Source organism: Haemaphysalis longicornis, unplaced genomic scaffold, assembly GCF_048455015.1.
Source record: "Haemaphysalis longicornis isolate Haplotype H1 unplaced genomic scaffold, Haemaphysalis longicornis Haplotype H1 scaffold_18, whole genome shotgun sequence".
In the NCBI taxonomy this organism is placed as follows: domain Eukaryota; kingdom Metazoa; phylum Arthropoda; class Arachnida; order Ixodida; family Ixodidae; genus Haemaphysalis; species Haemaphysalis longicornis.
In genome coordinates this window covers 7,824,913-7,897,001 of record NW_027526282.1, presented here as the reverse complement: position 1 = coordinate 7,897,001, position 72,089 = coordinate 7,824,913, and the positions used below count along the sequence as shown (strand labels likewise).

Genomic DNA, 72,089 nt, shown 5'->3' with positions numbered 1-72,089 from the left:
GATGACCGGGAGTCATCCAGTTCGGCCACCGAGCTGAGGAATCGATAAACACATGCACAGCATGTCGCGCAGCAGCGTCGGCTGTGACAGCCGGCGATCACACCTCAGTGGACGACCAGGCGCTGGTTTGCTCTGACCTCTTGTGTGGCGACATCGTAGAGGCCATAGAGAAAATGCATGCTACAAATGATCAGGCGAGCAGTGATGAGCAGCTTGCATGGGAGCGAAGGGTTATGAGTCTACCCGGGAAGCGGTAGCGGCATTTGACGCGCTGCAGATATATATATATATATATATATATATATATATATATATATATATATATATATAACCGCTACAGCCGCACCTCGGTGGTGGGTGCGCATTCAGTATGCCACACTACTGTGCAGAAGAAAATTGCTGACTCATTTTCCCCTATAGCTGTTTAAGTCTGATGATTCTTTCTCTCAGTATGCTTATCTGGTTTCTAGGGGATAAGTGAAGTGGGCGATACATATATCGACGTGACGTGTATAACGAACAATTATTGTGGTCCCACACTGTTCGTTATGCAGGCGTTTAACTGTACAAACGTTCCAACCCCACAGAAGTAAACCACCAAACACGACAGTAATGTGCGTGTAAAGTAGAATTTAAAAATGCTCACTTGCAGAATGGGCGTTTTGGGATCCCATAATTTTGGTGGTCTACCACCAGCGGTCTAAGAACCGGTTATGAAAAAATTGGCCGCGTATCTGCTCATTTCGTTGCTAATGTCGTCAAAAAACGGTAGTATTTGTAGAAAATTGCCAAGGAAATGCACCCTTTGGTTTCCCGCTCACCTCTCGTGCAGTTCCGGTTCCGTCACGCTCATCCCAAAATAAGCACATGAAAGGATTGCTCAAGGCGTTTTGAATTTACCGCGTTCCACTGCTACAGGCCGGGTTCCTCCATGCCAGCGCTACACTACGGCGGAGACGCGCGGGAATCGAAGCGGGCTACTTCGAGGTTTATAGAACCGTGTTGCCCTGCTCCACGTGCGTTCCAAGCAGAACGTGGAACCTAGCTAGTGGAATGCATCGTTGCTGTTGCCGCGTAATTTTTCATGGCCGCCAGGCGGTGGCGCGGGCAACAGCAGGCGGCGGTTTTCTGCAGTAGGTGTACAATATCATTTGCTATCCAAAAATCATGCATCCATGAATTTTTTAATAAAGAAACACTGTAAATATCCCTTGTCCTATCTTATCCTAAATATCTTATATTTGCGTAATGTCTTGCTCATGTTCAACAAAGTTGGCAAGTATGAACATATAAACCGGACTTAGACGCTCACATTTCGCTGTGAGTATATAAGACTATTGCGCAGTGTTCATTTTACTTTGGCCGGGTGGCTGAATCCTGTCACAGACAGACGGACAGGCAGCAAGACCTACAGACAGACCAAAATTTCTGGGTTTAAGTGGCCCAAGAAAGACTATCGTCTTTAATAATGCCGCAACGTTGAACAAGCGCTCTCTTGAATCTCCCTTTAACGCGTGCACGACGTCTCTCTGCCGTGTCCTTCGGGGCCCTCCATTTCACGACACTACATCACTTAATGAAAACGTGGCTTTATGCAAGTATTCGGCATTTTGGGGGGTCCTCAAGTTTTATTCATTGTTTAAATGGCTTTAGGTTTGTACCCCTCATGCTGCGATACTTAAACCCGTAAGCCAATTGTTTCATGGAAACGGAAGAATAAGCACAGAAGGTCAATAAAGTCGTTGTGGAGGTCCCATGGAAGACTTAATCATGATGCGTCGTACGTCCAGCCAGTGATTTTTTAGAAGAGATACCAGAGAGTCCACGACAAGGGTGATGTTCTCGGATAACTCTTCACGAGTCATTTTTACGTGGCCGACGGCAACCACGCGTGGGGCAGCCGTCCTTGCTTCGAGCTTCACATTAATCTTCAACGTATTGATATGGGCAGACATGGACTCCTCGGGTGTTAGAACTACAGGCTCCTTGCTCCTCTCTTTCATGGCAGTCATCACGTCATTTGGAAGTACATCTACAAGGGACGGTGATATGAGGAAGGCGTCAAATTTTCTGATAAGCTTACTGACCTTGGCGGTGCTTTTGTTCAGCTCTAGAATATCCGCCTTGTCTTTAAAACCCACTCTGTTGGCTCTGGCTTCACGGAAGTGGTCCTTGTCGCCCAGGACACAAACACGAAAGTGTGGCTTGGGGACGTGCTTTAGTCGGACGGCGATAGATGGGCCACTGCGACTACGATGACGGCGTCTCTTGAGGGCGATGATGAGTTGCACCGTCTCGAGAAATTTCCGGGGCCTTTTGGTCGCCTGCTGAAGAGCCTGGTAGATGCAATTGCGAAGCTTTTCGGTGGTCACGTGAGGGTTCATTTCTAACACGCTGACTCAGCGCAGGAGCAATGCAACCTGAGGCTTCACAGATAGCAAGAAATAGGACAGGGGAAGAAATTTTGAGCTGAATGCATTTGGCCTCTCATCTGACGGCACTGAGAAAGAGAGTCATTGTTCTCATTACTCGAACTGACGCATAGTCATTGTGGGGGATTTGCCAGGCATTGATACAATCAAGCCAACTACTCCGTTACAAGATGAGTACAAGGCTGGCACCTCCAGTGCGATACAAAACGTTAATTTTAACGTGTTTATATGTGTCATTTACCAGCTATAGAGTGACCTGAAAAGTACCATATCACCTTTATTCACATAAATAATCAGCACAAACGAGCTAAAAAGACATGTTACTCTAAAAAATCAGGGATTTTCAAAAAAATACTGTCCGGCTCGGTATGAAGTCCGGGGCATTCCTTCAAAAAATTAACGATTTGATCCTATTCTTTACTGAGGCAGAATAGCCGGCCTTTTTAGCCATTAAAGAGAGAATAGGAGTATTGCCAGGGAAGCAGCAGATGGCGCTTGGTGCCGACATTAAAAGTCGTGAATATCTTTATAGCGTTCGCAAGGTTATTTTCGTCTTTAGCTTCTAGAAACGTGCCTGCTAGCTGTCGTATCTCTTCGAGAGTTCTGGCTTTTCGCTGTTTCAATTAAAGAGACACGCTCAGGTGGCAACGATTTAGAAATTTCTCCTGCATGAGTAATTTTCGAAACTTCCCGCACGACTGCCTCGTTTTTGAATGCACGGCCGTGCGATCGAATCAGCGGCTCAACCGGCTCAACCTAGCCGCGCTCTGCGTCGCGGCTTCAGCATCGGCGGGCTTGCCTGTACCGACCTTCTCTTGAAACCCATCGACGGTGCATATGAACCTACTGAGCAACGCAGAACCTACCCTTGGCGCAATCGGCAGCGTCTCCCTGATGTTGCCTCCTATAGCCGCACAAAGCCTCGCAGCCTAGGCAAGGGCTAAATGCTGTAACCAGGGGGTGTTAGGACAATATTTGACTCCGCTCAACCACTTCGAAAAGGTGGATGCCCGCATCGAGGACATACTTTTCCTATGCAAATGATGTAAGAGGCTTGCTGGCCTTTAAAAGCGGGCAACTAGCGTCTACTCTAACTCTGCGATTTGCAGTTGAGGTAGTTTAAGTTTCAGCGCGTTGAAGCTTCAGTTTTGCCAGAGCAATTTCGAGCTCTGTTTGCGCAGCGGTTACCTTTTTCCTTTCCTTCCCTCTTACGTGTTCTACCTCAGCTTGCTGTGATTCTAACTACCCCTGCTCTTCTTTCTCCTCAGTGCAGTTTTTTTTTTACTTTTCAGTTTTTTTTCTTGTTCAAACTTCACCTGCCGTTCTGTCTGTGTTCGAGGAGCCCCCGCTTCCTCACGCGCTTCTATCTCTGCCTTGCGAACCCTCTCCTTCTTGCCACCACCTGTCAATATTCCAATCCAACAAGTTCCAAAATGATATTTAAGAGGATTACCTGCTACCTTGAAGGCAGACACATTTAACACACCGAATAAATGTCTTCTGGGAAAATAGATCCGCTAGCGAACACAATCGCTCTAGTAGCTTCACTGGAAGAAGAACTACACAGTGAACACTTACCAACAGTAGTATTTCTTGACATAGAGTCTGAGTTTGATTCAGTATTGCCCACTTAAATTCTAGAGTCCTTCGCGAGCGGCCATGCCTTGGCTGCTTTTGGTCTTCTGGATTGCGAGCTACTTCACTAGAGCCTTCTCGCATATGCATTCCTGGAGGCTCTTTTTTCTATCCCAGCGTACAGAAAGGAGTGTCTCAAGGTGCCGTTTAAGTCCTCTGTTATTCAAACTTACGCTCATCCAACTAGAGCGTGTTCTACCATTCTACAACCTGGCATCAAGGTGACACTTTATTCGGATCACATTTGCATTTGGTATGCATCGAGGTCACTTCGTACAAAGCAACACAGTCGACAGAAAGCTTAGAGAAAAGTATTTGTCCAGGTGGAGACCCTTGGGTGCAAGGTGTCCAGATACCTTGCGCCAAATAGTCTCCAGCTTTCTTCCGAAGGAAGCGTTCCCATGGCAGTTACCCACAAGAGGATGACCAAACACACTCAAATCATTGGCGGTTGTTGCCTACACAATGTCCGAACCCAAAGATCCCTAGGGATCATCATGAACCCCAACCTTTCACCGGCGCCCGAAGTCAAGAAATTACGCCTTCGTACCTCTTCGCTTGCAAAAGTTATTGGGTACCTTGCTGGTAGTCGATGGGGCAGCGTCTGTCGATCAATGGTGCTGCTCTGCAAAGAATACGTTGACGGCTTCCTGCTCTACAGCTTGTCTGTCGTGTAAGGGCTGCCGGCCACATGTGAAAAGCGGCTCGATGGGACCTGTAATAACTGTTTGTGTATACCTGTCTCGGCATCGCTAAGGATTCATCATGGTCCAGACCTGTTGCAGAGGCTGCTTGCTTGCTGAAGGGTGTTCTTTGACTGCAGGATCAAATTTATATTTGAGGCATATGCGGCTCAAAAAAACCATATCATTTGCACGTATTGTTCAGCATAACACAAATTTAAGCTCTGCTGAAACTATAAATTCTAGAAGCATCTACGTATCTCCCCAGGGACGACAAAGCATGTCATCTTATTTCCCGCCATAAAATATCACCCATGTGCGTCAAGTTTAACACACCTGGACTCACCTCAAAGAAAATTATACCTGACGTTTGTGTCTATCATTCAACACTTCCCACATCAGTCGCCGGTACTCTCATATGACCAGCATTTTCACGGACGGTTCATCAACGTCTGACCGCAGTTCTTCTGGACTCTTCATTCCATCAACCGGCAAGGCACTCTCATACCATCTTAAGCGTCCAAGGTCATCCTCATCTGCTGAGCTTCATGCCACTAACCAAGCACTTCGCCACATTCTCTGCCATCTGCCAGAACAGTGGATTTTCTTTATAGACTCGAACACAGCGCTGCAAACTCTTCGACGTGCCAGCTGCTTCAGCAATAACGAGAACATATCCCGTAACTTCACCTACCTAAATCTTCCAGCGTTCATCGCCGGGCACCGCATGACACTACACGGGAGTCTTCCAGCGTACGTCACCAGACACTGCGTGACACTACAGTGGATCCCTGCGCACTGAGGTATCATAGGCAACGAAAAAGCAGACGTCCTGCCAGGAAATGATTACGACTGAGGAACGTAAGAAAACATTTTCTTCCCGAAGCACGGCGCCTCAACACTAAGAGAGAAGCTTGTTTTGAGGGAAAGAAACCACTTCTGGTGCCTCCCGCAAAACCAGCTCCCCTTCCTGCATCATGTAGGTCACTCTTTGACAATTATGCTGCCGGAGCGAGTTCCACGTTGGCTAGAGGATTTTCTCCATAGGTTACGTTTCAGCGTAGCTCTCACAAATATCTATCGATATTGCCACGGCCAGTCCTCTTGTCCTTACTGTGACCCCTGTGGTCCGCCAGAAGCAGTCGAGCATACGTTACAGCAGTACCCTGCATACAATCAAGTAAGAAACGACCTAGGAAGGAAGATCGAGTTTCTCAAGAGCAGTTTCCAAACTCTAAAAGCACTTCTGGCACCGAGCCATCATCGTGTTTAGCGGAAATTTCTAGCCGCATTATTTGATAACCTTTTACGACATCGGTGCCGCTCAGACAATGCAGGACTAAATATCGCCAGTAGGTGAAAGCATCTAGACTTTACACGGGATGTATACAAGGTCTCAAACATACAGGCTATCTCATTTTTTTTCGACATTTCCTTTTTTAATTTTTCTCTCTTCCGCCTTACTTTCTATGGTGACTTTTATCCCTTCTCCTTTCCCCGCAGAGTAAGTTACAGGCGGCAAATGCCGGCAGACCTCTCGGCTGTCTTCTGGAGCCTTCTCTCTCGCTCTTTTTCTCATTCTCTTTCCCTGTGAATCATCCTTTGCCGGTTGACACCAACTAATCTCCATTAGTTATATTACGGCACGCCTCCTAACTGGTAATTTACCTATAAGATGGATATGACCAATTTATATCACATCTTGTCTGTTCACCCAGCAATTTGGTTATTGAGCAGCTCACTTTAAATTGTTATATTTTACTATACGTGTCCTAACATTCCATTAACCTATTGGCTATGCGGTCGCGTTGACAGTGTCTCGTGAGCAAAACATACTGGGCGCTTGGCAAGAGCAACTCTTGCCTGCCGCCGTATTTACTCACTGGCACTACACTAGTAAAATTTTAAAAAATGTGAAGCCAAATGATAAATTATTTTGCTTACCCCGCAATTCGGAGCCCCAAAGTGCCGCTGTCCACCGAGACAGTATACGAAAGGTTGCGGGAAATTAGGATAGATTAAAACGGAACAGACAACTTAGGAAGCGAACACAAGCGGCTTCCCTTGCACTATGGAAGAGCAAACTGGAAAAATTTAGATCAGTACAACAGGAGAAACTAATTTGAAGGATGGACAGTTAAAGATCACCGCTGATATGGTAGAAGACGCAATCAATATGTACCCAGACAAAGATTTGGATTACGACGAAATGATCGGGTTCATGAAGCGTCAGATGAATGAAGCCAAGCAACGAAACCCATGGAAAGAGAAAAGAAAGCAGAAAATATGGTAGAATAACGAAATAAAATAGGGTATTGACCAGCGAAAAATGTTGTCGCGAGAACATAGAGAGGCAAAAAGAACTGGTATGGAACCCGACGTAGTGAAGGAAAAATAGGATATCTACCAGGGAAAAAACTACAAGTGCAGAACGAGGTGCAAGCACAGATCAAGCAGACAAGCGAACAACGGATGGCAGAAATACGGAGGTAGGACAACTGGCGGCCAAGGAATTTTGCAACCATGTTAAATTACTAATCATTAAAACTATGTCCATCAAAAATTCTTGAATGATGATGAGCAACATTTTCCCCCCAAACCGCAGGCGGCCTGGACGGAATGCCACTGCAGCTGCTAAACCTGCTTTGACTCAGAAGTAAGGCATCGTTTATGAAGGCAACCGAAAAGGTGATACAAACCAAACAAATAGAGGAGGATTGGCTAGAAAGTAAGATAAATTTAATGTATAAAGGCAGAGGCAACGAAGCCAGTATTGATTCATACAGACCAATCACAGTAACGTCAGTGGTGTATATATTCGTATTGCAGGCGATAAAGTCAGAAATTCAAGCATGGATTGAAGAAAATGAAATCCTTGGGGAACTGCACACTGGATTTACGGAAGACAGGCGATTGGATGATGATTCTATCGTGATTACACGATGCATCGAAATCACGGCTAGGTCAGCTGGAATACCCCCCAGGTAACCGATAATTGCGCCACTAGCGCCAATTTGTCCTCTGGTGCTTGGCAGGCCAAATTGTCAAACCAAAAATCAACAAAAAAGACACTGATGCTATTATAACATTGTTTTTGTTGATGCGCGAGGAGGAAACGCCGTTGCCGCTTATCGTCTGCTATGGGCTGAACGAGCACGATTGTCTTTGTGTGCCGCAAGCGTGAACAAACACCGCTTGCAATTTTGTTTTAAGATTGTGTTGCTGCGGCACATCTTGTTTTCAACAGCTTTCAGTAGCTAATTTTCTGGGACTCTCAGCACGTGCACAAAACATTTGTTTGGATATCTTTCTAAGTTGAATACGCGTGAGCCAGCACGCCCTGAAGCGTGACAATTTTTGTTCGGGGCAGAAAAAGTAGTAGGCGAGAAATGTGGTTTATTGATTGATTTTATTAGCAGCGTATCGCAAGCGAAGTTCAATACATGCCACAGTAGCACAGAGTGGTGTATCTCGTATAGTAGGTACAAATGTCCGCATTCTGTGTCGGTTACACGAACATAAGAGACATCTTCGCCCATACAAAAATGCCTTATGGGTGTCTATAGAAAAATGTATGGTGAGCTATGGCCGCCTATGGGTCCCTATGGTCACCCATAAAAGTGCATAAATTAGGCTATATCCAGCTATTGAAGTTTTTATGCAACCTGCACTAAAGAATGTAAATCATACAATTCTCTTTAGACGACTATAGAACATCCTAGTATGTTTAGTCTATAGAGTCACAGCCATTCAGGCTACTGTAGCCAGCTAAAGAAAAATCTATGGCTTTAGTTCTCTAGACGAGCCGCGACAAAGCTCTTTTGGCTGGCTATAGACCATTGTTTAGCTTTAATTCTACAGACTTGAAACCATTCAGCTGTCTTTTGCCAGCTATTGAAAAGAGTTCGTCCTAAAGCTAAAGAGAGAAAGCCATAAAAGCTCATTTGGCGGGCTATAGGCCGTTGTTTAGCTCTAAATCTACAGACTCAAAACCATTGAGCTGTCTTTTGACAGCTATTGAAAAGAATTCGTCCTAAAGCTAAAGAGATAAAGCCATAAAAGCTCATTTGGTTGGATATAGGCCGTTGTCTAGCTCTAAGTCTACATACTTGGAACCATTCAGCTGTCTGCCCTAAAGCTAAGGAGAGGCACGCATAAAAGCTTCTGCGGCTGGCTACAGCGCAACATATAACTGTAAACCTTTAGACGTGTGACAATTAAGCAGCATTTAGCCGGAATTAGGAAAGCGTTTGGCGCAGAATTTACAGGCCTGCATCCATAAAAGCTTCCTTAGCTAACTACATAGTGACAAGGCTCCAAGTCTCCAGCCGCTAATAAAAGTGTTAGCCTATAAAGGTATAATTCGATCACCCACTAAATCCTATTCCGCTGGTTTCAATATGACTTATGACGCGTAATTTATACACTCATGATTTACCTAGCTACATCCACAACACAGACTGAATAACGATTATGAGGTTCATCGGCCGGTTATATGGAAGTTTTTGTTTAATAACGTTAGGTACTTATTATACCAACAATACGGGAAAAGTACAATTAAAGGCAGCTACAGACAGATTAACGCTCAAATTCAGGTTGCAACTTTGGATACTCTGCATCGGCAAAGCTTGCAAATGAACGTGGGCCGAAAGACGTATAAGTTCGGAGAATTCTTCCTCTGCGGCCCTTCGCTGCCGCGGTCAAGTAAAAAAGCGGGCTTCTCTGAAAACGGCCCTCTTAGCGTCGAAGCAAATTGGAAAGAACTTTCGCGGCCGCCCCCCCCCCCCCCCCGGTACATGCGGGCGCAGTCAGAAATATGGTGGCTTATCGAACAACCGCATTCCTTCTCCCGCGGAGCCCACTTTGAAATTAGTCATTGAGAAAGGGGGAGAGCGACCCAAGACAGACCGAAGGAGGCAGGGAAAGGAAATTCTGGGAAGCGTTGAAAAGGTAGAGGGGATAACGACCGGCCAGGGAGGTGCGGCGTGAGTGCCGCGCGCATCGACGCTGTAAGCCTGTAGCCCCGTCTTGCGAAGGGAAGTTTTCGTTGAAAAGAGGGTCAGGCGATCCGTGCTGTGTTAGTATTCGTGCGCGCAGCAATGATAGTGACAGAAAATTTTCCCTGAGTACTGATCACAGATATACAGTTGAACACGGATATATCGAACACGGATATATCGAATTATTGTCTATATCGAACAGTGCAAACATCCCCTTCAAAATCCCATGCAAAAGTATAGGACTGTTGTGCGCGTGTGTCGAACTCCTGATCACGGGCAAATTCGATATATCGAATTCCGCGCCGAAGGTGCCCCTGAAAGTTTGCTTCCTCTGATGGGGTGGAGTTGGTGATAATGTTGACTCATCGCAGGAGCTGCCTGGCTTGGTGAGACCGAGGTGGCGTCCGCGGCATTATGTCGCTTCGATGGCCTTCAACAACGGTTTTCACGCTTGCACAAGGGGCAGCTCCATGATAGCTAAAACGCGGATAGTGGTTGGGGCGAAATGACATAAAGGAACAAAAGAAATTGACCGGAGGCACTCTTTTTCTGTGATGTGGTGTGGTGTGGTGTGGTGGTGGCTCGTGCAGGGGGACCGATGCGGCGTTGTATGTTTGTTTTGTCCAAGGCATTCATTTCGGAGCAACGAAGGCGGGAATTCGTCGGGCGCAGGCTGCTGAAAAGATGTTGGTTGAAAAGGCGTTCGGAATTCCTCGCAGTAGTTTTGAGGGCGATGCACGCATCAACGTTGACGTAAAGGCGAATGCAGCACAACCCGCCCCGGCTATTCAGGAGCGTGTCGGGTGCAAAGCGACTTCGTTGCACGCCTCCAGATGGGGGAGGTGTTCGGTTCGGATACTGAAGATAACGGCACTCAGTGCCTGACAACGTTCCCAACCGTCTACTGCAGCCGAGGTTCCGTCAGCGTTATTCGCCTCTGTTGTGGCGCAGTGTACAGCGTTGATTTTATCATTTGTCCGTGTTTGTAATCTTGAAGACAATTTGGCAACCTTTACGACGCAGAAGAAAAAACAAGCGAACCTCAAAGACATTTCAGTGATAAATAAAGTGCGGTGGTCATCATGCTGTGGTTCGGAGTTTCCGTGATTTGAGGGTTAAAACTGTAAACTGCCGTTTTCCACGACTTCAGAAAACTCTCAGTGATGTGCGGATTTGTCAGATAATCTTCAGATAGGCGTATTTTATATATCGAATTATCGATATATCGAATTTTTTTCCCGATCCCCTTGGAGTTCGATATATCCGTGTTCAACTGTAGTTTTTTCGGACGAAGAAAACAAAACGTTAAGTGATGTTGTATTTGCCAAATAAAATAATTACCAGAAAACAAGTTAGAAAAAGGTCGAAAGATGGGCACGTATCTCCGCACTATTTGCTAGCGCGATGGACCTGCTTATACCAGGATGTACTCAGTCAGCCACATCTCGTCTCCTTGCTCATGTGCGCGGGCATTGCACGTGTTGCGTAATGCTGGGAATTTACGACTCGACTGCAATGTGTTCGTGTTAATGGTGCGACGGTGTTTACAGTGACAGTGTTACAATTATTTCAACATCAACTCGAATTCATTCGAAAATGGATACCTGCGATACCGCGACAGGAATTTCATCGTACGCAAAACACCAGGGTGAGTGATCTTACGAACTGAAGAGGCTGTATTGTGCGAGAAATGCAGGACTTTTTTTGGTGTTCAAGAATACGTTTCCAAGCTACCCTGCACCACATGGGCATTGCAATGTACACAGAAGTGAAGATTTCGCCGCGGTGATGAGACAAAGATCATTATTTTTTCGCGAACTGAGAAAACTTACAAGGAACTAATTGAACGGACTTGGAAAACGTTTTTTATTATTGCATTATGTGCGACCGTCTTCATTGTTTAATTAACAGTGCATTTCCATTTTAGCCACCATACTTGCAACTTTGTGCATTGAGTACTGTGTGAAATGAACGACTTCTGGGTGTTCTATTTTCTGTGGACTACCCAGCACCTGTAGGTACATGTGTCTCGGGGGGCGTTCGTGGAAAATGTGCCGCGTAGTGTGGTTGTCGAGCGAATGACGTAAGCGTGAGCCAGAGTGTTGGAATGCGTGTGCTGTGTGTTTCGATCGGCGTATGTGAACAACAGTTTACTGGCGGCGAAGTAGCGTAGATAGCAGCCCTTTATGTAATGAATGGGATGAATAAACCCCTTGGTTTTGCTTTCCTTGTTTGCCTGTGTTTAAGCCTTTTGTGTATGAAAACTGGCGACGTGTTTGCAATCGCAACCTTCACTCCCCCTATATCGCTGAAGTGTTCATGGAGAATATAGCTACACAACCTAAGTGCCACAGAAGTTCTAGACATCCACAAGGCTATATGCCGGCATGGCCGCGTATTAATAATTTCTCAGGGGCTCTGCTGTCGCTGTGTTTCAAGTAGTTGATGGAGATGGTTTTTTGTTTAATGGCGCAAGGCCGACGAGGGCAAAGAGCGCCAGAGAAGTTATTTAATGAAAAGAAGTGATTACCACAAAAGGTAGGTATAAAACGTGTAAACTGGACATAGTAAAATCAATAAAGATGATGGTGATGGCTGGTGTATAGGGCCAGATTTCATGATGCGTGATAGGAAATGAGGTTTAAAAACTTGACGTCTGACAAATATTTAAAAACGCGTTTCACAGAAACCATGGCATCGTCACCTGGAAACAGGGATGGGTGTAGGGGAATATGTTGTCTGTACAGTTGTCTGAAGTGTTTGTGTCGTGTTGTGTCAAGTGCCTTGCATTGTATGAGTATGTGGACTACGGATAGGCCCTCCCCACACCTGCTACACAGGGGTCTTGGAGATCCCGTGAGCAGGTGCGAGTGCGTCACATGTGTATGGCCTATCCGTAATCTAGCTAAGGTAACTTCAATGTGCCTGTTGTGTGAGTCAGTTGTGTATTGTCCCAAGTGTGGTTTTATTACGTGTAGTTTGTTGTCTGTCTGTTCGCTCCAGTCTGCTTGCCAAGTTTTACGGAGTTGTTGTCTAATGTGTGGCTTGAGGTCTGTGTACGGTAGTGTTGCCATGTCTACTGTGTTTCGGAGTGCAGCATTGGCGGCCATTTCATCAGACACTTCATTACCGCCAATGCCAGAATGGCCTGGCACCCAACACACAGTCACCCCAAGGTTTGAGGAATAAGCTACCATAATTGTTTTGAAGACAAGATTAATGACATGGTTTTTTGATGACTTTCCGGATGATAATGCACGGACGACGCTCAACGAATCTGTATAAATGACGGATGTAGGAATACGATGTTCAACTATGTGACTTACAACCAGAAATATGCCATATCCTTCTGCCGTAAAAATAGTTGTATTAACATTCATTGTTCTACATGCTTCAAAATTGGGCCCATGCGCAGCACAAGACACCGCAGTGGACGTTTTAGATGCATCGCTGAAAAACTCTGCAGCCTTGTATTTATCCTGTATACTATACATGAAATGCTGCAAAATCCCACTTTTTGGTGTCCTGTTCTTATTGTATTTTAAGAAAGACAAGTCACGTGCAACAGGACGATGATGCCATGGTGCTACAAGATCGGTGATAGATGACTTGAATGTGTCTACAAAGGAGACCTCATGAATAGTGACCTCGTCCCTTACTCTGAGCGAGAAGGGAACAGGAATGGATGGGCGATTTAAAAAGAGCTTTGATGTGGATGTATCATTAAAAACCGGTTTAAAAGGATGGTTGTCCATTGATGAAATTTTAGAAGCATATAACAAGTCAACATAGGTTCGCTGGTGTGATAAGCACCATTTGTCACACTCTGCGTAAAGACTCTGTACAGGGCTCGTACGGAATGCGCCACAAGAGAGGCGAAGCCCCAAGTGAAGCACTGGGTCGAGCATTTTAAGTGCTGTTTTAGTGGCTGACCCATACACAACACTCCCATAGTCCAATCTAGACCCCACTAGGCTTCTGAAAATACGTAACAGGAGTTGCTTATCCGTTCCATACGACTGGTGGGACAAGATTTTAAGAATGTTGAGAGCCTTTAGACATTTATGTTTCAATTTTTTAATGTGAGGGATGAACGTAAGCCTTTCATCCAACACCACACCTAAAAACTTGTGTTCCTTCCTCACAGGAATCGATACGCCATTAAGGATAATGTCTGGGTCCGGATGGATCCCACGCCTCCTGGAGAAGACAACACAGGTGCTTTTTTCTGGGTTAAGTTTAAAACCGTTCTTGTCTGCCCAGCTGGCAAGTTTTTTGACACCGAGCTGGACTTGACGCTCACAGATGGACATATTACATGATTTAAAAGATACCTGGATGTCGTCTACATACATTGAATAAGAAATTGTAGGTGGCAGTGCCTTCCCAAGGGAGTTCATCTTAACTATGAACAGAGTGCAGCTGTTTCAAGTAGTGGTGATTCTCTTCTGGCTGCAGCCCATGCAAAAATATCGTATGGTCGGCTATTGAAAATCCTTCTTATGGTTGTCTTAGGCTATTTGGCCCAATTATCTTTAGACGTTTCTATGGCTGTCTTTAGCCATTCCTATGGATATTCCTATGGGTGTCTTTAGCTTCTTCTATAGCCATAGCGTTATCGAAAGAAGACCTAAAGAAAGCTATAGAACCGGCTATAGAAGAAGCTAAATACACCCATAGAAATGTCGATACGAATAGCTAAAGACAACCATAGAACCAGCTTTAGAAGACGCTAAAGACACCCATAGAAATGTCGATACGAATCGCTAAAGACAACCATAGGACCGGCTATAGAAGAAGCTAAAGACACCCATAGGAATGTCGATACAAATATCTAAAGACAACCACAGAACTGGCTATAGAAGAAGTTAAAGACACCCATAGAAATGGCGATACGATTCGCTAAAGACACCCATAGAAACGACTAAAGAATATTGGGCCAAATAGCTAAAGCCGACCATAACTATGATTTTCTATAGCCGACCATAGAATATTTTTGTATGGGCGTACAATTCATCGTAAACAGAAAATTGCTGCACAAGTCACCACGTTCATTTGTAGCACACAATACAATTCTACAGAAGCCATGTTTCATAAGAACACGCGTTTACGAATAATAAAATGAGTATAAAGTGAGATGACCAGCTCATTTCGCCACCAACAACAAGCGCTCAATATTCTTGTTCTCGTAAACTAGCGAGCCCAAAAAACATTTTAGAGCTATCTAATTTTCTGCGTAATTTCGCCATACGTGACTCCTAGTAAATGGAAGAAATACCACCGTATATCAATAAACAACATGTAAAAGCGAAACAAATATTGAGAGTATACAAACAAGGTACAAAAAATGTGTCTTAGCACAGCTTGAAAAGCGATGCCCAGCTCGGCCGCCGCGCAGGTAACTCGAACTTCTCGTAACACTGAATGCAAGTGGTCAGCTGCCATGTAAATCATTTTGGGGGCTTCCTTTGTGTTAATAAGCATTCAAAGGTGGTAATGTCACTTAAGAAACTGGTCGTTGGAACGGTGTAAAGCCAGACAAGGCTGTCGAAGAAGCATTAGGCGAACATTTCTAAGCTTTTCTCTGGTGGAAAGAAAATGAAGATTAACCACTCACCAAACCGATGCCGAAGCGAACTTTCCGTCTTCGTGTCCGCTGGCATCAATCGGCTCATAAGAAACTGTCAACAAGCAGCCTCACATGCTTACAACATTACTGACAAATGCGTTGTACCAAACAAAAAGAAATTCAAAATTTACTGTAAAGCAACAGCAGAAAATTTTTCGGTTCGCCCTGCAGCTTTTTTGATAAGGATAGGGCTTTCTTCTTTATAAATTTGACTTAATAAAAAGTGTGCTGACCTGCCGTCCGCTGGGATGAGGAAAAATTTCGCTGTGCTATTCCTTCCCGAGTTGTCGCACCGCATAGCATCGAAGCACGCATTGTATCCTTTTCTCAGTTTCTCTGACATTTTCAGCCCGTTCGCACTCGCAAACACCAAAAGTTTCACCTTCAAGGCATACTACAAAACGTCTACACGTGCACACGGTGAAAACGCCAAGAGCAGATGACAGGATGGCAGCAGAAGAGGTCGGAGCGAAAGCTCCGCTCTTCGGCGCAACGAATGAAGCGACTGAATAAATAAATATGGTGCCAAAAAAGAAAACGGCCAAGAACACATTTCATTTTTACACATAATGGGATCACTTCTTTATTACTGCGTATGTTGAACAGATAAAGACGCATTAGCTGCTGAATTTTCGTTTGGCTACCAGCGTCATGGCAGCACTTTATTTTGCGATACCGAAACTAGCTGAAGTATCCGGCCCCTGTTTAAGTTGCAAAAGCGCAGAATAGAACATTATGGATTATGTTCTTGGACATTAAAAAGGCCTATGACAACGTAAACAGAGAACTGCTATGGAGAATGCGGAAACTCCGGGGATTAGATGACAAGTTTTTAATACATAAGAAAGCTTGTTGAGCCAATTGCTTCATGCTTACTGGAAAGAATAAAAAAAGCAGGGAAGCTTGCACTCATGCGCGAGACTTGAATCGCGAAGCTGTTTTAGGTGAGCATTGGCGGACACATAGTTTCAGTACCACGCCCTGCCTTTCGGATCGCGGCCTCTTCCTCCGCCATGTCAGCTATCGTTGCCAGGCCATGCCGAGAACTGCGAGGACGCTGCACGCGAGGTCTCTTGTACGATACTGAGCGCATGCGCACGCACCTCTCGAGTCTAGCTGCGGCCGCTGTCACGTGTCTTTCCGATGTCGAGTGGGTACTGCGACATCTGCACGTTACTTTCGTGATAGCATTCGCCGCGGGGAGTTTTCGGGGCGCCCGAACCCCGAAATATATAGGCACCTTCCGGTTTGTCCTATATAGGACCTCCCTCAGTCCAACGGAATTCTGTAGACGACTTCTCGCTGCGGGAGCATAAGAACGCGTGCGCCAAGCTACAAGCATCCGGGCATTTGGCCGATCACTGCAAAAAAATGCAAATGCGAACCCCTGTTCAATGAAATAACAGTATTGGCACGCTCCCACAGCAGGACGACCAGGGAAGTTATTGAAGCCTTTAGTATGGCATCGGAGAGACAAGGCGCATGCGTCAGCCAGCCATCGGTGATTCTAAACAACAAGGAAATTCACCTTCTGCGGAAGGATGTTCCCCGTGTGACAGGGAGCCAAAGAGAGGGGACGACGAGCGCACGCGGCCAGCTGTGAGTGAGACCGCGCAAAAAATGAAGTGACGATAACAACTATCAAGAACTCAACACAGATAGGGTTGTGTGCGGGGTTTTGAACGTTTCTGTTTCTGTGTTTATATTTCCAGTGTTTTCCGATAGGGTCGGAAAATAAAGGCCAGTTGATAGTTGCGCTTTCGTAAGTCTCCATCGTGTGTTCCGCCGTCCTTCGTCTTCGTAATTTCAACTTAGCGCAGTGTTTTTGCAAGAGATATGCATAGGCTCATAAATATTAGCGGTCAGGAAGCCACCGACCACGGGTTACATTTTAGAGCAGAAAAATTGGGAATCATGGTTTCCATGACACTAGCAATGACGCAACTCCCGAGGAGCTACTTAAGATTAAGGGGAAGAGAAACGCAGCTGTAATGAAGCATAGAGTTCTGGTGAGGGGGTATAAAAATATGAAGTACTGAGAGGAAAAACTGCCACCTCCACTCGCGGGAACCCCTGTGTAGATGCGACGCATAGGGGGTTCACGTTGCAGCGTTGGACAGCGGAGGAACGGCGCTGGAACGATGGAGCGGAGCGGCGCAGGCACCGCGTTTTATAGCGCGCATAACGGTGAGGGGACGTGCCGGCACCAGTGCGTCTGCCGCGGCCATGACGCAACACAATGCAACACAATCCACTTTAATCCAATCCAAGCCAAGCCAAGTCAAGCCAATCCAATCGAATACAATCCAATGCCCCTCACGAGAGAGTGTTCGCTATCGGAGAGAAGAGAGGGTGAGCGGCGGAGAGCGCAGCTGGCGCGGCGAGGTGAATGGGGGAGGGGCGGACGCCGACGACGACAACGCCGACGACGCCGGATGCAGGGACAAGGCGGGTGAATGAGATGCGGTCGCATCTAATAAGGAAAGGAGTAATGTCTCCCGGTCTCGAATTTGCGAATCCAGTACCCTGCTTACAATCAGATGCTCTAGCAGAGAGAGAGAGAGAAAAGACTTTATTCACAGGATCCTGCGTGCGGGTAGTTTCCGGCCGCGCAGGGCTCGGACTACCCTTCTAGTGCTCTAGTCTAATAGAGTCCTAACAACACTGGGCCTAGATCTCGAGGGTTACGTCTGGCCTAGCATCAGATACTTGGGTCCCTTCGGCCCGGTTTGACGGGCCGTTGGTTCCCGTTCTCTTCTGCCTGGCCAGCGCCTCCTCAAGCCGCTGGATCGAGCATTTTTGGGATTGGCAGTCCATAGAGCGAATCCATCGCTCCATCTGTCCGGGTAGGGTCTGCTAGCAGGTGTTGAAGTGAACGAGATAACGCCGTTTCGCCTTAGGAGCTCATGGAAAAAGGCAGACACCTCTATGGCGGACGCGAACTCTTTGAAATCGTATGAAAAAAAGAAACATCCCCCTCGCGAGGGGCACGATCAAATGCAGAGCATTTCTGCGGGGGGGCGCGCCTGCAAGTCGTATGGATTACGTATTGGTTGTTGTTGTTGTAATTGTTGTCTTCCAGCGTAGACATTGTCGATGAAGTCGATGGTGAAACGTGCCGTGAACCCCCTGCCGCGGCTATGACGCAACGTGGAGCGGCTATGACGCAACGTGGCGCGGCTATGACGCAACACAATCCAACACAATCCACTTTAATCCAATCCAATCCAAATCCAAGCCAATCCAAGCCAATCCAAGCCAATCCAATCCAGTGCCCCTCGCGAGAGAGTGTTATACCGCCGAAATCGCCACCACGCGAACGCGTGATGCTGACGTCACGATCACGCCACAGATGGTAGCGACCGCAGCGCGCGCGAACGACATATGTGGTTTAAGCGCGAACCGACCGCGGCGAGAGAGCGCGATGCGAGCGCCCCACCTGTTCTCGCGCGCGAACCTAACGCGGCGAGAGAGGGTGTTGCGCACGTCCCCACCTGTTGTGCGCCCGAACCGAACGCGGCGAGAGAGGGCGTTGCGAGCGGAGAGAAGGCGAGGAGGACGCGGGGGAGAGGGCGCACCTCTGGCCGACAGTTGAATGAGTCAAGGATATAAGGCACGTTCGTAACCTTCCGTTCTGTGTCGGCTTTGTGGCTCAGTTGGTAGAGTACCGTGCACCTTGCGTTCCGCCCGCAGAGTCGTAGGATCGAAACCCGGCGCCGGCAAGTATTTATATAGTGTAGGGGGAGCGATGCGGACGCGAACTACGGACGCCAACGCGGGTGACATCGTGAGTTACTAAAATGCTCTGCATTTAAAACAACAAACGACGCAGTGCAGGGAGATACGGGCTGTGTGACAATTGAAGTTCGAGAAGCACAGAGTAAATTTTGTTTTGAGAGGAAGTTGAGTGGCAACAAATCAACGTAGGTAGACAGCTAGGGTTTTTACGTGAAAAGCGTGGACACGCACTGTACGTGAAAAGCGTGGACACGCACTGGCTAAGGAAGACTAGAAGGCTAACGATGAAATACGGAAAAAATAGTGGATACTTTAAGACAGCCAACATAACCAAAAAAGATGCAAGGCAGATAGAAACGAACAAATGGAGAGAAAAATGGAAGGTAAAACGTCGGTACAGATGTAGGACAGAGAAATTGGACATCAGGAAGGAAATTTTCTATAATGATTCTCCGGGCACTGCTTTCCTTTTTGAGGCTAGTGCAAGTTCTTGCGAACTAAGAGCTTTGTGGGGAACTGTACACAAAAAGATAGTGTACGCGTGGTATGCGGAAAAATAAGCAGAAACTTTTCGACACATATTGTTAGAATGCGATGGTATCCATCCAAATCTACATCATTGAAATATTCTGCTTTTAGAAGCCCTATATTTCATGGGTAGCACAAAGGGAGTGAACATCAAAGCTACCGAGGCGACGAAAAGAAGATTAAAATGCTGGTGGACGAAAAGCAGAGAGGGGAATATTGCCTAGGGCAGTACCACCTGTAAAAGAAAAAATAAGTCTTTCGTGCCTAATACGATTTTGTGCCTCACCTGAGAGCATCGCTATTATTAACCGAAGAGTGTGAAACATAGGTATATACATAATTTTTTGGTAAGATGAAACGTCATCACCCCTCAACAAAGGTGATAGCACTAGCAATCACAAATCATCATGATCATTATCATCATGGAAATGAACTATGTGTTGGAAAAACCAACGAAAAAAACCTCAACACAGAACTCAAGGAAAGGACCACACACAACAAACTAGTCCTTTCTTTGACTTGTGTCTTCGTGTTTCTATTCTGTGGTTTTTCCAAAACGTCAGAATGCAACGAGTGGCGCAGCAGTTCTACAGAAAATCGACTAATAAAAGCGAGAACGAGCGCTCACCCAGGAAGAAGAAGAGGCCGAAGAAGCGCCGGAACGTGCAGCCCGCGCTGTCGATCGCCATATTTGGTACCGGCTGGAGCTTCTGAGTGCCGCCTTCGTGAATCGTGGTCCACCGAAGACGGCAATGGAGGCAGGACGACGTCCGGGCCAGGAGGGCCGCTTCATCCTACGTGCGATCCAGGCCGTGCTGGGAGTGGCCGTTGTGGCGCTGGCCATGGTCATCGGAGGCGTGCTCACTTTGTACTTCACCGCATCCGATGCTGGGAGCGAAGCTGGACCCCGCCATTTCAGGTACAACGCCCCGTAGCCGCCACCAAATAGCGCAGCAACGATACAGCGCATTCAAATTGGCCACAGTTTTGGTTATTCGGAGCGATTGTATCTGCTCGGTTTGCGAACCCCTAGAGCATTGCGCATGTAATTTAAGATTCAATACTGTGCTGCGTATTTTCTCTACTGTGGGTAAGACCATGGGTGCCAAACTGGTCGCACGCTAATGCTTGTAAGCACGGTTCCACACAAGACCCAAGGCGCAGGTCATATGATGAGGCATTAGATATCATCATGTTTTCTGCCTGTTCCCTTTCTTTTCGTGAAAAAGTGTGGATGTCCAGAACTAGCCCTACCGAGAGTTTGTTGAAGAATAAGTAAAAACAAGTTCTTGCATTTGAACTACGCGGTGGCATGCCATAGCGGGTGCTTTCACCTCTAGATTGCGACTGAAATTATACCACCAGAACAGGTAGTTCAAGCGCATATTTGTGGCGTGCATTTGGTAAAATGTAGCACCTCTTGGGACGCATTAATGGAAGAATTATTTCTTAACCTCAGTACGCATTGATAACGACTCCCGCCAAGTAATGTGGTTTAATAAGCTACGTTATTGTACTTATTCGGTTCTCGTCACACAGTCGTAGTACATCCGGGATGTAGTGAAGTAGAGAATGCAAACGAATTATTTACCGCAAGCATTCTTGGTGGAAGCATCCCATGGAGCATATGGCAAATATTTATGCCAAAAACAGTATTCTTCCTAACGAAACATAACCGGTTTCATGGCAGCAGCGCTTTAAAATTTAGCTCATCATTTAATCAATATGAACATGGGTCTTCACAATAGCAGCCTGTTGCTAGAGCGACTGTTATCTCGGCACCTTGCGACTGGTTGATTGAAAGGTGCCGTTGATGTTGTTCCATGAATGCCCACATGGGGGAGTGGTTTGCAATGGGGGGCTTTGAGGGGGGAATATGCCCTCTTCAAAATGTGTCCGAAACTGTGAACTCCAAACGTAAAAGCTGAAGAATAGTGGGTGCTCCGTGACACCTGCACGTGATGGCCTATGACTAGAAAAGGTGCAGAGGAGACGCTGAGCACCGTTATTACCGGAGTTCGTGAGGGGTGCCAGTTTTCTTTGTGACGAAATTCGCGCTGTAAGACAAACAAATGAAAGCGAAGAAACAGACGCAAACGTGATGTAGTAGCGAAGAAGCCAGTAGAAGTAACTTGTGCCAAAAGACTATGAAACGTAAGCAAAGAAAGACATGAATACGATGTAGCAGTAAGGAAATTGTGAATAAATGTTGCCAGGATATCGCCTTCAACGCGCGTAGGCGGACCTAGTTGCGGCGAAGAATTTGTTTTGGTTAGGGAATATAACCAACAGCTTCGCTTTGGTTGCAGATGTTAGTGCTTTTCAACGAATTATTCTGTTACGCGGAAAACCTTCGTAAATTTCTAAACAATCCTATCTCCCATAAAACGGCGGATCTCACCTCAACATTATGGAGTTTGAGGGGTGCGCATGGAATAGTACGAGAACACAGCCAGGACAATACTCCTGCTCTACTCAAATCATCGCATAAGATCCCTCCGTTTAATTTAGTACACGCTTGAGCCACTGAATTAACTTTCATGCTCAGTGACCTGCGAAAATAACCATTTTCCAGCTGCACCAATATCTATTCACTGCTTTGGTAATAACGTGAAAGTCTTTGGGCTGTGCTGAAATGTCGTTGAGCTGTTTGTTATTAGTGTTTGGTGTTGCCTACAGAGTGAGTATAAGATAAGTGAGTACACCATGCCTTTGTGTAGAACAGTGGAATGCATATATGCAATCCGAAGGGCTCGTAATAACGTTGAGGTCATTCGAGTACTAGTAGAGGTATGATGACGTAGTGACAAATGTCGCAGTCACCGACATTGTCAACACACTGCTTAGCCGTCCTTAATTTGAATGGCAAAATACTTCAGAAAGTGGTGCTGACAGGCTTGCCCGCTGATGAGTACCGTCTTGGCAGTTTCGATATTCCTACAGTTCATATCGCCCTTAATAGATAGCTCGAACGGGGGGTTTTCACCGTCCAAATATATATGGAAGAATAGTTAGACTAGTGGTCAGGAATAAATAAAATATCCACGTGATAGGCTTGTTACAGCCTACAAAACATGCCTATCAAACCTTGCAGTCCTAACCTGAAATGAATGGTAAACTTTTGTCGCAGAGGGTAAGGTTTAAGTCTTGAAAAACCCTGCGGTTAGATCCCCAGATGTCTCCAAACATTCGTTTTATACTACAGGCACCTGCGGCACTGCTACACGCGCGTAAATCCACATGGAGGTTTGGCCTGGCGATAATTTTAAAACCTTAAACACTGAGCTGTCGTGATGGCACATTTTAATAATGATGACTTAAAGTCTAACAAGTTTGTTTTTGTTGGTTTACTCTTTCACCCAAGATTTATTTTGTACTCGGATGCGTTCAGGTTTCTTTCGTTGAAAAAGTGTAAACTGGGAAGATTTCACTGACTGTGTATACGAACTTAAAGGGACACTGAAGTGATTCGTAAACATTGCGGGATTACTAGCGCAAATTGTAGCCCGGAGTCCATAGGCCATATTCGACCCTTCTGTGTGCGTTTGCGCGAAGTTATTTAGTAGAAAAATCAAATCGAAAATACTGTTCTCCTCTCTGCATCCTCGCCCATTTTCTGTGGCGTTTTCGTGTAACGTCGGGAGGAGATGACCTGGCTTGACTGCGCTACTGTACGGCTCCCCGACCTTCCGACAAAGTCAGTCGACCCAGCGTTTAGCCGCGGGCCGCCGACGGGTCATAGCAATTCGTTCGCTGAGTTGAAACTAAGCCACGACACGTTTGTGAAAGGAAGAATGTGCCCTTCTTTACTTTGTTAGTTTCTACACTGTATCAAGCTCCAATTCCAGGTCGCTCCACACAAGCGCTGCACAAGCGCACATGCGACGATTCGCTCACTGGTACGTTATTAGAAAATCTAAAGCCACTTAAAGGCAGGAGAAGAGTCAGCGAAGTCAAAATAGGTACTAAGGTAATAAAATCAAGGGAAACGTTTACCGTACAGCGTAAAACTAGGCAGCAGCAACCACTTTTTTTGCGCTGGGTGAACAAGAACAGCGGTCAGCAGCACGACCACACATCTGCGAACGCTTTTCCGTCTAAGAAATGCAATTGCTAGACGTGAGATTTTGTAGAAACTTGGGGGACGCTTACTGCACGAGCCCTATACAACAGTCGCCTAAGCTGCTTGAAATGCAAAAACTAAATAATTAGCCGCGTATCTGCTCCTTTCGTTGCAAATGTCGTCAAAAGACGATAGTATTTGTAGACATTTGCCAAGGCAATGCCCCCCTTTGCTTTCCCGCTCACCTCTCATGCTGTTCCTGTACCGTCGCGCTCATCCCAAGGTAAAAAATTGGCCGCGTATCTGCTCCTTTCGTTGCAAATGTCGTCGAAAAACGATAGTCTCTATCGGCTTTTGCGAAGTAAATGCCTCCCTTCGCTTTCCCGCTCACGTCTCATGTTGTTCCTCTTGCGTCGCGCTCCTCCCAAGGTAAAGACGCCAAAGGTTTGCTTAAATCATTTTAAATTTCCCGCGTTCCACTGCTCCAAACCGGATGTCTCGATGCGAACGCTGCCGTGCGGCGAAGACGCGCGTATATCGAGGCGCCCTACTTCAACGTTTATACAACCGCGTTTCCCTACTCCACGTGCGTTGCAAGCAGAACGTGGAACCTATCTAGTGAAAACCTTGCGTAACTGTTGCCGGTTGATTTCTTAAAATGGCGACAGAAGCTATAGTGGCGCGGGCGACAGCAGACGATGGCGGAGTGAATTCTTTTTCTGCAGTTGATGAAGTATTTATTTCGCAAAAGTCAAGCATGTTTGATTTTTTATTAAGGAACACTGCAAATATCACTTCTGTATTGATTTGTTCTCTCATATTTGCGTAATGTCTTGTTCTTCTTCAACAATGTTGACAAGTATGAACCTTACACCGGACATAGACGGGTAGATTTAGCTGTGACTATATAAGACTATTGCGCAGGCATTGTTTTGCTTTGACCGGGTGGCTGAATCGAGTCACAGACAGACAGACGGAAAGACAGACAGACATACAGACATACAGACAGACCAAAATTTCTTGGTTTAAGTAGCCCAAAAAGACTATTGTCTTTAAAACACTAAAGGTTTGCGCAAGGCGCTTTGAGTTTACTGCGTTCCACTGCTACAGGCCGGGTTCCTCGATGCCAGCGCTGCAGTACGGCGGAGACGCGCGTGAATGGAGGCAGCCGACTACAGTCAAACCCGGCTATAACGAGCCCGGATAGAGCAAATTATGCTATATATCGAACAAAAATATTTCAGTTACGGAAATACATGGGAAACGTATTCCTTATAACGAAGTTCACATCCGATATATCGAACTCTGGGGGCCTAGAATGGCCGCCGAAATGATCTCGGAGCGGCAATTGAGATGTGGATTGGCCGCGACCACTGAGCAAGAGCTGCGACTGAGACATTGCGCCTCGCACGGAGCGACGTGACAATACTTTCCGTAACTGTTTCCGGCGCGCGGGACTCGCGACGGAATCCGCCCAGTCAGCGAGTCCGAACCAAGACAGCAGCATTGGTGAACTGTGGGAAGAGCTCAACAACGTTCACTCGCGTTGATGTCGCGAGTGAAATCCGTAAGACGCTTATAATGAAGCGTGTTCGGCAGTCGATTGGCTCCGCCAATGCTTTAGATTTTTGAGGACGTGGACAAGAACTGGTGCAAACAATGTTTCGTGTAGAGAATGCTATGGTGGTTAAAGCCGCCAAAACGAAATTCAAAACAAAAATCATCGCTTTTTTTGCAACGTTGGCAGTTAAGGTGGAAAGTAGCTTGATTACTTCAAAAAATGGAATATTTTCGTATGGTAATGGGTACTGTACTGTGTTCGTTTCTGCATACGCGGATGGCGGAATTGAAGAGAAGGGGGGGGGGGGGGGGCGCTCCCGCGGATTGCGAAATCGTAACAATAAGCTCGTTATCGGCGGGTTCGGCTATATCGAACTATTGGATATATCGAACTAATCGCGGTGCATATTGCAATTCGCTATAAACGGGTTTGACTGTACAAGGGTTATAGAACTGCGTGGCCGTGCTCCACGTGCGTTCCAAGCAGAACGTGGAACCTAGCTAGTGGAACCTTTCGTTGCTGTTGCCGCAGGATTTTTTATATGCCGCCAGGAGGCGGCGGTTTTCTGCAGTAGATGTAGTATATCTTTTGTTATAGAGAAACCAAGCATCCATGATTTTTTTAATAAATGAACAAAGTAAATATCCCTTGTGCACTAATTTCCTGTCATATATTTTCGTAATGCCTTGTTGTTGTTCAACGAAATTGACAAGTATGAACATACAAACCGGGCTTAGACGTTTACATTGGCTGGGAGTATATAATACGATTGCGCAATACCAATTTTACTTTGGCCGGGTGGCTGAATGGAGTTACAGACAGACAGACGGACAGACAGACTGACAGACATAGACAGACCGAAATTTCAGGGTTTAAGTAGCCCAAGAAAGACTATCGTCTTTAATAAAAGTGAAACTGGTTATGGATTATATACCTTATATTTCCAACACTGGCAGCGCTGGCCCGTAGCTGAGTGGTCTGGAGAACTAGATATGACATTTTGCAAGTCACATGTTCGAAACCCCGAGAGTACTTTCTTTTTTTTTTTTTGTGGGTTAACTTTTTGTTTTCGGCTGATGTTTTCTATACTTAGTTCACCATTTTGGGGCCGTAACGTTCACTGCTCCACGAAGTAGTTCACAGAACGCGGCGCAGGCTGACACTGAGGCGCTAGCGAGTTCTCGTTGCCGTGCTGTTGCCATAAGCACCGACTGCTTGCGGGCATTTGGCACAGGCCAGGATCAACATACCCTTGGCCTGGTGCGAACACGCTTTTTACGATACAGGCATGAGTGAGGCAAACTCCAAATAGGGAGCAAAACCGCATGGCATTTGAGCGTCTGCGGGGTTGGGGAAGGCGTTTATACACTGCGTAGGCCTCAGCTAGTGATTGCTACGATTACAAGACGTCCTGGGAGACTTATCTCAGGCATTTTACAACATGGCAAAAGCGCGGTATGACGATTACTGAGATATTTAAAATATCCATCTAAATGTGCCGTCGGATGTCAAACATGTTCTTTTACAGTTGACATCCGACATGTCAACATGTTCTTTTACCTTTTTCAATGCTAATCTTGGACTTCGCCCAATCACGGTGCATCCTCTCCCGTAGTCACAGCCTTTAGTGGGTGCGGGCGCCGCCGATTGCGCTTTCAAGCTTTATAAAATACTTACCGACTTATGAACCTGATAAACGATAAAAAGTGTGTTAATTTGAGCCAATTAATTTGAGCCAAAAAACGATTCACACTGCGTTACGTAAAAATAACAACCTTACTTGTTCCTTGTTGTCCAAAGGTCTTAGTTGTCCTCACATTTAAATGATCTCATTTTTAAAATGAACGTCTGCTAATTCAAGAATATTACCCCCAGGTTACAATACCGCAATCCTTAGTTTGATACTCACTGTTAACCTCGCAGGTGGGGACCTGCAAGCCCAATCGTCCCGACTCAGCTCGCTCCACAAACCCTTCTGGGCAGTGACTCTGAAGACGAACCAGTTGGGGCATTGAATGGAGGGTCTCAGCACAGTCCAGAAGAAGAGTTACAACCTGAGGAGGAAGGTGAAAGTGAAAACCGCAAGGACGACAGTGTGACGAGGAGTAGTTCTTCCGAGCAGCCTTCAGATCCAACATCGGACAGGTCATTAAGTTTCCCCAGGAAACCGATTCCTAGGCAAACATCACCGCAGCCTTCTGCAGATGCCCGGCCTCTCCGCTTCCGCCCAATGGACATCCCCTGCTCGCAGCCCGAGTGCCGCTGGTATGCCCACCGCATCAACACCAGGCTGGACGAGAATGTTGATCCATGCGACGATTTCTATGGCCACGTGTGCGGACAGCGCCAGTATGGGCCAAACGCCAAGCCCACGTTTGAGGCCGAGAGCATAGAGAAGCTCATGAGCTGTGTCGACCTAAACATGCGCGTGGAGAAGTATGCGCCTCTTCGCTGGGCCCGCAACGCCAGGTTCCTCTACCAGTCCTGTATGAAATCTAACGGCTCCCGCGCGGTGCGAGACAAACTCTTCGCGAAGCTGTCGCGCAGGCGTTCACCTCCGGCACTTGAGCGACCCCGGACAGAAGCCCCCGCCGTTGTTTTCCACCTCGGACTCCAGGAGATGATTCCGCAGGTTACCAGCGAGTACCTGGAGCACGGGAGGGGTCGTCCCTTGGCGGCAGTCAATCTGTCTCGTTCGGATGCACAGGAACACGGCACATCCGGAGTGTATATTCCGAACGTAAACTCCCCCGTAATGCTTATCAAGAGGTTCTTCATGCTGTACCCGAAACTATCTGAAAGAGACTGCAAGCTTCTTATCGAGGAATCTTTGAAAGACGTCCCAAACCCGTCTCAGGTCGCAAGTAAAATCCTGCACATTGAGAAGCGGCTCATGAATATCGTTTCGGGAACTTCAGCCACGTCGCATGAACGGACGTTGGAACGCAACCGAAAGACAAACCTGGGAAACACCACAGTGCGATGGTTGTCGCACCTCTTTCCCAGCTCCTTCGGAGGTCGGTTGAACGTTCGAATCCTTGACCAGGGCTACGTTTCGCAACTGGTTGATTTGCTAAAGCACGTGTCCACCCCCGCCGATGTCGCCGACTACTTCCACTTCCGGACGCTGGTAGAGTACTCACCCTTCCTCAACATGACGCACCTGATCCCGCTCAGCTACGACTCTCACGTGAGGGCCGTTCCATTGCGCGTGCAGGGCTGCCTCCACCTGGTGGAGAACTTTTACAAGCACGGCATGCGAATGTTGGGCATTGAAGCCCTCGGCGGTGACATTGCGGCCTGGCAAATACCATTCCGCCATGAGATCGAGGTGCTGTTTAGCGACGTGCGTCACACTCTACACCGCTTCGTTCGTTCGTGGTTCAGCAGCAGTACGGTGGACATGGCTCTACGAAAGCTCCGCTCGATGAAGCTAGCCTACCTTGGATCTGATGTGGCCTACCCGACATCATACGCCGTATACACGCCAGAGCTTTCGAGCCTGGACAACTTCGGCGATCTAGTCCGAGATGCAGTGCAGAGAGACTTCAACGAGACTGCCAACTACGACTTCCTGTACAGGGCCTCTATCTTTTCCACCTCGGTCGAATACAATGCAGACACAAATACCATTTACGTTCCCCACGCCCTGGTGACGATTCCCGCGCTCTTCTCCGAGGTGTTGCATCCCATCTTCATTCCCATCCTGGGCGCGAAGATGCTCCAAGGAGTCCTGGCAGCTGTCGACGTCCGGGGTTCTACCACGGTGACGGAAGACAGCGGATGGTGGCATATGATCGACCGGCTGAAATTCCAGAACCGGTCGGTGTGCTTCCGTGAGGAGCTGGACCGCGAAGTGAACAAGATATCTCCAAGCGCAAATTTCAGCGGATTTCTCCACTCCTTCATGGCGGAGAGCGCGGCAATTGAGCCTTTGTTGGACATCTACAAGCAGCGTGTTTACCACCGCTTTCCCAAAGGATTTAAACGCTCCGCCGAACGCCGGAATGAGAAACGTATCTTCTATTATGCGTACGCCATGGGCCAGTGCGAGGAGCCTGGCACCGAGAGCATCCAGATAAGGTTTAGACACGCCATCCCGGCCAGAATTCGCGTCAACAGTGCCCTGGCCAATGATCCAGGCTTCCAGAAAACGTTCCTATGCAAAGCACACAGTAGGATGGCGCCCGACAAGAGGTGCTCTTACTGGGAGGCCTCTAGTGCGACAAATACCAGCGCTCCGGGCCGCGATAAATCAGGGCTGCGCTGATTAAATTTATTCTCAGTTGATGTGTCGTGCAGTATATTTGCATCATATGCAGGCTGATCTTTTCTTTCGGTACGTGCAACGAAGCCGGTAAAATACCATCGTAACTGCTGAACTGCACCTCACTTTTGTTGAGAATTGTAATTCTAAGTTCATAAATAATTCCATGAATAATTCGCCTTAGTTTTTCTATATAAATCCTTATGAAGCGCAGAATTGTTTAAAGCGAAGGTCAGTAAATAGCAGCTAATACAGTGGTGCTTCCACTTTTCTTTTACTGCTATTGCTGCTGGCTGATTCATGCATTCATATTTACAGCTCATAACGTTTTATGGTTAAAAAGAAAGCTTCAGTTGATAATCGCCTTTTCCAGGTAGATAATGGTTGATCAACGAAGCCTGAAATATAATTTTATGAGTCCCCTGCCTGTACCTGGTCTCAATAAGGGTGTTTTCGACATTTCTTAAAATATTGCTATTATATTCCTACATTTGTTCAGGAGGAGGAGGAATAAACTTTTATTGTGCACACCGCGATGTGCTCAGCCTCCCAAGTCCAAGAGGCCGCGAGTCCTAGCGTCCAGACCACGTTGCACCAGGGCTTGCTGTCGCTCTTGTGTTGAGCTGGTTAGCTCGGCCTCCCACTGCTTAGGGTTGGGGGATGGCATGGAGTTAGGGTGGTGAGGGCAAGAGAAAACAAGGTAAGTGCTGAGAGGTGTGTGGCAGTGCGGGCACTTGTAGTGGAAAAAGGGCGTTGAGGTTTGGTGTAGGATGGGGTGATTATAAAAGGTTGCACATTGCAGGCTGCGGTGAAGCATGACGTGTAGAGTTGGGAGAGAGGGGTGGGGCGGGAGGTATATTTTTCGTGTGTGTGTGATGCGGGACAGTATGAAACAGAAGGTGGAATCAAGGGCAGGGAGCGTGTCTTCAGTGGTGGGAGGGTAGCACTCGGTGTCGGTCCTTGAAGTTGGGAGTACCCGGTAGTGCAGATCGCGGGCTGCGGCATGAGCGGCTTCATTCCCAACCAGGCCGGCATGGCCAGGAGTCCAGACAATGGTCAGTCATAGGTCGGGAGGCAGGCAGCGTAGCATGGTGAAGGCTTGCTGTGGGGCGAGACCGGCCTGCTAAAGGCGGCAGGCTTGCTGTGAATCGTTAATGATGGTGAGATAAGGCTGATTTCCATGTGTAGTAATGATATGGGCGAGGACTAGGGCTTCGGCTTCGGGTGTAGGCACATTTCGGTAAGTGGCCACAGTGCGCGTGCTGCCAGAAGTGTGACAAGCGTAGCCGGAGAATGGGGGTAAGGATGTGTGATATCCGTGTAGCAAGTCTGCGGGTCGTTGCCCTGACGCTTCTCGAGGTGGCGTACTCGAGCTTTTCTTCGCACCCGGTTGTAAATGGGTGAATGGCGCTGGGTATTGGCGCTGTTCTGAGTTGTTGCCGAATGGAAATGGGAGTGCGCTGTAGGTTAAGGCGAGCAAAGGGCGGGGTTCGGTCTATATTATGAAGAACGTGACGGCCTGTGGGGGTGAGGGCAAGTCCTTGCAGTTGAGACACGCGCTGGGCTTCGATGAGCTCATTCAAGGGGTTGTGGAGGCCAAGTTTCTTGAGCCGTTCGTTGGCGGTGTAAGTAGGCAGGCTGAGGGCCAATTTGTACGTCTTTCTTATGAGAGCGTCCAACTTGTTAGTCTCTTGGGGTTTCAGATTGACGAAGGGGGTCCCGTAAGTGATACGGCTGGTGAGCAAGGCTTGTACGAGGCGACATGTGCGGGGCTCACGCAGTCTATAAAATAAAATAAAGCCGTTTCACTCAACATGAAAATTGTGTGAAGGTAAGAGCAGTGATTCGTCATAATGAGCTATGGAGCCGTTATGCGCTCATTGCTACACCCACCACGCTTCTCGCCGCCCTGTCCCGCTCCTCCCTTTATGAATGGAACGGAGGTTCGTCCAATGAAATTCAAATTTCCCGCATTCGCAGTGCTCGCCCGCCCTTTGCCGGAAACAGTGGCAGCTGAATTTCTGTTCTTTTTGTGCTTGCTTTTCATCCTGCACGTGCCGGCGCCGCCGCCTTACTGCGCAGTTTGAAAGCGCCATTTTTTCTTGCACTGACATTTTTTTCCCGCCTTTGATGGGAACAGGTTTGCTTGGAAGCAGGTCATAATAAGTTCTAGCTATCAGATTGGCCGGTGTCCTCCGGTTGCCGTAAAATTAGTCAGAATAGCCAGTTGTGAGCTAGTCAAGTATTTTCTTTTTCGTAAAGTTGCGCTAAAGTTTTAGCGCATTTAGCTTACGACGAGTTCTTCGGCATCGATATAAAAAGCATAAAAGAAGAGGCCCACAGAACCAGTCTCGCGCGCCGACAGCGTGATCATTAGTCCCGGAGCCCCGGATACCACGAATGAGATGCGTAAGCTGGGGGACTGTCTTGTGTAGCTGTGGAAGGAGAGCTGACCCAGATCCGTCTTGATGGAAAGGAACACCCAAGATGCGAAGCGTGGAAACCTGTGGGATGGATGCGCCGGATATGGTGACCTGGGGATCGGGAGTGGTATTAGTTTTTCTTCCCCTAGTACCAGCACGAATAACTAGAACGCCAGATTTAGTACGTTCGCATGTTAGTCATCTAGGTTGGAGATATTCCATTATTGTGTCAATAGCTTGCTGTAGGCTGTCTTGCTACTCACCGCTAAAGACCCGGATTGTACAAATGGTGAGATCGTCAGCATAGAACGCGTGGAGAATTCCAGGGATTTCTTGCAGCTTGGCCGCTAGGTTGAGTATGGCGATGTTGAACAGTATATATGAAATAACCGAACTCTGAGGTGTACCTTTGGCCGGAGTGTGGAAACAAGTTTAGGTGAGGGGGCCCAGCCGGAGAGTTGCTGTTCTGTCTCGCAAGAAAGTACTGACGAATTGGAAGGATCACAGTTCACATCCCGTGGTGTTTAAGTTAACTAGTATGGCCTAATATGTAATATTGCAAAAGGAACCCTTGACATCTAATGTGAGGATGGTCTTCGGGGTGATGCGGCTGAGGTGGTCACGCACCTCTTCCTTAATCTGGATGAGCACATCTTGCGTGAAAGGTATTGGCGATAACCAAACATAGTAAGAGGATAGAGGTTGTGCTTTTCTAAATGCTCGAATAGGCTGTTATGTATACGGTGTTCTAGAATAATAACGAGACAAGAGGTCAGAGAGACTGGGTGGAGAGTAGTCGCAGTGAGGGGTTTGTTCGGCTTCCGGGTGAGGGTGATGTCTGAATGTCGTCAATCTGCCGGAAGGGTTCCTGCTTACCAGTGGGGGCTGAAGAGAGTGAGGAGTTCCGGCAGGATCTCTTCATCCAGGTGACGGAGTATGCGGTATGCGATCTCATCTTTTCCGGGCGTGGTATTGCGTGTGAGGCGGGCAAGCACTGCGGTGAGTTTCGTTAAGGTAAAAGGGTCATTGAGGCCTTCATTGTTACTACAGGTATAGTGGCTCACCGGAGGACGGGGCCCCCTTAGGAGCTTGCGTGGCTGAAGAGATGATGCTGGATCGACTCAAGAAGGCATTGCAAGGGGAGATCACTGTTCTTGATGAGGCGTTGTATCTTGTGGTCGGTATGAGGCCGAGTATTAGTGTGATCGAGAAGTGAGCAAAGCAGGTGTCATGTCCTTTTTGTGTCTAACGTGCCCTGCAGTTGGTCGCAGAAGCTACGCCAGTTCTGTCGTTGGGGTTATTGTGCATGCGTTTGGACTTGCTGGGGGATGAGAGCGATGCGTTTCTTCAATGTGCGATTATGTTTTTGCCTCTGCCGTCTCTTCGTGAGGCTTCGGTGGGCATCCCAGATATGGGTGAGATGGGGATCGACAGCGGGCGTGGCATTAGTAAGTGCAATCTCCTGTGTGTGCTTCTTGACCCGTTGGTTGAGGGCTTGGGTTGAAGCGGACAGATCTTAAGTTATGGGAGGAAGGATAACTGTGTTTTGCCGGAAAGCGGGCCAATTTGGTAAGCGAGCGGTGCCTTTCCTTCTCGGTTTCTGTGTTAGTAGAAGATGGGTGGAGATGATGTGGTGGTCACTACCGAGTGTTTCTTAGAGACATGTCCAGGTGACGCCGGTGCCGTTCCTTGCGAATGATAGATCGGGCGTTGTGTTTCGAGCCACGCTGTTACCAACGCGGGTCTTCATGGTGAGGTCATTGTACAGGACGCACTGATGATTCTGCGTGGCACGGAGGAGGGTTGTGCCTTTTTTGGAGGCCAGGGCATAGCCCCAGGAAGGATGGGGAACATTAAAATGTCCAAGAAGTAGGAACGGACAGTTTTTTTGCAATTAGCGTGGCTTCATGTAGTAGCGCTTCTAGGGTGGATAGGGTGCCGGTGGGGGGACTGTAGACGTTAAGAAGGTAAATGCTGGGATGTTGGGGACGATTGAAAATGAGCTCTACGAAAGTATGGGGGATGTCTTGTGGAAGGAGATGTGACTGCGCCGGATGTGTGTTGTGCACTAATGTGGCTGTGCGGTGCTGTGGGTGGTCCGTAAATTCGGCCTATTGCTGCAGGAAGGGGACTGCGGTGTTTGATTCTTAAATGGCAATGACATCCATTGATGATGATAATAACTTTATTTTGCCCAAAACTTGGTGAAAGGAGGAAGGGGAAGTGGGAGCCTTTCTGTATTCCTCCCCCTCAGATGGCGGCCTGCAGCCCTTGGACACGAGCGGCATCTCCGGCCAGTTGGACGACCTTAACCTGTATTTCGGGGTCGGAGCTAAGCAAATAGGTCTCCCACTGCTCCGCACTGGTGATTCGTAAGCATGCTCGTATAGTTCGCGGCTGAGCATCACAAACCCAAAGCATGTGAGTGAGTGTGGCTCGCTGGGTGCTCCATTTGCATTGGTCTTTATAAAGGTCGGGATAAATGTGACTCAATACTGCAAGATACAGATTGCAGGATACAATACTGCCAGGCTACAGATTGGTGTCTGTTGAGGGTGGGATGCGCTGCGGGATATTTCTGGCGCTCCATGCGATAGTGCTGAGCGATGTCCCGGTAGGTCACCAGCCTGTCCCTAGCCCCCTGGTCCGAGCCAGCAGCGTCGTCCGGGCAATCCCGGGAGCTGAAACCTCGGGCCGCCTCGTGTGCTAGCTCGTTGCTTGGGAGGGATGCATGGGCTGGTGTCCAGATTATTTGCACGTTGCGCATACGAGTGGCTTGGGCGGAGCGTAAGATGCGTAGGGCGGTATTAAGATCCTGCTAATTTCGTAATTCCGGAGAGCAGTTTTAGAGTCGCTCACTATGGTTTTGATTCTTGAATGGCGATGACATCGTCTTGCAGGACGAAGAAAGCCAATTGGTGGCGCTTACCACCGAACGAGCGACAGTTCCTCTGTAATATGGAGAGCGCGGCTGGATTGGCGTTAGTCATAGCAGGGATGATGCTTTATCTTCTGAGGCGTGTGGGTGGCGGCGAGGTTTTCCTTAATGCTAAGGTGGCCTACTCTAGTCTGTTTTGTCGACCTGTGAGCACCTGTAGGCCTGTGCAGAGCGGCGCAAGAGTTTCCATTTGGGTGTCATTCAGGTCTTTGATGAGCGTCGTTATTATGGTGTCAGTCGCAGTGTTCTACGGCTGGGGGTGACGGTGGGGAGGGTGTGGGGAGGGTGTGGGAGAAGGAGTCACCACCAGAGCCTCTATCTTTTTAGTTAGAGCGTCCCGTTGTGACTGAAAACGCTGCTGTTGCTGTTTGAGTTCAGAGATCGCCGAGGCGAGGGCAGGGGAGACGGGAGGAATGGTTTGGGTGTTAGCTCTAGGTAGGGAGGGACGAGCAGTGGCAGGGGCTCGAGTGACGTCTGACCAGCTCACCTGAGATTGGGAAGTTGGTGGCTTCCCGGTGACTGTCGCGGCTGATTGAAGGAGCAGCGGCGGGTATTCCCGGCTGGGAGAGGTTGGCACGTTGGATGTCCCGGGCAAATCGGCTCGGAAGAGTTTACGCGGCGGTGTCGGGAGAAAGCTTTTAGGGCAGTACTTATGACCAGTAGGGTGGGGACCATCGCATAGTTTACAGTGGGGGGTGCATAGGTGTTCAGGAGGAGGATTTGGGGTGCCACAGACAGGGTAGTGGGGCTGTCCTGGGTGGGGGTACATATCCTGACGGTGTCCTAGTTCACCGAAGCACTTGCACGTTTAGATGACACGACGGTAGGGTCTACAGCGCACCATTTTGCAGTGGAATTTGACATAGTGCGGTACCCGTGTGCAATTGAATGTCAGAGGGTGGACCGGGTTTGTCTCATGAGCTTGGCGTGAATCAGGTAGGGTTGGTTGGTGGCAGTGTATTCTGCAAGCTGGTCTTGCGTAATGTCTTACGGTAAGCCGTGGATGACGCCCCGGGAAGTTCCAGGCGGGGGTTTCATATACGCCGTGACTTTATACTGGGCGTCGCGTAGGGTTGAAGCCGTTATGTGGGTGAGCCGGTCGGCAATGGCAGGGTCAGGGGTGCCGGCCACGATGAGATTGGTCCTAGACAGTGCCTGGAGGGTGACGAGGCACCGGAAGTGGGACTCCGTGATGTGGTTCGCAGCCGAGATGTTTCGCGCCAGTTCTTGGATGGGCCACATGTCGACGCGTAGACCATCGTGTGGTCGGAGAACAGTGATGTACTGCGTAGTGGGAACCGGGCCGGCGCTATATCGCGCTTGGGAGCCTGGGGCTTGCTGGATAGCATGGTAGAGTCTTGGTTCGAAGGTACGTACTTTTCCTTCCGTGGGTTTATGACAGTGAGCCAGGGATTGGGGGCTGGAAGGGCACGGTCACTTTGAGGGTCTAAATCCATGTCGGGGGTGACAGCTTCGTTGTTATCGCCTGCATCATGTTGCAGGGAAAGCTCTGGCGGTGGCCCGGGGTTGTTAGTCGCACCGCAGCTCTCGTCGGCAGATTTGGATATGGTTGGCGTGGCACACAGGTGCTCAGCGGCGGCGAGATGGGGAGGCCGCCGTGCACGCTAGGCCTGAACTCTAGGCCTAGCGGGGCGTCGGCGTGGTCGAAGAGTCTGAATGACTTGTTGTGGCGCCCGCTGGCCCGATCACGTCGATTGAGAGGTCAAAATGATCCTCCGGCGTTCAGGAAGTCGTTGGAAGCAGCCAGCTGGCCGTGCACATCGAGCGATCTCCGATACAAAGGCAGAAAGCGGGAGCCAAAACGAGCCGCAAGCGCCTGTGTTGGCCCCCTAGCGGCGATCGGCCTACATTTATACAGAAATAAAATTAAGTGGATAAAATTTGGAAACCAAACACGGTGTAACGGCAAAACAAACTACCATAAAGCGAAAGGCAATTTTTTATGTCACGCATTTATAGTTTCATACTAATATATTCCAGAGAGAAACCTCGCGCTGCAGTCGCTGGTCGTCTTGGTCGCCGCCATTCCAGCTAGCGACGTCCCTCGCCTACTTAGCTAGGCTAGCTAGAAGGCTTCTTTCCTGTCTCAAAGCCAAACGAACAAAAAAGGTAACGTCTTTTCTCCCTCATATTGCATGAAGGTTCTAAATAATTCCTGACAAATTAATGCTTTCGAACTGCAATTTTATAATAACAAAACAGATTTGATTTGTCTTCTAGACAAATATTGTTGCTTTTTTGCAGCCAGAGAATACTTCTTAGCTTGTTCCATGAGCCATGCCATGGACAGGTGGAGCGTGCCTGCCAGGCACATAACAAAACGCTTCCTGAAGCATGGCTCCCATAGATAGTAGCGCGAGATTTTCCTCTAGTATGCATTAGCATGAAACTCTATGGTGTCTGGAGTGCCATCCGACAATACTATAAACACTCCACCAAAGCGACGTCTATCGGCATTTTGATAAAAAAATGGCGCGACTGGCACTAGTTTGCCCTCCATTAACGTAATGTAACATAAACTGACCTAACATAACCAAACGAAGAGAAAAAATCATTTCAAAAACTGACAACTTACCTGAGCCATGGAAATTATAATTAAAACTTAAGATGCACAAAACGTATGCAGGAGGCAAGAGCCGGACTCTAACAACCGCCCCTAGTAACGGACAGCTTCTAACCTCTACACCACGAAGGTACACGCTCTGACATGTTTCAGGCCTGCAATAAATACTCGAAGGTATCCAGACGGCGCTACATCCATGGCGGTAGCATTGAACTGGGGTGCCTTCGGACAGAACTGTAGGCACTGCGTTTTATGGCGCTGACTTGTCCTCCAGGAATTCGGGGCCAGGGGCCAAGACTTTGTGGACCTCGGGAGTGTTCAGGCTTGTTGAGATATTGAAACGTGCCGTTTTCGAAAGGTGTCCTCTTTGATAATTTCATCAAGCGGGCGCAGAGTCGGTGATTCTGGTGATTCTGTCATGGGCGATCGTTACAGCGTGAGCTATTCCGCCTTTGTCGGCATTATCGATTGATGTGGTCTTGACCGTGCTGAACATTTTTGCTGTCCCTGTCCTTTCACTATACAAGCTACATGGGCGGGATGGTGCTACTAGGGAGATGCGTCTACATATGTCATTTTTATACTCCGTGGACATGGTTGGTCCTGGAGCAATTCTTCAGCCCTTGTTGTAAGTCGGGTACATATTTCGCGCTATTGGGGCCACGCGGATGCACTGGCGTATCTTCAAACGTACGCTTGTTTTTTTTTTATACGTAAGCAGTTGTATATTAAAACCCAATCGTCGAAGAGTCGCGCACCCCGTAGACATTATCTACACGCGCTCTATTTAGAAAGCCTGGTGCGCTTCATGTAGTTATGCACGCCTGATTGTAGTAATTTTGATCTAGACGTCTTGGAGGGCAATCCAAGGGTGGTTTCGTAGGCCTGGCAGATAATTATATTGCCTTGTTTTTTCATTCATTATAAGTCCCAAATGTGGTGTTCCATATGGGATTCTACTAATCACTATGGCTTGTATGATTCGAAGGGTGTCCGATTCTTTAAAATCGTAGAGAGTGTGGGGGACACGGGGAATAATGTGCGTGAGTTCGTTAAGAGTGTTTTGGGGGTGGCGATTGTATTGATTGTGAAATCATTCTGGGGGGGGGGGGGGCAACAAGCGCCAAAAGTTTGAAATGTGGCACAGTTGGAACTGATTGGCCATTGATGAGTCAGAAAGTGTCTGGAATGATGGTCTTCCTCTGGTTCGCCGTAACAGCACGCAGTGGGAACACCGCTGATTTTTCCGGCACACATTCGAGGAAGCGTGCTCGAAGGTGGTTCTGAGCTTTGTTTATAGCTTTTTGAAGGTCCATCTTGTTGCTTCTCCATAGATTCACTATATAAGATATCTGGGTACAGCCACTAAGGCACGCAAGTCCGCAATGGCGGCCACTTTGGTGTTTACCAGTGTTGCGGGATTGCCACTTCTGCGGCCTCGCCGTTGACTTTGTTAACAATACTGTCGAAGATGCAGCAAAACGGCATCTTTGGGCTTACTTATGGTGCTGAAATACTGCTACACGCGTCATATTTGATGCGCGTTCGGAACGACGTCAGTCGTGCTCAGCCGCATAGCAGGAGGACAAGCTAACCCAAACAGAGTTGACAGACTAAAACGCGGAAACAATAACATGGCGGTGCCCATTAATCATCGCAGTGTACAGAAATAGCACGTGGTGGAACTGACCAATGCTCATGGCCGCGTAGCGTAACAATAGACAGAAAGTATGCCGATACAATGCAACCTTACCTAGTGGCAGTAGATCCTTTTGGTGCCCATAAGGTGATATCCACGTAGATGTCATGTCGAAATTCGTGTATTTCTATTAATGAAGGGGGAAGATCCTTCATGGCAAGATTGAACAAAAGGGGCGAGATTTTTGAGCCCGGGAGGGTACAGTGCCCTGAAGGAAAGCCAACTTTCTCTGACGATGAAGGTGATCGTGGATGAAGTGAAAGAAGGTTGAAACACGCGAAGCTTTGTCTTGTCAAAAAACCAATTTCTTCAAAGTTCAAAGGAAACTTCCAAACTCCAAGTTGTTTCTCCCAAACGCACTACAAAAAAGCTTTCTTTTAAAATGGGTTTCCAAGAGGGCACATCAATAAGCTCAAGTAAAAAAAAATGCTTCCCGTGCTCGGAATTAAACCTACGTCCCTCGCGTTAATAAGCCGACGTCTATCCACTTGTACCGTTCCGACACGGTCGAAGCAGTCTGAATGTTGAACTTTGACTTTGACTCAGGTTGCAAGGCAGATAGGTTTGCATTTTAAACATCCCTCTCTCAAAAAAGGGGATTGAATGTTCTGATGCATTTGCGCGGCTTTTAAAGTCCAATTCCAAAACACCGTGTGGGCCTGATGATCTACCGAATGTGGCTCTACAGAGGTATGTTGAACATGTAAAATTCCTGTATGAATTTCTTGTGTGTCTCATTGCTGTCGTCAAAGCTGACAAGTGAATGGAAGGCCGCTCGCATTAGTCCTGTATTCAAAAAGGGTGAGCATTTGTCTGCTGATAACTACCGCTTTACTCCTTTAACCTCTAGTTGCTCCAAACTAATTGAACATAACATTTCCACCGAAATTGCAATTTTTTTGGATCGGCATTCTATTCTGCTACTCTTTCAGCATGGCTTTAGAAAGGGGTATTCCACAGCAGCGCAATTACTCATTTAAACTTAACCTCGATAACAATAGTCAAACTGAAAATATTATTTTTTGGATTTCAGTGAAGCATTTGAGAGAGTTCCTCATGACTAATTGATCTAAAACGTCAGTGGATTGGCCTTCCAGACATCCTGGTAAATTTGATTGCAGATATCTTAGCAAACGGGTGCTGTTTGTTGGAATAAATAATCACTGTTCGCAGTCTCTTCATGTCGCATGAGATCTGCACCCCAAGTAAGCGTCCTAGTAATATTGCTTTTTCTTATCAATCATAACGGGAATGTCATCCAACCTACCGTAGAAACTAGATTGTTTGCAGACGATTGTTTTGTTTAATGATATTAGGCCTTTCAATGATGAAGATAAACAACACAAATCTTTTCAATACGCATCAGTGGTGCAATGACGGGGAATGACCCTTAACGTGGAAAAAATGCATACGGTTGTCATGAAAACATATCCGCTAAACTATATGTAGCCGCTGTAGCCTACAAGGCTGAGGGAGATAACTAGCTACAAATATTTGGGCGTTACCGTAACTAACAATTTATCTTGGAACCTGCACGCTGACAAGATATATTCAGCTGCCTTCGTGAAACTCGGCTTCGTGAGACAAACTGCGAAAGTGCTCTGCAAATATCAGGCTTCTTAGATATTTTTATTTTATATGACCTAAATTATAGTACGCCAAACACTAACAATATTATTGACAAAATTGAATGGTTTCAAAGGAAAGCGATTCGTTTCCAATGCTATAAATACTCATAGTTTAATTCATCCTCTACACTAATTACTGCAAATGACATTCAGTCCCTTTGGTCGCGGAGACACAAACAACGGCTTTATTTATATTTCCTATAGGCACACCGACATCGCCATCCCGATTCGCTTACCAGAAGATCTTCCGAGAACCGTCACCTTTATGCAGTTTATTGACACGACAGTGTCAGATAGGACCAAAATTACGGGAACCTGATCCATTGTGAATTACACGTTATTTCTGGTGTCATTTATATGATGTGCCCATCCTGCTTTAAAAATCTATGGTCTGCAGTGTGTACAAAATTCATAAATAAACAAACAAATAAGACCACCGGGTAGGCCATTGTCTATTTTCTTTCTCTACCGCAAGGAAACGTAAAGAAAAGAAAACGGTAACTTCAATTCTGGTGATGACGATAAATTTACGTTGATTATTCGGCTGAAAGAATGGAGAACGCCGTTTAGATGCGCTGGTCTACGGGTGTCATTCAGAATGTTTTTTAGATATGTCAAGTGCGAAGTACCTGTGCCGTGGTGTTTTATTTGACACGGTTAATTTTCGAAACACGTGGTTCATCATTCCGCCGGCAGATGCGCTGACCAAATACGTTACAGAAATAAATAAATTGGGATACTAATCAGTGGAAAAATAAATAAATGCGAGCACCAACAGCACCATACTTCAAAAATTATTCAAAGTACGGCCTCCCGAATGCGGCCCAGAGAAGCGGTGTGTTTTATTGACGAAGGACAGAGCATCTATGAAAAATTTCTGGGTTTTCTTTTTCTTACGTCTGCTTACGTGCTTTGAACGCGTCAACAACTTCCTTCATTCTACATAGTACTAGTGCCTCTTTCTTCGATTTCGTTTTTCGTTGTATTTTGGCAAGACTTGGATCAGCTAGGTTTCTGATTCACAGTGCACGCATCTCCTTGCTTTTATTTCTTTATTTTACGGCGCGTATTAGGCAAGCAAGCTGACTGGTACACACCATAGATTCCTTAGAATCAGTGTTCCGCACGGCTGGTGCGCACCTCGTCTACTTGCGTGCCATCACATACACCTGTCACACGGCAGGCATTATTCTGCAACTTTTATGTTTCAAATTCATGGTTTTGTGAATTCTGTGATGCCGGCACATTGGCCCCTCGAAGCTCCAAATTCCTGACCAATCCCCAAGTGTGTTTGTGCCACGAAGAAAGAAAGGAACTCTCAAAAAGAAAGGAACAACTTCTGTTTTACGCTGGCAACGTGCGGATATAGCAGAGGTGGTGGAGCCCTGGGCTGCTGTTTTATGCAGCACCGACTTGAAGGCCCATCGGAACAGGAATGTGTTTATTTATTTATTAACTCTTTACTGCTGCAGCCATTATGTTTACCGGACAACTTCAGCAACAACAACGGGGTTTTTTTTTTTTCTAATTGCGACAGTATGCCCTTTGGCATAAGTTCCTACAGGTACAAGTTTGCACCCGTTTCCCGGATGAAGTCCAGAAGACAGCGGTGGTGGGGCCCCCACAGCCATCGCTGAAGATCGGGGGGTCTCCCCGGATGCAGGCCTGTGCCGCGAAGGTGCCGGGATCTCGCTGCACTCAGTGAAGGGCACGTCCATAGCAGGTGGTTGGTGTCGGCTTCTTCGGCAGGAGCCGTGACAAAAGGGGCAGGTCGTGGAAAACGGGGCATGGTATCGAGGTGGCCACGCCCGGGTTACCGCAGGAGAGAGGGCCACCCCAACTCGTAGTCTACGCAGCAGGACCTCCTCCCAGCGAGCGAGCCCACTGGGAAGGTCTGTTCCACACGGTGGGATGAGAGCACGTGTGGCGCGACGCAGATCTTCCTTTAGTTGGACAAGTTGGTCATGTGGGTCAGTTGTCAGCAAGGGCAGGGGCCGTGGAACCGACGTAACGTGACAGAAACTATCCGCCGCAATATGAGCGGTGATAGTATTACGTCGTATCCATGACAGTCGGAGAGGGCAGGGCCACGTGTCCAGCAGGTCATGAATGTCTCTTGAGACAGACGAGTTGGAGGCTACACGTCGCAAATCCCGTATGCTGAGTGGGGAGCTCAAATTGCACTCGCCTCAATCCCACCGCTTACACACGCGAAGACTAGTGCACGAGATCATCTATTGAATTCGTACACACATCTCTTAAACAGACGCTAGTGCCCACGCCAACGGTTAACAGTAGCAACCATCACCAAAAAGACCACCCTCGTCACTTGTGGCTCAATAAAGACCTCGTCAACCTGGTTTGCCGAAGAGTTGTCTATCGCCTTAGCCCTCATTCATACGAATAGCCTTAGCATTATTATATGTTTACGGGTTGCGTGAAGAAGCGTGTTAGCCTGCAGGGTGGCGCTCTCAACTTGGAACCTACTATGGCTGCATCACCGAAGCCTGAAAGTCAACCACATGTTCACTTCTGGCCATACTCGCTCTTTGTCCTCATGTCCCTCGAGCCTATCGAAGACACGGCATTGTCCATCTGTCTTGTCCCTTTCCAGGCCATCACTCAGCAATACGGGTGAGCCTAACACTTCTCTCTCTCTCACCCTAGGGCCTCCAAAGAAGGAGAATCACTACTTTGCAGAAGAAAAGAAATAGCACCAAAGCAGGTGTTAATCGACCAGATTTAGGGGAAATCTCCAAGGTGGAGTAAGTTTCTGTGAAGGAAAGTTTGACATCCACCAAAATGCAGCCATATGGCTACAAAGGAAAGCTATACAGCTTTCTCAGAAACTTCGCAGTTGAAGAAAAATTCGTCCTGGTCCAGGACCACTGCTTAACCGGAGCAGTCGGAGCAGCCGTATGGCTGCATTTAGGTGGATGTCAAACTTTCCTTCACAATACCAACGCAGGAAGTATTTTAGAGAAGCAATAGTGTAGCTTCGCTTATACTGCGAGAAGAGGGTAGCGGCAGCGTCGCGAATTTCCGGGGACGACTACTCGATGGCCGTGTAAGTTGAATTGTAAAAAAAAAGGATATTTTTCGTACTGAACGCTTGGAGGCCTCAATAACAAGGCGCATTGTTTCTTATCAACTATTTCTACGTACTTCCCTCCTCCCTTTTTTCTCTTACTGTGTTTACCCCCATCTGAAGTAGCAAGCGCAGCCCTTTGGGGGGCTGATCTCTTCATCACTAAAGCTCTCTCTCTCTCTCTCTCTCTGTTTCCCTTGACTAGAGAGACCAAAAATAAGTTACACTTTAAAACTTCATTTCGATTGCTGCAATTGTACTCCGCTCTCACAACATTACTTTGTTGCTGAAAGCACATTTTGAATCCCGCCGATGCGCACAATTTGCTGTTTCTTCCTACATATAAAAACAATAAATGAGACAAGATTAATGAAGGCGATGAGCTCCGCCCCATCATACAACAACGGTTCAAATACAACGGTTCAATGCACCACTCAACATCGCTTTGAGGGTAAGGGTTTGACTACTAGAGTAAAGAGTTAGGGTGGCGATAGCGTTTTAAAGACGATAGCCTTACTCGGGCCACTTTAACGCGAAAATTTTGGTCGGTCTCTCTGTAACTCGACACAGACACCCGGCTAAAGTGAATTGCAAGCTGAGCAACAGGTTTATATACGCACAGCCAAATCTAAATATCTAAATGTGGTGGCAACGTGCATACTTGTAAACATTGTCGAAGAAGAAGAAAACATTACGCAAATATGAGACAAAACATCAATACATAAGTGATATTTGCAGTATTTCTTTATTAAAAGTTCAAGGGTGCTTGATTTTTTGCGGCAGCAAATGAAATACTACCTCCACTACAGAAAAAAAATTCGCTCCGTCGCCTGCTGTCGCCCGCGCCACTATAAATCCTTGCGGCATTTTATGAAACGAAACGGCAACAGTAACAAAAGGTTTTATGTTCCGCTTAGGAACGCAAGTGGATTAGGGGAACGTGGTTCTATAAACGGTGCAGTAGGAGGCCTCGATTCATGCGCGTCTCCGACGTACGGCAACGCTGGCATCGAGGCAATCAGAATGGAGCCGCGCAACGCGGTAAATTTCAATTGACTTGCGCAAAACTCCAGCGTGTTTATCTTGGGATGAGCGAGACGGCAGAGAAAGAGCAAGATAGGAGAACGGGAAAGAGAATGGAGGCGCTTACTTGGCAGGGGCGCCAGACGACTATTGTTCGTCGACGTTTGCAACGGAACGAGAAGACACGCGGCAATTGTTTTGTTATTGCAGTTGGTAGCAGTCAGCCCAAGACCTGGATAATTAAAGATATCCAATCAATATTTGGAGACCGTTTTCTTCTTTGAATCCGTCGTCTCGTCTGCCTTCCCCCCTATTTACCCTGTTTTGTGACGACCACATTTCTCGGGGCTCGACAGGACTGGACCCCTGTCTACACTTAGCCCGCATCCATATTAAATCCATGCGACAAGCTGAAAAATCCCCTCCGATGCCACTAACCGCTCGGTTAATTTCAGTCCATGGGAATGAATGAATGAACAAAATCTTTATTCATCCACCCGTGCTACTGTTCGGGCACCCGCCGGTGGAGGGGACCCTCAGTTCAGGATCCTCTGGATATGGCTGGCTGTGCGGGCCCTGTTCGCCAGGTGAAGCTGGATCACAGAGTCCCGAATGGCCAACCGCGCCATTCACCGTTGAATGGAGGGACTGGAGGTGAGCTGTAGACCTGGCGTTTTCGGGGACTCCCTTACTTAAAGGCAAAAGTTAATTAGTGCTGGTCAGCAATTGCAGGTGGCTTCATATTCGATAGGATATATGGCATAGAGTACGGTGCGGTGTGGATAGGTGTTGGTTTGGAGTCGTTTGAAGGTGGTAGCTTCATCTCTTGTGAGTTGGGTTGTGTACGAAAGAACATTCGCCGTTGAGGTTGATAGCGGCCCAAGGTGTTCGCGTAACGCAGGAGAGGTTGAGTAGATGCCATGGGGGACGATGCTCCCGCGAGAGAAACGACCCGGTGTATATAAGCGCGGGCCGTGGCGTGAACTCCGTCGTTTTCCTCGTGGAATTCGTGACGAGGAACCTAGACTATAAGATCTCCGGAGTGTTCACGCTTCATTGCAGAATATGAGGTGCCGGTTTGGAAATGCCTCCTTGTGATTATGCTCCATTATTATGGTGACTATGTAGTGCGGAGTAGTCATTGCATGGGCTATTGCTGCAAATGTTACGTGGACGGCGATGCGATGACCGGACCCAAGTGTGCACCCAGTCTGCAGCCTAATTCCACGCGGCGAGGCGGCCGCTTGCAACATAGATGAGAGGAAGTGTGAACGTTTATTTGTGCAGTAGACTATTAACCGTGGCTGATTATAGCATTGCAGGACTATCATAAATCATGCCAATTCACCATTCGTTCGTGGGATTAGCTTCTCACCCCTCCATAAACATTATAATCATCCTTTCTACGTAAATATCCTCACGGGCAGCTTGTTCTATTCAGTCTCCGACGAGCTGATTACTAAAATATGCTTCCATTGTGACTGTAGATCATTTTTGACGGAATCTACTTTTCATAATATATACGTCTATGCTGCTAGCTTTAGCTGAGCTACACCAAAGACTACAACGTTATACTACTGATCAAAACTTACCAAGGCTATAGAATGGAAATCGTATTTGTGACTACCAGGCTCGAAATAAACGTCATTCTTCTGACGAGTCATGCAAAATTTTATTCCGACAATAATGAGTTTTCGAAGTCCAGTCCCATCTGCCACATACTTAAAAAAGCCTCGATGGGAGTAGCCTGCACAACTCACAGAAGTCGTTGCGGGGAGCCCTTACTGGACATCAGCTTCAAGGACTTAACGTTCTGCCAATCGTGGGTCAACAGCGACTCCAAGTAGACGATGGTGTCGTTCACGTTTTCCGCGAGAGCGTCAGCTGGCATCTTTACGTTTCCCACTCTGACGCAAAGACTCCCAAGCTTCGTCACCCGGAATTTGGCAGTAGTCTTCAGCTGTTCAATCTTCTCCGTCAACAACTCCCCGTTCGCGACAGAGACGGGCTCCTTGCGGACTTCCCTCAGGACGCGGCGGAGTACTCCGGGAAGGGTGTTCACTAGAGATGATGACGCCAGAAACCCGTCGTACTTCTTCGGCAGCTTGTTCACTTTAGTGATGCTCTTGCTCAGCCGCCGGATGGTGTCCTTGTCCATGAAGACGAGGTCCTTGTCCCTGGCCTCGATGCAGTGGTCATCGTCGGCAAAGACGCACACCTGAAACTTCGCCTTGGGGACGTGCTTCAAGGCGAAGCTGCCCCTGAAAGTCTTGTCCTTTCGGGGATCAAATTTCTTGAGCCCCACGTGAAGCAGCACCGACTCCAGAAAACCCCAGGGCTTTCTCGCAGACTGCTCGAGGACGGCGTTGATGCAGCGCAGCACTGCTTCCTGTGGAACGTTAACGCTCATTGTCAGCTTTTAGAGGCGTTCCTGAGCACTCGGACCACACGGCAGGCAGTTCCCAACAGCAACAGCTGATGAGGTCATGGACTTTGTGGTTTTGATGCCTACCCCGGAGCTCACACGAGTCCGTGCATTGCGGTCGTACCGTCGTCGAAGGTTGAGCCTACGCCTCGGTTGTGTTCCTTTTCTTCCCCGTCGTCTTACACAAAAAATACGCTCACTTTGGTTGGTTGGTACACAAAAATACGCGTACCCACTCTGGGGGATTGGCCAAGTCTCATTGTGATTTCACTGCTGAAGAAGCTTAGTAATTAGTTTCAAACTTTGGTGTTCTACCTGCTCTTCTTCTTTCTCGTTTTCCATCCCACCCTCCTCCTCCTTTAGGATAACGTCCCATGCACACTGAGGGGCATTGGCTAGGACTTGAGAATGGTGTAATTAGTTAAAAATACGTACTTTTGAATTCGACAAATATGATTAGAAGAAGAAAAACACATACACACCGTAGCGGCGGGGGACGACAAATGATAGCACTTGCAGCGCAGCGCTCGTTCTGTGAAATAATAAATTCACGAAGAAGGGTGTAAATTTCTTTCCTTGCTTTTGCCAAAGCTACTAGTTAAAGATGCTAGCACCGAATGAAAGAAATATAGTTTTCAATTCAAGGCGTAAGCGTTAGAATGGGGAAGTTAGCTAAATTTTCCGTTACTCGGTGAAGCGCCGACATTCATATAAATTGTGCTCTTTTGTATAATATTAATAACAATTATGGGTCTGTTTTTGCCAATGCAGACCTATTCAAATACAAGTTTTGGCAGGTGGCATGTCATGGCTGTCAGGACCACTTCTCATTGGCGGGAAAAACGAAAGGATGAATTCCATATAGATTTTAAGTCAGCACACACTTAGAATAGTGGTTATTGGCACACCCACAACGTTCAGCCATCCATGCCAGGCATTAAAATATTATTATTTTGTTCCTTCCCTGCACCAAACAAAAAATTTATTAGTGTGGAATTCCCGAAACTATGAATGCTCGCCACACGTTAAAAAAATTCATCAGTATAAAGTATATTCCTATGCACTCCTAAGAAGTCATGCTTCTTAGATTATCATCACCTAAGAAATTGCCTCTTCTTGTCTTGTCTCAGCGAGCAAGGGACCCTTACTCAATGTTCTGAATTGTTCTCGCTCTGAACAGCTAACTAAATGGGTCTAGCATGCTACATTCATTCATGCTCCCGCGCTTTTGTTTGTAGCCTATTTTTGTTTCACTGCAGTGTCACATTTAAAGACGATAGCCTTCTTGGGCTAATTAAACGTAGAATGTTTGGTCTGTCTGTTGTCTGTAGGTCTGTCGGTCTGTTCATTCTTGTCAAAAATGTTGGACAAGAACAAGACACTACGCAAATATAAGGTAGAAAATCAATACATAAAGGATATTTGCATTTACGATGTTACGTTTTTATGAAATGCTACATCCACCACGGAAAACAGATTCACTCAGTCACCTGCTCTCGCCCGCACCCCTATAGCTCCTGACGGCATTTTAAGAAATCAAACGGCAACAGTAACGAAAGGTTCCACTGGATAGGTTCCACATTCCACTCGGAACGCACGTGGAGAAGGGCAAAAAAGTTCTAAAAACTCGTGAGTAGGGAGCATGGGTTCACGCGCATCTCCGCTGTACGGCAGCGCTGGCTTAGAGGCACCCGGAGTGGAGCAGTGGAACGCGGTAAATTTAAATTGACTTGAGCAAACCTCTTGTCGAGACACAGCCCGCATGCGCGAAGCATCTGCGGTAGCAAGAAGGGAGTCGTCCAGCCGGGCTGCAGGTGACGAACGAAAGAATGCGTTGTTTATTCCAATGGCTAATATGCACTTCCAAACATCACCTGACATACAGCTTTACGGACGCAGTATGCGCCCGCTATCGCTTATGACAGTAGCCTCTGAACACCGCCGGGTGATAGCAGCACACCTGTAGTGCCTTATCTGGGGAGGAAAGAAACGGGAGAGGAACAGCATGAGACGTGAGCGGGAAAGAGAAGGGAGACATTTACTTTGCACGGCCGCCGATGGACTGTCGTCTTTCGTGGACATTTGCAACGATGACTCGTGGCCATTTTTTTGTGACTGCTTGACACATTTTTGAGTTTTAAACATCTCTACATGTTGGCGCTGTAGGTATTCCTAAAAAATTATTCCCGTTCCTCATCCAACCTGTTCTGTACCTTTGCGCTTCATTGCGTTGTCTCCAGGATAATTTTTCCGCCGTTTGGAATTCTTTCACATTGCATCGCAACGTAACAGGCATAAAACTTCTGAGCGGAGGCCCCTAACAATACACTCAAGTGAATCACAGGCGTTGCAGACTGCTGCAAGAACAGCATTGTAACAAGATTTACCGACATTGGGGGCACTAGTGTCACTTGATAAGGTTACAGAGTATTGGTACTCTTTCATAATATGGTTCCGTGCCGCAGCCGTGATCATTGGCCAGTTCGCGTCACGTGAAATTTGTTTGCATTGCGACGGTTCATCGGCACCGCCATTTCGTTGTTTCCGCGTTTTCTGTCGGTCAACTGTGGTAGTCTCAGCATTTCCTCCCTGCTCTACGGCTGCGCGCGGCTGGCGTCATTCTGTACGCGAATCAAAGATAACACGCCTCGCAGGATTTCAGCTGCAGAAGTGTGGCTTGAGATGCCGTGTTGCTGCGTATTCGCCGGTGTTGTTTAAAATGACCTCGTCAAAGTTAGCGGCAAGGCCGCAGGAGCGGCAATCTGGCAACACTGATAACCACAAAATGGCTGCCGTTGCTCACTTGCATGCCTCAGTGCCGGAACTCTGTATCTTATCTAGTTACATTAGGTTACCCCTTCCCGACAAGATTTTTTAGTTTTTCCAGTTATTTCACCCGGGTTTGACAATTTGTCGAAACGGTGTTTGGACAGCGTGCAATAGCAATAATTAATTTATACATTCCGATAGCTAGATGGCTCTAAGATAGAAGGCACTGAACGTGGCCCGGGTTTACGTTTGTTGCAGCGACATAACACGAGCATAGCTTGGTGCGCTAGTTGGTGGGGCATCTGAAAGGGTTTAATAGCATACGTAACCTAAGACACTCGAGGAAGAGAAGGCGGGGCAAAGCGCTGATATAACACGCTGTCGTTCGGTGACAAACAGCGCTAACGACGGGAAAAAGCAGGGAAACCACGCAACACAGGTGGTACGACAAAATGAGTCAGGTTTAGTCCTGCTAAAAACTACATGAAAAGCGATGACAAAATAACTAAGATATAAAAAAAAACGCACAATGATGACAACAATTCAGCATTCGGGTGTCCATATATCAAAACCTAGTCATGACAGCCAGGGATTCTTATCGATAGGTGAAACTGATGGTTCACTAATACACGTGCTCTTTTTGCTTCGAGATCAATATTTTCAGAAATTTCCCTCTCTCTTCGACCAGGGTACGTCGTGATGGTGGCACAGCCAGACAAGTGTGGGCTGCAGCCGGAGAAGACTCGATACGCTGACATCGTGGCAACCTGACGACGACGTCGCATTGAACGTGTCCTCCCGAAGGCGACTGTTCACGCACCGACCAGTCTGTCCTACGCAAGAGCGTCCGCACGACAGCGAAATCTTGCGGACGACGTTGTCCTCACAGTCGACGTAGCGTGTCTTGTGCCTGGACCCATGCGTGGTCCCTGGGGGTTTTGGTGTTTACACCATTGTTCACCTCCTGGCAGGAGAAAGCGCCATACGCTCACCTTGCTGTAACCTTTCTTAAACGCATTACTAGCTGAACGTACGGGATGACGGCAGTCTGCGTCTTTTATACTGAGAACACTTTCCCACAGCTGTCGAAGAAAGTTCGCGGAGCAACTTTTGTCGCTAAAGAACACCGGAGATCCGTCGGATACGCCGCATGGTTCCAGCGGAGCACTAGAGCATTAAAGCTCAGTTACACACAGTGGGCACAAGACCTCTTGAGAGAACTCGTGAGAGCGGCCGTGTAAACACCCCTCCTTAAAAGCTCACCGAATAAAAGCTACGAGGAGCTTCGAGGGGTTGTTCAGTACTTCAAACGAACCACAATACCAGCGCTCGTAGAGCGGCCGCCTTTAGCTCACTTATGTAATGATAATATAATAATGATAATAATGTGTTTTGTATCAAGGACTACATACAGACGCAAAATGGGCCCGCCAAAGCCAACAGGTGGGCTTGTGCGGCGTCACCCGGCAGCAGCGAGCCATCACTACAGTCAAAAGTACCCATAGGTAGCGCTAACTGAATACAGAGGAAGAAAAGAAAAGGAAGAGCAAAAAAGACCAGGAGAAAAGACAGAGAAAACACGAAGACAAACAGACACAAACAAAATACATTATATCAGCATTCGTTATAACTACCTGTTTATCATTTTTCTCATCCCTAACAATGCATTAGAAATCAACGAACCAAACCTTGTCCGCGCACACATACGTACTTCAGGAACGTTCGAATGCTAGAATTTGAGCACGCAAATGTTTCCGCTTAGTTGAAGAGAACATTTCGTCAGGAAATTGATTGAAAACCTATATATAATACGGCTTTCAAATCATTCCGTAATGAGTACGGACGCTTGGCGTCATATAACGAGTAATATGCCGCAGCGGTATAGGTTTAATATTGACAGCTTGGAAATCCGCAAACCTAATAAAAAATTGGCTCCAATCCACGCTGTGGAGGTGATTGGAAAACCCAAGCTGTAACGAGGACCACACCAATTGCCCTTGCGGTGTCACTTGAATTCACACACGTGGCTATACAAAGAGTGAAACCAGAGATTCTGCCAGCCGTTCCTGGAATTCAAGGGGGCGGCGTCCCGCACGCAGAAGCGTCAGCCATGCCGGCTTAAGTGGCGGACGCCGCTGCTGGAGCCCTGCTGTGCGTCGGCAGAAAGAAAACGGAAGGGGGGCGTGTTTGGAAAGGTGAAGACACCGAAACAATTCGGCATGTGAGCTTAGTGATTCCTATTTAAACCGATTTAAACTAGTTAGTTTAGCAACTTTGAGAATTGCGAGAAAGCTTAGGGAACTCTTACAATCGCTTTTTTTTCCAGAATCAGTTGCCCCTTTCGGCTTTTAAATGCAGAGCATTTTAGTAACTCACGATGTCACCCGCGTTGGCGTCCGTAGTCCGCATCACTACGTAGTCCGCACCCTACACTATATAAAGAAATAATACCTTCCGGCGCCAGGTTTCGATCCCACGACTCTGCGGGCGGAACGCAAAGTACACGGCACTTTACCGACTGCTCCACGGAGCCGACACAGAATGGAAGGTTACGCACGCGCCTTATATCCTTGACTCATTCAACCGACGGCCACAGGTGCGCCCTCTCCCCCGCGTCCTCCTCGCCTTCTCTCCGCTCGCAACACCCTCTCTCGCCGCGTTCGGTTCGCGTTCATGTGGTGGCGCGATTTCGGCGCTATAACACTCTCTCGCGAAGGGCATTGGATTGGATTCGATTGGATTGGATTGGATTGGATTGGATTGGATTGGCTTGGCTTGGCTTGGATTGGATTTGGATCGGGTTGGATTAAAGTGGATTGTGTTGGATTGTGTTGCGTCATAGCCGCGCCACGTTGCGTCGTAGCCTCTCCACGTTGCGTAATAGCCGCGGCAGGGGGTTCACGGCACGTTTCACGTTTCACCATCGACTTCATCGACAATGTCTACGCTGGAAGACAACAATTACAACAACAACAACCAATACGTAATCCATAAGACTTGCAGGCACGCCCCCCGCGGAAATGCTCTGCATTTGATCGTGCCCCTCGCGAGGGGGATGTTTTGATTTTTTGTAATGCCTCGTAAAAGACAACCGAATTGGTATTCACCAATTCAGTAAACGGACAAGTTATTCAAGCCATGCGAAGGAAGCGCGCAATGAACGCGAAGCTGGGCCAACACAGGCCCAAAACAACCGTCGCCAAAGCAGACTGCAAACCCGACAGAATAATCCCGACGACAGGCTAGCGCGGTGAGCAGCCTCCGGCGCACGGGGAACGCTCTGTAATGATGATGATGGTGATGCTTAGCGGCTTCCCCTTTGTAACGGGGTGGCATTGCACAGCTGCCTTAGTCGCAACGCTACAGTACAGTCAACTCGCCAAAAAGTACAAACAAAATAAATAAACACAATGTAAAAATAAAAACTTCAGTTTGTTGTTGGTGGTGGGGGCCAGTTTCGATGAGCTCACCTGTTGCCCTTAGCAATTGTTACGCTCCCACAACACGCCGGCAAAATTAACAAATCATGTTAGCAGCAGTCTTATAAACCTTGCAGCAAGATACGAGGCGTATTAAAAAGCGCGTCATCCCTATTTCATATTTGCCGCGCTTTCGAGGCGCTTTTGCAAAGAAAGTGCTACGAGTTGTGCCGCGCCTCCGCCAGATGGCGCCACGGGTCCCGCGACCGAGAGAAGACGCAGTGAAACATCCCCCTCGCGAGGGGCACGATCAAATGCAGAGCATTTCCGGGGGCGCACGACGTTAAGTAGTTTGCGTTGCGTTAATGTTGTTGCACTTGTGGCAACTGCTGACGAGAGAGCGCTCGTCAGCAGTAATTTGAATGAGTCAACGATATAAGGCGCGTTCGTAGCGTCCCATTCTGTGTCGGCTTTGTGGCGCAGTGGGTAGAGCACCATGTACATTGCGTTCCGCCCGCAGGGTCGAGGGATCGAAACCGGGCCCAAATAGTATTTTTTTTATAAGTAGGGAGGGGTGCGGTGCGGACTACGGACGTCAACGCGGGTGACATCGTGAGTTACTGAAATGCTGTGCATTTAAAAGAAAATACTTTTACGAAATTTTTGTGCTCTTCTGACTTCTTTGTTCGCATGTCTTCCCAGATTGTTCTCTGCTGTTTTCCCACCAACAATCTAACCCTCTGTTACTAACCTCTTCTGCCTTCCAATTCACTTTTCGCAAACCTTAAAGGGGCTCTAAACAGGGCCCCAAAGGTTGCGATTTTACGTGCGCAATCGTTGGAGTAATATCCAAAGAACGTCCTGCCTCAAAAATGGTTTGAAAGCGTTCAGTATTAGCCTAGTTCTCGTTCATTAAAAAGGGCCCGCAACAAGGCCTGGCGCATTTCCTCTTTCGCCGCGCCTACAAAGCACTGTGGAAGCGGAAACGTCACCGACCAGGCGCAAGACCATCTAGAGAAACAGAGTCGGTTCGAGAAGCGCGAAGCCATTGGCTCCGCTCGGCAGTACATCACGCTTCTTTTTTAGCAGACGACGGCCAAGCTCCGCCTACTACATCCGCTACCGCTCAGCGGGGTCGGTCGGTGGCCGGCCCGCATCGAACGGCTCCTCGCGCCGGCGGTGCCCGCGTCGGAGGAAACGAGCGGACACGAGCGTTCGAAGGCAAGATACGGGGCTTGCAAACGCAACATGCTCGCTAACGACAATAATTGAAGATTGCCAACGACGACTACAGCGGCTCGCTAGCGTTTCGGCATGCGGCGCTGTCGCGGTGAACTCGTCCCACCGAGGTCTGGGAAAAGGCTTAGCATCGCCGCAGTTATCCAGACACTGCTTTGCGAGGCCACGACGACGATGATCCCCCGCGCAATCATTCACTGCACTATCACCCCCTTTTACGTATTCGATAACTGATTTTCAGCAATAGTCCCGTTGTGGCGGGCGGTGACAAGTTTTAGCTGCTGCGGTGTATGCCGTATCGCGCGTACACCGCACAGTGGATTGCTTGTCGACCGTGCAGGCAGATGATTTCCGCGGTGGCGCGTGCAGCGAGTTTTGTGCCCGCAGAGATGCTCCGTGTTTTTCATCGTTATTCATACATTGTAAACGACGCGCTATATCTACAAACTCAGCTAAGCTCGTGTAACGGATGGCGACGATCAACATTCGTCCGTGCCACCTGTCGGGTGTGTCGCAAAGCTCCAGCAAGACTCGAGCACATCGTCTGGGATTGCCTCGCATACCCGGACGAATCAAACACAAGAACGATGCCACCTGCCTTCGAGGAGGCGGTGCGGACTGAAGACCAAAATCTTCAACAACAGGATGTCCAGTGAGTCATCGGGGCGCTGGCCAGGCAGGAGGACCCCGGCGACCCGGTGACGGGGAGCGGAGGACCCCTAGCCGGGTTGGCTACATCTGCGGTGACGACTCCGGCCAAGACATGAAGACCTAGCAATAGGACTTCATTCGCAGGCCCCAAAGAAGTTTTCCCAATCCAATCGTCCGTGCCGCCGGTGCATACGCCGTGCCGCCGGTGCAGGAGCGCTGCGCGCAACCGCGTTTACGCCAGAGCTGTGAATGCTGATTGGCTACAGCATTTAACGGGAAACACCAATTGCGTAGCCGTACTGTTGAGAGCTCCGTGCGTCACACTGGTGCGTCACAAGCGGTCTGTCGCACGTCAGAGCGCGGCAGTGTGGCGGCAAGAAAGCGGTAGGCGAGCAAGGAAGAAAGAAAGCATCTTTGTTGCGTGTTTGTGCGGCCCCTGCTTTACGCAGAGGTGTAATATTTGGTATACATTGTCATGAAGGGGTACTCTAGCGATTGCGCGATTGAAATGGCCACCTTCAGAAGCCTATTTAGGGCCCCTTTAAGCTGGATGGCTCCATCACTGAGGACTGGACGGATATTTCCGCACTCCCTTACAATATGTCGCATGGTTTCTGGCTCCTTGCCGCAGCCTACGCATAGTTCTTCCTGTACCGGCTCGCGGATAAGCGTTTTTGCCCGCAAGAAACCCGCCCGGGCTTCAAAAAGCAATGCGCCCCCTTCGGTATTATCGAAGAGTTTTCCCTTGTGATCTCCTGCTTCCCGATCCTGTAGATATCTAAGGACTTCTTCGCGTCCATCTTGTTTTTCCAGGTCGTTGTCTGTGATTCTTTCACTTCATTTTTTATTGCCTTGGTCGTTTCTCCTGCACTTCCAGGTTTCATATACTTTGTCCTGAGCTTTCTGGTTCTTTTCCTTCACTGTGTATCCACGCTGTTTACGTAAAGATACCGTAACACTTTGGCCGCCCATCTCCGGTCATCAATATTTCTACGTCGTTCTTCAAAACATATTTTGCTCTGTGCTTCTCTCACTTCGAGGGATGCCCATCCCATGTCTCCCTGGACTGCCTCATTTGTTGTTTTACTGTGTGCTCCTAATGGCAATCGACCTACGGCCCTCTGATTTACTTCTAGCCCTGATTGAATCTCTTATTTGACACACACTACTGCGTTTGAAAAGCTGAGTGCTGGTACCATTACTCCCTTCCATATTCCTCTCACTACTTCATATCTGTTATATCCCCACAGTGCTCTGTGCTTCATGATAGAGGCGTTTCTTCTGCTTTTCATTCTTAAATGCTCCTCGTGAGTTTTTAGTTACGCCTGACCTTCATTTAACCATATGCCCAGATATTTGTATTCCGTTACCCACGGTATTGCTGCTTTTTGAACGAATACCGATTCGTTACGAGCGGCGTCAATAAAATCCAGAACTCCCGACTTTGCTGTGCAAAACTCTAACCCCAGCTCAGTGGCTTCTTCCCCGCATATATCTGTGAGCTGTTGCAGGCACTGTTTTCTATCTGCTAATAGCACTATGCAATCTGCATATATCAGTCCCGGGATATGTTGTTCCACTTCCTGTCCTTTGCGGCTATAACACAGATTGAAACCTATTTTACTGCCTTCAGGCTTTCTTTCTAGTCTAGCCATGTACAGCATAAACAGCAATGGCGACAGAGGCCAACCCTGCTTTAAACCTCTACTTGTGACTACCGGTTTCGTGCACGTTTGCTCCTCCCAGGTAATTTGTACCTGGCTCTCATTGTAAATTCCCTGCAATAGCTGTATAAAGTCCTGGCCTCATTCCTCCCGCTCAAGTATGCTCCATAGAAGTTCGCTATCTGCAGTGTCGTAAGCTCCCTTGATATCGAGAAATGTTATCCATATATAGTGGTCGCTTCTGAGCCATTCACACCTCTATGCATTGAGTTAGGACAAATAAATTGACCTCTAAGCGTCTGTCTCGTCTGAATCCGTTTTGTAGTTCTCCCAGTATGCCGTTTCCCTCTATCCACGCCGGTGGTTCCCCTTTTAATGGCTTGCATTGCCAGCCTGTATGCCAGTGACGGAACTGTAATAGGCCTTTACAAATCGGCATCAGCCCTGTCTCCTTTACCTTTATATATCATCTTCATCCAGCTCTTACGCCACTTGTCCGGTACATGCTTAGTTGTTATCACTTTTTCGATTGCTCGAATCAGCTGTGCCTTGCTTTTTGGGCCCAGTAGGTTCACCAGCCGTATAGGAATTTCACCCGTCCCTGTTGCCGTATTACCTGGAACATTTTCTTCGGCTTTTTTCCAGTTTAGATTCTCCAACTTTAGCTCTCTATATATACGCACTTCGCTTGCCCCACTCCATGAATGCTGTAGCCCTCTCTCCGTTCTTCTGAGCTTCTCTTGTATCATTGAGCGCATGTGAAATACCGCGTCTTCGCCTTTTAGCACCTGGCCTTCACCGCTTATGACATGAAGTTGTACTTCGTCGGTCTTTTTCCTTAGTTCCTTTACATGGTTCCAAAACTTTCTCGGCGCGCCTTTATCTTTTGCCCGTATGTTCGAGACCCATCGCTCACTTTCTCGTTTAAGTTTTAAATGCAGAGCATTTCAGTAACTCACGATGTCACCCGCGTTGGCGTCCGTAGTCCGCACGCTCACTGCGCATGCGCGTCGAGTCGAGGCGATAGCGAACTCTCTCGTGAGGGGCATTGGATTGGATTCGAACACACTCTCGCGAGGGGCATTGGATTGGATTCGATTGGATTGGCTTGGATTAGATTGGATTGGATTGGATTGGCTTGGCTTGGCTTGGCTTGGCTTGGATTGGATTTGGATTGGATTAAAGTGGATTGTGTTGGATTGTGTTGCGTCATAGCCGCGGCACGTTGCGTCATAGCCGCGGCAGACGCGCTGGGGCCGGCGCATGTGCTGTACTCTCTCTTCCGCGGTTTCCTCTCCTTCTAGCGCGGCGCATATAACCGGTGTGCCGTTCTCCGGCGAAGCAACATCCGCGCTTGGCTCAAACACCTAGAGTCCACGCCGCTTTACAAGTACGCCAACGTCGTCGACTGGGACCGGCTTACGCAGTCCCTTCAACGTAAATAAGCGGCGGAGCGCGCGTTCGGAATTCAGTCAAGGGCGTCCATGCTTGGCTTTCGCTTGACGTGACGCTTTGCTTGACTCGAGTAGATGCGACGCATTTACTCGAGTTCCCCCCGTGGGAAGATGCGGGCGGCTTTTTTGCTGTGCAAGTTCTTGTACTTACAGCTTCTTTACGCGGAACCAATTCCAATTCAAAGTTATTTCCTCTGCTTTCATTCCCACTCGCTTGGCCTCCGTGTGCTCTCTCAATGCTTGCAGTCTTTGTGTTATAGCTTCCTTGATTTTCTTGTTCCACCAGTTTCTAGGTTTTCTTTTTCCTTTCCAGTAGTTTCGCTGTTTCGCGTTCCTTATCCTTCCTTTGATGAAACCAATCAGTTCGCTGTAGTCCCAATCTTTCGTTTCTCTTGGTTTCCGTCTCCAGGCTTTTGGCAATATTAGCCATTTGCTGATCGTTTAATTCCAAGTCGTGAACCAGCGTTTTCGGGTTTTTAACTTCCATTTTTCCAGAAGTCAAAGTTATCCGTTTATGGTCGCTTCCTAACATGTGGGCACCTATTTCGTCTATTTCCATTAGACTCAACCTTTCATACACTCATTCTGAAAGGAGTGAGGCTGTAGTCTATACTGAACTGCTTTACCCCTCGCTCCCAAGTAATTTGCCTCTCACATTTATTATCTCTGTTTGCTATAATGAGATTATGTTCTTCACACATATCCAGTACGAGTTTTCCGTTGCTGTCTGTGTATCCGTCCAGGTCCTCAATGTGGGCATTCATGTCTCCCACTAGAATCACCTCTCCCGATTGTCCATTCGCCGCGCCATCTACACTATGCTGCGTTAGTGACAAGCGTTCTCCTCCTCAGCCGCGTTGGGAGTTTCTTAGTGACGCCTGCCAAGACGGCGCCATTGGCTGAAAAGCTTTTCTTCAAAATAATTTATGCTTTTGTGTGGCAGCTTCATGCGTTGTCGTAAGTCTAGTCATGGTTTTCATGGTACACACGTACCGATCTGTCTTGCTGAGTGGTTTGTCTCCTCGATTGTTATTGTCAGTGGCTCGTCTGCTGCTTAGTTCCCTGCAGCACGCCGACAAGGGAGTGACAGCGACCGACTGTTTCGCTGGGTTCAACCTGACGGTGCGCATGCTGCAGCCGAAGCAGCAGTCATCGATGTACAGATACAACCATGGTTACAAGGCCTGTCGCCGATGATGATGAAACTAACTGATTAGTAAGAAGTCGAGCGAGGTTCCTTACAACCGTTTAACGTAAGAAATAGGTGCTGATTCCGCAGCTGCTAAGAAGTGCTACGATGGTGACGCAAAATTAGTGATTACGACTTTCATGACCATATTACATCGTCTCAATAAACGCTACGTGAGAAGTGGTGGCGGACGCGCCATCGGTTGGCAACCGGCTTGACAGGCGCTGGAAGCAAATACAGCAGTTATCCTGGTTTCTCAGGAGTACCTACCGAAGTGAAGAGCCCTTGTGGCGCAGAATTTCTTTTTCGCGCTGCTGCTTGGTTGAATCTCGTGCCGACAGGCGTTTCGGCAAGAGGGGGCGCAGGAGGTGGAGACCCCCCGCATGGTGCTCTCTGAATCTCACATTAAGGCACCTGCCTGTTTGCGGCTGAGAGCACCGCAGGACCATGCAGCTGTGAATGCGCAGGTTAGGGCTGGCTACCTGGATAATCATTGCCGTAGGTGCTTGGGTTGCTCTCAAGATTTCTGCTAGACACGCGTCTTGTACAGGTCTTCCTCCCAAACAGACCGGAAAAATTGAGTCTTTCTTGATAGGCACAGAAGAAGAAATGTGCGTGAGTGCACCGTCCTTGAAGCTGTCCGCAAATGAATTCCATTTTTCGGAGAGGGGAAGGGGGTTGCGAATGGGCGATGAATGAATTGCTGTACACACTTGTGTTTAAATTAAGCGATGTAATATGTGCCGCCGCTGTAATGTGGCCTGTGTTACGAGATCTACTGTTTTGCCTGTTTTCGCTGCGTTTTTATGATCACCCTTTCAAATATCATATACAATTTGGTGTTTCTCTGTTTCTGTGGCGTAAACTGTGTTGAAATTCTAGCGCGTGTTTTGCTGCTCTTTGGCTTTGTCCCTGTCTTAATGTTCGCTTGTACGATGAATTCCATAGTAACCAACTCGCCCAACTTAGCGCTTTTGCTCTCAGTACACTAGGGATTGAAAAGCGTCCTTTAGAGAGAGAGAGAGAGAGAGAGAGAGAGAGAAAAAAACATTTTTATTGAGCTTGATGTGGCTCAGGGGGTGGTTGTGGCCGCTGGCTTGTGCCGGGTGGCGACATCGGCAGCTCTGGTGACCAAGAAGGTTTGTATCTCTAGGTCTGAACTCCCTAGCACCTCCTCCCACTGCTCATCACAGGAAATCAGGGGAAAGGGATCTCTCGGGCACCCCCAGAAGATGTGGGGAAGGGTAGCGAGAGCGTCACATACAAGTGTACGCGGCGCTTCCGCTGGATGACGCCACCGAGCCAACCGAGCTGCTCCAGGTGCGATGAGCAGGCGAGCGGAAGCCGCGTCCGCGCAACGCCGCCGCAGAGAGCAAGAAGAGCGCTCCCCGATGGGCCGCGCGAGCCACCGTGTAAAAATAACCAGTTAAATAAAAACGAGTTGTTTCAGTTCAGCCAACGGTTCTCAATAATAGATAACACAAGGTATTCTGGGGAAAGGTACAATAAAGGGTGGATTCGGTGGAGTATAGCGGGATTAGGGAACGTGTTTGTCTGAAGGAGACGCCACGTGTGTTGTTCCAAATTAGTAAGGCTGACGTGAGCCGGGGGGTACCTACGACGGTCGAGGCGGTAATGAGCGGTTATTTCTTTGTACGTAAGGAGTCTATCTCTGGTGGATCTGGCCCTGTGATAGGATTCGAGGCTTGCCCCGGCTCGGATTGTGAGCCCTCTAGCGCGCCCGGCCGCCTGGCCGGGCCAGGCTCGGGCCCTGTTGCACTGCACTACAATGGGCGTCCACAATCTAGGCATCCTCTGCCAGACCTACTCGAAGCACTCCACCAAAGTCAGGTCCCCTATCTCACCCTAACTACCACAAGACGATCTGTCCTTCAACGCCTAGGATACAGAACATGTCCCACCTCGGTCTCCGCATATTCTGCCACCCGACTATGGGACCTTAATGAGGGTTACCCATCCCCGAGAACATCCACCCTGCAATCTGCGCAGGACGTCGAGCACACCCCACCAAGTTCCTCCTCCGACGATACGGAACCGCATCACGACATATTGCACCGATGCCGCTTCTACCGCAGCCACGCAACCCATGACGTCATACTAGTAGACTCAACCGGGTAACGTATTCACAAACCATATCACGCAGGAGACTTCATATTGAATTGTACTATGTATACAGATAAAGGGGACGCTAACCGGACTGGGCAGACCCGCAATCGGCCCAGTTCCGTTAGCGTCCTATTTGTCTGTATACATGGCGCAATTCAATATGAAGCATCACCAACTAGCCCCATTCTACGTCCTTTTGAACGTAGAGGACCGCGCATCCCATTGTATCCCATTGCTCCATTTCGACGAGGTCGAAGCGAAACGTTAAGCAGCAGGGACCGATTCGCGCCGTACTACCCAACACAAGCGGTAGGCATACGGAGTGCACACCCGAGACCTGCTGTGGGTATTGTAGAAAAGGGGAGCGTACCTCCAGAGTGGCACATACTCGCAGTGGGGGATCGGCCAAACAAAGAATCCATCTCGAGAAAGCTTCGCGTTCAACCATCGTCGTCATTAGACGGAGGGGCACGCGATTGTTTTCTTTTTTCTCTTATTCGTTGAGTCGCCGGTCATTTTGTGTGCCGTCTGCCCACCAGGGACGCAAGACCTTTCGTCTACCAAGTTTACCAGATGCTGTCGCACTAACTGGGAGGAAACTAATGATCACGCTGTCGGCGCGTGAGACTGGTTCTGTGGGCCTCTTCTTTTATGCTTTGAATGGCGATGCCGAAGCACTCGTCGTAAGCTAAATGTGCTGAAAGTTTAGCGCCACTTTACAAAAAAGAAAATGCCTTACTAGCTCACAAATGGCTATTCTGACAAATTTTACGGCAACCGGGGGATTACGGCCGCTCTGATAGCCAGAACTTATTATGAGCTGCTTCCAAGCAATCCTGTTCCCATCGAACGCGGGAAAAAAATGACAGTGCACGAAAAAATGGCGCGTTCCAAACTGCGCAGTAAGGCGGCGGCGCCGGCACGTGCGGGATGAAAAGGAAGCACAAAAAGAACAGAAGTCTCGCTGCCGCTGTTTCAGGCACGGGGCACTGCGAAGGCGGGAAATTTGAATTGCAGTGGACGAACCTCCGTTCCATTCATCAAGCAAGGAGCGAGAAAGTGCGGCGAAGGGCGTAGTGAGTGGTAGCTGTGAGCGGATAACGGCGCCACAGCCCTTATGGCGAATCACTGCTCTGCCCTTCCGACAACTTCCGTGTTCAGTGAAACGGGTTTATTTTATTTCTATCGGATGAAATCAATGTTCTAGAAACAAAAAAACGTACTTTGATCAAACCAAAGTTTTACAAACAAAAAAACGCAACTTTCACCACGGAATCCTATTGTGTACGTACAGCCTAGATGACCTTTATTAGGAAGAGAACGCCAAACAAAGATGCAAAAACCGCGGCCTATATTCCGTCGTTGCCTAAGGGCCTCCGATAGGTGCTCCCTTCCTCGTCTCCAGACTTCGTCTTTCTTGCGCTGTTTTTCTTTATTTTAAACAGCTCCCCTGTTAAAATACGCCGAACTCTAAAGCCACAGATAACTTCTTTGCTGAAAAGGACGCCTGGGACGAGAGTGCGAACAATTTTATGTCCGGTCAGAGTATCAGACAAGCGAAGAGTCTGAGAAAAGTGGGTTCTCCTCGCTTTTGAGAGCGGTCGGCCGGCGGCGCTCAGTCCTGGGGCACGAGGATGAGGACGAGCGTGGACGTGTATCCCGGCATGCCCCTGAGCAGCAGATGCTGCATCTGGGGCGCCAGGCCCGCGCTGGTCACGGGCTGCGACATGACGATGGGCGCCGGCGAGCCCGCCCCCGCGGGGGCGCCCACGATACCCTGCACGCCCGGCGCGCCGCCCTTCAGGGTCTCCATGGCCTGCAGCAGCGGCTTCGACGCTCGGCTGGTGGGCAGCACCGAGCTGCCGCCGAAGGCGCCCAGGCCACCCAGGGTACACTCTGCGGTAGAACGGCGGCAGTTTGCCCGACTGTTGGTTGATTGATGATTGATTGATTCATTCATTCATTCATTCACTGAATAATTCATTCATTGATTCATCCATTGAGTGATTGATTCATGGAATGAATGATTGATTCATTGATTCATTGACAGATTTATTGATTCATTGACCGAATGATTGATTCATTCGCGGATTGATTGATTCATTGATCGATTCATTGACAGCCTGATCGATTAACTGACTGATTCATTCATTCATTCATTCGTTCATTCATTCGTCACTGATTGATTGATTGATTGATTGATTGATTGATTGATTGATTGATTGATTGATTGATTGATTGATTGATTGATTGATTGATTGATTGATTGATTGATTGAGGAATTTAACGCGCCGACGCAACGCAGGCGATGAGACGCGCCGTAGTGAGTGGCGGGCTCCGGATTAAGTTTGACCACCTGGCGATCTTTGACGTGCGCCAAAATCTCGAACACACGGGCCTTTTCGCTTTTCGCCTCAGGAAAGCGGCCGCCGGGGCTGGGAATCGAGCCCGCGCCCTTTGGCTTGACTGTGTTGCGCCGGTAGATGTAGACACGCCGGTGAAGACAGCGCTTCGACGTAGACGAAAAAAGCACAGGACAGTGCAAGTGCTGCAATGTCTTGTACTGTCTCGTGTACTGTCTCTTGTCAGTGCTTGTATTGTCCTCTCGTACAATTGCAAGCGCGAGTAATGTAAGCACTTACAAGCGCTTACAGTTACCAGCGCAGTCGAAGTGCTGACAAGAGAGTACAGAGTACAGTACAAAGGCAGTACAAGACAGTGCAGTTTTAATGTCCTCGCTTACAATAACCGGAGCACTTGTACTTGTGATACTTATTTTGATCGTATGAAGCGCTGACAAGAGACAGTATGCAAGACCGTCAGCGCTCTTACAGTTCTTTTGAGTCCCCGCTCCTGCGCCGTTTTCAACGACATGTCACGCAACACACTAGCCCAAATTCTAGCTTGAGGCAGGCGGAAGCCATAGTTCGAAAATAGCGGCAGGTGGTTCGATGTCGCGACGTTTCTGTGACATTGTGTCACACGGCCACTACTTTGCAAAGCCGAGCTGTGCGCCTTTGTTATTTTGTTCGGCATCCGATCGCACAGCCTCCGACGCCTGCTGCACCATCTGGCTGCAAAGTCAGTAAACAGCGCGCATGCGTAGTTATTTCAGAGCGTTTGAGAGTGGGGCCTACACTTATGGGAAATGCTTGATCAAGAGGCGACGGCGGTTGTTTATTTTAAATGCAGAGCATTTCAGTAACTTACGATGTCACCCGCGTTGTCCCATCGTAGTCCGCACCCCTCCCCTAAACTATATAAAAGAAAATACTATCCGGCGCCAGGTTTCGATCCCTCGACCCTGCGGGCGGAACGCAATGTACATGGTGCTCTACCCACTGCGCCACAAAGCCGACACAGAATGGGACGCTACGAACGCGCCTTATATCCTTGACTCATTCAAATTACTGCTGACGAGCGCTCTCTCGTCAGCAGTTGCCACAAGTGCAACAATATTAACGTAACGGAAACTACTCAACGTCGTGCGCCCCCGGAAATGCTCTGCATTTGATCGTGCCCCTCGCGAGGAGGATGTTTCGTTTCGGTAGCGCGCGTTTCGGGAGCCGCTAGGGGACGGGTCGGCAGCGCGCTTGCATAATCACGCGCTGCGCGCTTCGACGCCCGAGACGCTCAGCGGGCACGCGTCGCTTCGGGGGCGTCCCTACAAGAGAAGTGACCGCGCGCCGGCCCCTGAGGCGATGTGCCTGTGCCTTTGGTCCGATATACGTCTCGCGGGAGAAGACTGCTGATCCGAATTGGGACTTCCATTTTTTAACCGCCTTTTCACGCTGTGTAGCCACTGAGCATGGTGATCGTTGAAGGACATCATACTAGTTGCAATCAACCTGCTGCGCGCTTGGCTCCCGAATGTAATAGATAACAGGATGCTCAGTGGTGACAGAGCATAAAAAGACTCCTTAAACTAAATGACCGTCGTCGCTTCTTTGTCAAGCATTTCCCGTAACAGTTGGCCACACTCTCAAGCGCTCTGAAAGAACTACGCTTGAGCGCAGTTTACTGACAGCGCAGCCAGACGGTGCGGCTTGCGTCGGAGGCTGTGTGCTCCGTTGTTCGTATTTCTTTTAATCCCCCCTGTACCCGACTTGTGACTATGACCTGCGGTGCCACGGCTGGCGTCACGGGGTATATACGGCAGTTAAGCTATGGGTACGGAGTTTTCATTACGACTCAGTTATGCGCACGGCTGATACGTCGAGCGCTATTTGAGGAGATGAGAGGCCGCGACGGCAACCCACGCACGACTGACAAACCCCGCAAAACCGTCTACTTATAAAGGAGCCCCCGCAAGATGCAGACCGCGATACCGGACAGGGAAGAATCAAAAGAGGAGGGCACTCACGCGACTTTTGAGGTGACAGCCCCTGGCTGCTGGCCATGAGGCCAGCGCCGAGGAGCCCCACTTGCGGACTGGACGACAGCGAGCCGGGCAAGAGGCCGCCGCCGAGCTGGCCGCCCGAGCCCTGTCCGCTCAGCATGCCGCCCTGCTGGTTCTGCAGGGCGCTCAGCAGGCTCGACTGCTGTCCGCCGAATAAGTTAGGGTTGTGCGAGCCGGCGCCGCCCCCGAGCAGACTGCTGAGCTGGTCTTGCTGCAACAGGCCGCCGATGCCACCGGAACCGCCCAGCGAGCCCTGGCCCACCACGCTGGGCATGCCCTGCACTCCCTGCGTTGCACCCGGCAAGGCGGAGCCCTGCATCAGGCCGCCAAGGGAGCCCTGCGGCTGCTGCTGCTGCTGCTGCAGCAGGGCAAGCTGCAACTGCACCAAGTGGCCCTGCGGCTGTCCGCCAATTCCCTGCTGTGTCTGTCCTCCCAAGCTGCCTTGCGGCACACCGCCCATGCTTCCCTGCTGCAGACCACCCATGCTTCCCTGCTGCAGACCGCCCGTGCTGCCCTGCTGCATTCCGCTGTAGGCTTGTTGCTGCAGCCGCTGCACGTTCTGCAGCGTCGGCAGCGCGACCGAGGACGGGAAGATGGGCCGGGCGCCGCCGCGGTTTATCCTCTCCTGGCTCACGTTGAAGGTCACGATGGTAGAAGGGCAGCGGCCGATACCGCTCTGCGACATACCGCCCGCGGACTGCTGCTGCTGCATGGTGTCTAAGGAAGGCGGTGAATTTGGGGCCTCTCGCTCGTCCCCCCTCGGGTGGTCGGGAGCGGGCTCGGCAGGCGGTCTCGGAGATTGCGGGGCCCTTCTCGACTACCGCTGACTTGCCCGGCGAAGGGGGCGACGAAGGGCGCGAGGCTTGAGAGGCTCGGACTGCGAGAAGAAAGCGACCGGCCGACCGATGTCCAGCGAATCTTGATCAAATGTGACGGCGCCGCGTGCACGCGCCTCGCGGAGGGGGCGTGCAGGGGTTACTTCATCTTCCTTGAGGCCGCCTCTCGCATGATGATGATGATGATGATTGTGTGGTTTTACCCTGTGCAACGGGCGGGTGAGACATCTTTACCCTCACGAAAAAATGAAAAGAGCAAAAAACAAAATGGGGAGGGAGGGAGAAATAAACCACACGCATACTCTATACGCAGAGTTTCAGTTTCGGATGCGTAAGACAGCTGTGTCCCAAGAATTTCTACCCCGCTTCCCAGTCCTCCGCTGTGCAGCACAACTGTACCTCCGCTGCCACTGGCCTAGGGTTGCCCTCCTTCATTGTTCAAGACGGCGCTTCGTATGCGCCACAGCCCGCATGTTCAGACCCCCCTTCCCCAAACCCCAGTGAAACATGCAGCGGCATGTTGCCTTCACTACCCCTGTTCGGTCCCAGCTGAGCACACTGCAGCACCACATGCTCAACTGTTTCGTCAGCTTGCGCGCACGCACGACACATCACGTTTTCCACAGAATTGTCCATCCGCTTCTGCCGCGTCAACGCGCGCGGTTCCCCTGCCCGGGCCTGGAAGAGGAGCCTACTTCCAAGGCTATTGTACAGTTGTACTGCCCCTATCGCGGTTTTGTGTGCTCTGTACAGGGTTAGCGATGACTTTCCGGAGCACGCAATGGCCGAAAAAGAGCGCCCCCTTGGTTTAATTTTGTTCTGACCATTGTTGTTACTGCGGTCCTATTGCCTTTATCTAAGTGATTTCCTGACTACACCTTATCATTCGTCACCAGTTACCCTGAATGGGTAGGCGCCAAATATATGGAAGCCATCATCTCTCTCTCTCTCTCTCTCTCTCTCTCTCTCTCTCTCTCTCTCTCTCTCTCTCTCTCTCTCTCTCTCTCTCTCTCTTTCGCTCCTCGCTCTCTCGAACCTATTTTCAACTTTCAATGTTATACTGTAGGCATAATCAGTAAATCCCTCATTTTCGCGCAAAGCGTCTAAGGGGACAGCTTCGCGTTCAACCATCGCCATCGTTAGACGGATAGGTGCATCATTTCTGTCTTTAGACAATTCCAGTCTGCACATGCTTAATACCGCTCAATTCGATCGCTATGCAATGTAGTCTCCCACGGGCAGCACAGCTGTACGCCTAGTACGCTTTTCGAGCCCTACGCATCATCCGCTGACCTCCGCAGGACTACTATGAACCCTGCTTTTTAACTGATGATGATAATAATAAATACGATGATGATCAATCAGAAGTTCCTTGGTAAAAGAGAGCTACCAAATCAGGGAATCGGCCAATCGTCACTGATGGAGAAAGATGTTTCAGCTACAGTGCAATGTATAATTACAATTGAATTTACAATTATCACAGGCAGGGGGGAACTAGTGGCGACACTCGGACGTCAGACAGCTCCCGAAACCCAACAAGCCACTGACACCGACTACTCTTCGACCAATCTCCCTGACCTCATGCATCGGTAAGCTCTTCAAACCCCTAGTACATCAGCGCCCAACCGCATACCTCGAAGGCCACAACTTCTACCCTTTCACAATGCTTGGTTTTCGGCAACACCTATCTACTCAAGAAGTCCTCCTGCAGCTCAAGGAACAGGTGTTCCACCACCTGAGCCACACCTCCCCCAAAACAATCTTAGCACTCGACGTCAAGGGTGCATTCGACAACGTCACCCACGAAGCCATACCGGAAAATCTCAGTACCACGAACTGTGGCGTAAATACCTTTAGTTTTGTAAAAGCCTTCCTTGAGAAAAGAACAGCTACACTCCGACTCGGCCCTCTACTCTTGCCTCCTTTCTACACCCCGGCAAAAGGCACACCACAAGGGTCTGTTATCTCGCTTCTTCTCTTTAATATACCTCTGCTTCCACTCCCTGACAAATTGCTAGCCATTTCCGGCCTGCCCCTCGCATTCTACGCTGACGATCTGACTCTTTTGATCACCCAATGCTCCAGCGGTGAACAACAGGACATCCTTCAACAAGCAGTTGACACCACTACATCTTACCTTCAGCCCAGGGGACTCACCTGCGAGCCATTTAAATCCGGCCTACTATTTCTCCGCGCCCGCACAAGAGGCCGTCCGGCTGCGCCCACCCCTGACCCACAGGTCACCATAAGTGGCTCTTTTATCCCCCAAGTTACCACGCTCAGGATATTAGGCGCTCCCTTCCATGGGATGGTTCAGGCTCTGCCCTACTCCACCCAACTGCACCGAACAGGCTCCCAGCAAGCTCATCCCCCTCATACGCCGAATCCGGATATCTGCATACGGTCTAAGAGAGCCATACACTTGCTGTCTAGTCCAAGCCCTCATGGTGAGCCGTCTTACCTACGGAACCCCGTTCGTGAATCTCAGACCGCAACAAACGAGCAAGCTGGACGCCCTAACCCGCAAAACTTACAATGCTGTCTTGGGCCTTCCTACATTTACCTCCAATGACCGTCTGCTTCAACTTGGGCTGCATAATACCCTCAGCGAAATTCTGGAAGACCAACGAACCTCACAGCTACAACGGTGGGCTCTTACTTCCACTGGCAGGAACTTGCTTCGCACCACCGGCCGGTCCACCCCGTCTCCAACTCACGAACTTCAACGCATCCTTCTTTACATTCGCCAGCGGCTTATGGTCGCCCCAATACCAAAACATATGCATCCACTATTCAATAGGGGAAGGTGGGAAGATCGTATCAGAACGCTCACAAGGCGATATGGAACCGACACCCAAACCGCTACACAGATGTCACCCATACTGCCAATGGTTCACACACCATCCTCGTCTCCCTGGACTCTACCGGCCATCTCGCCACTCCAGCCACCTACAAGCAGCTACCAGTTCCCACAGCAGAGGCACTCGCCGCAGCTCACGCGACCACCACCCACCAAACAGTCCTACCTGACCATCATCACCGATTCTCAGCAAGAATGCCGGGGTATCAAGCTGGCCTGGCACCCCCTAGAGCTCTTCCCATTTTTCACTGTCTCCCCGAAGAAATAGAGATGACAATAGTTTGGACCCCTGGCCACTCTGGTCTTGCTGGGAATGAAGCGGCTCATGCCGCAGCCCGCGCTCTCCACAAGCGATCCCTCCCCTCTGCAAGGCTAGACACCACAGGACGTCCAGATTCCGCAAGCACCACCTTAACACCGCTCGACTCTACCTGTAGCTTCATCCTCTCCCACTACATAAAAAAACAGAAGTTACCCTCCTCTCTTACCCATTTCGTACCCCACATGAAGCCCATGACTATCGCCGCCGTCATACAGAAACTTTCTATAATCACACGATTCTCTCACACATCTCTCCATCCCTCTTCCCCCATAACTGTCAAGCGTGTGACCTTCCTCTTACTACTTACCACCTATACTTCTCCTGCCCTCATCACCCAACCCTCCTTCACTCCCCCATTCATGAGCAGTGGGAGTACGCTCTGACCAGCTCGGCACCGGAGCAGCAGCTCACCCCGGTGAAACGAACTCTGGAATAGGCGCGGGCTCGCGGCCTCCCGGACATGGGAGGCTGACCACTTCCCCTTCCCTGCGGCGGACCGCACAGTGCAGACAGTAACAGCTGTGAAGTACGACATGCAGCGGACCTGGCAGTCCGCTACCAAGCCTACAAAAAGCGCATCGCTACTCGAGAAATGATGGACAAGACACAACAACACAGCACAGCACAAGAAGGACCACCGACGACAACAGCTCGGAATGAAGAAAGAAGAAAGCCAGAGCAGCAGGCACCGCGGAAACAGCCGAGTAACCAGCCATCAGACCCAGGACTGGCCCCAGAGAAGCTCAGCCCGAAACAGCAATATCAACCTAAAAGGAGGGTAAGTCAGCCACTCTCTAAGTACCCCACACGCATAAACAACACTAAGCTAGCGCAAAAAAACATACCGTGACGCCCTCCGTAGCCGATCAAGCCACCACACAACCCACGTCCCTACAGAATATTTCATCGACCCTTTGGTGAAAACAACACCCGTAATTGAAACGAACGAAATGGAAGCCGAGGTGCACACCGCATCCGAAACTGAAACTAACGATATGGAAGCGGAAACATCTCATCCCGACAACCACGCTCCCCGTCACTCACCTCTTTCCAAACGAAGCCGTACCTCTGAGGACTCCCTCCACGTAGCAGATGGGACTTATCACTCGATTGAACTCCAGGTCCTAAGGCAACGCATTCAGGAAATGGAGATCAGGATTGAGCACCTAACCAAAACCTTAGAGCAAAAGGTTGAGGAAGAAATCATGAATCACAGCAGAGCCATACTTGACAGAGTCGCAGAACAATATGCTCCCATCTCCAGCCTTCTGAAAAAAATTGCCCTACACCTTAACATTACTGTTGATGAGGATGGCGCACGACCGTGAGCTTCGAATTCTGCAATGGAATTGCAGGGGTTTTAGGGGGAAGCGCAGTGCTCTTCAACACTGGATCGCAGCGCAGGCAGACAAACCACACATACTGTTACTCCAGGAAACGGGCAAGCAGCCCCGGTTAACTGGATACATTACACACCAAAAATCTGATCATCTCGCTACTCTTGTAATGTCGTCTATACATGCAGAAATTGAACTCGACACAGAGCATAGTCTCACAATCAAATTAAAAACTCAAAACGGCGCTCTTCATGTCACCAATATCTATAGCCCTCCACGGGACAATTTATCTGAATTACCGGAGCTCCTGAGGCCGACAGGACCTAGACGCCAATACGAGCATATCCTTGCGGGCGACTTCAACGCCCCGCACACTGCTTGGGGGTACAAGCGAGACAGTAAAAAAGGGAGCAAACTTCTCCGCACACTCCAAGAAGCCAATTACTGTGTCCATAATGACTTCCAGGAATATACTAGAT

The 72,089-nt window shown here is 48.7% G+C and overlaps 1 protein-coding gene and 1 pseudogene across 1 annotated transcript; both read right to left on the bottom strand.

Annotated features, from left to right (window-relative positions):
• Positions 1-36,620: 36,620 nt before the first annotated feature.
• LOC144166648 (large ribosomal subunit protein uL1 pseudogene) lies at positions 36,621-47,329 on the bottom strand (annotated as a pseudogene).
• A 15,964-nt stretch (positions 47,330-63,293) lies between these two features.
• LOC144166647 (uncharacterized) lies at positions 63,294-67,530 on the bottom strand. Its single transcript, XM_077696181.1, has 2 exons — positions 66,220-67,530; positions 63,294-63,752 (listed from the first exon to the last, which is right to left on the bottom strand). Exons 1-2 carry the CDS (start codon positions 66,965-66,967, stop codon positions 63,472-63,474), a joined length of 1,029 nt encoding a protein of 342 aa, XP_077552307.1. The 5' UTR covers positions 66,968-67,530; the 3' UTR covers positions 63,294-63,471.
• Positions 67,531-72,089: the final 4,559 nt, after the last annotated feature.

What these genes read in the sequence shown, in the direction of transcription:
- LOC144166647 (XM_077696181.1), bottom strand. Translation starts at nt 66,967, where the DNA reads ATGCAGCAGCAGCAGTCCGCGGGCGGTATGTCGCAGAGCGGTATCGGC. An exon ending in GCTGTCACCTCAAAAGTCGC is followed by an intron (nt 63,753 to 66,219) that starts GTGAGTGCCCTC and finishes GTTCTACCGCAG; the next exon opens with AGTGTACCCTGGGTGGCCTG.